General features: G+C 34.8%; 4 protein-coding genes and 1 non-coding gene across 7 annotated transcripts; 3 read left to right on the plus strand and 2 right to left on the minus strand.

The window, feature by feature from the left end:
* Positions 1-24,284: 24,284 nt before the first annotated feature.
* Positions 24,285-27,409, plus strand: LOC107604791 (AP-1 complex subunit sigma-1). Its single transcript, XM_016306482.3, has 7 exons — positions 24,285-24,496; positions 25,433-25,519; positions 25,733-25,824; positions 25,935-26,043; positions 26,180-26,215; positions 26,897-26,983; positions 27,080-27,409. Exons 1-7 carry the CDS (start codon positions 24,494-24,496, stop codon positions 27,149-27,151), a joined length of 486 nt encoding a protein of 161 aa, XP_016161968.1. The 5' UTR covers positions 24,285-24,493; the 3' UTR covers positions 27,152-27,409.
* Positions 27,410-28,842: 1,433 nt separating this feature from the next.
* Positions 28,843-30,567, plus strand: LOC107647205 (uncharacterized). Its single transcript, XM_021105598.2, has 4 exons — positions 28,843-28,898; positions 29,732-29,924; positions 30,038-30,123; positions 30,414-30,567. Exons 1-4 carry the CDS (start codon positions 28,843-28,845, stop codon positions 30,565-30,567), a joined length of 489 nt encoding a protein of 162 aa, XP_020961257.2.
* A 13,901-nt stretch (positions 30,568-44,468) lies between these two features.
* LOC148562527 (uncharacterized) lies at positions 44,469-45,888 on the plus strand. Its single transcript, XM_088490906.1, has 3 exons — positions 44,469-44,966; positions 45,176-45,470; positions 45,725-45,888. Exons 1-3 carry the CDS (start codon positions 44,469-44,471, stop codon positions 45,886-45,888), a joined length of 957 nt encoding a protein of 318 aa, XP_088347032.1.
* Positions 45,889-50,422: 4,534 nt separating this feature from the next.
* Positions 50,423-54,318, minus strand: LOC107604793 (BTB/POZ and MATH domain-containing protein 4). Of its 3 annotated transcripts, XM_016306484.3 has the most exons (6): positions 54,280-54,310; positions 53,581-54,215; positions 52,326-52,671; positions 51,927-52,206; positions 51,198-51,473; positions 50,423-50,993 (listed from the first exon to the last, which is right to left on the minus strand). In XM_016306484.3, exons 2-5 carry the CDS (start codon positions 53,976-53,978, stop codon positions 51,202-51,204), a joined length of 1,296 nt encoding a protein of 431 aa, XP_016161970.1. In that variant the 5' UTR covers positions 53,979-54,215; positions 54,280-54,310; the 3' UTR covers positions 50,423-50,993; positions 51,198-51,201. The 3 variants fall into 3 exon arrangements, with proteins under 3 accessions (XP_016161970.1, XP_016161969.1, XP_088346303.1); XM_016306483.3 differs by having other exon boundaries at positions 50,423-51,473; positions 54,280-54,318; XM_088490177.1 differs by lacking the exon at positions 54,280-54,310 and having other exon boundaries at positions 50,423-50,987; positions 53,581-54,276.
* Positions 54,319-70,713: 16,395 nt separating this feature from the next.
* LOC148562528 (small nucleolar RNA R71) lies at positions 70,714-70,821 on the minus strand. Its single transcript, XR_015887126.1, has one exon. It is a non-coding gene; the product is annotated as a small nucleolar RNA R71 (small nucleolar RNA).
* Between the last annotated feature and the right edge of the window lie 1,268 nt (positions 70,822-72,089).

The following is a 72,089-nucleotide window of genomic DNA, read 5'->3' on the forward strand; positions in this document are numbered from 1 at the left end:
CATTTATGTCCGTAGAGGTAAAGGATTAAAATCCTTGTGTTTTATTCTCACATATATTTTCTGTACTCTTGGCATACATATATATAGTATGAGATTTGTTACTGATTTTAAATTTGAATCTCAATTCAAATTTAAATCATATCTTGAAATTCTAAATCTAAATCCTTCAAATTTATGAATCATATCATAACTCAATTTGAAACAGAATCAGTTAGGATCTCATCCAAATTTAGAATTCAAGTTTGCAAATAGAATAACTAATTATTCTCAAATCTCATTTACTATTCTCAATCATCATACTATTATTATATTCTTGGTGCTAGCAAAGAATATAATAATATTCCATCTGAATTAATATAATTATTTATTTGATCAAATCAAAATAATAATTAAATAATTCTACAGCAAAGATTAGAACACTCGTTAGTGTGTGACCCCATAGGTTCAATACTAAGCGGGTAGTAAATTAGTCATACTAAATTTACTAATCAAGGTTGGCGTCTAGCAACACTCCTGAACGACCCGATAGTATGAAGTAATATATTTTTACTAAGAACCTTAGAAGAACAAAGTATAATTCCTTCCATCTTTCCAGCTCTTGGTTAACCTTTAGAGTATGGTTTAATTGTCAAACTCTAACTTGTTACCATTATTATAATGAACTGTGAATGACTTAAAAAACTCATTTCTTCATTCATTCAATCCCCTTGCCCAAGGTTTTATTCATCTCAGTTATTATAATCATAGAGCTCAAACTCTTTATCGAGAGTTGACGGATTCCTTATTGACTAATCATTAATTCTACAAGTATTTAAATCATACCCAATATCCATTCAACTAGCACCCTAGGGTATTAGGTGTCCGGAATCAAAGTATAATAAATACATGGTTAATTACTATGACAGTCGCAGGTCAAAGAAAACTCTATTACTATGTTCATCTTGAGAATATCCTATTGACAAATATACGGTAATTATAACCATTAGAAATTCTCAGAATGAGTCAGTTCAATGGTCATATCTCTATATGCACCATCTATATATATAATTTAATAAATGAGATCTATTAATCTTCATCTAATGAAGACTATTATATATATATTGATCTTTCCGAATTATTAATGTCCTTTTTAATAATCCTATGACCAAGAACAATTTAGATTAAATTATAAAAGATTTATCTCTCAATATTATGATCACTATCACAATGATAAATCTATAAATTTAATCAAGGACCTCATTATATTAATATTTTAATATAATAACAATAACAAATTATTTGAAACGTGATTGATTGGATTGTGGTCATACTACTTATTCCCAACATTACCAAGTGGAATGAAGTAGAACCACTGGCATTTATCACAACTCAAAGAAGTCAAAAATTTCTTTACAAGAATATTGTGACAAGATTTGGAGTACCATTCTCAATCACCATTGATAATAGAACTCAATTCACTAATTCAGCATTTCGAAACTTGGTAGCAAGGATGAAGATCAAACACCAATTTACACTGGTAAAGCATGCCTAGGCTAATGTGCAAGCAGAGGTTGCAAACAAGGTTATACTGTCCAAACTCAAAAAGAGATTACAAGAAGCAAAAGGAGCATGGGCTGAGGAATTTTCACAAGTACTATGGGCATATCGGATAATTTTCCAATTAACAACTGGAGAATCTCTGTTCTGACTTGTATATGGCATAGAAGCTATGATTCCCATTGAAATAAATTTAAAGAGTCCAAGGGTGATATTCTACAATGAAGTCGGAAACTCTAGCACAAAAGAAAGAGCTCGACCTCCTACCAGAAGTCTGAGAAGAAGCTCGGATACGAGAAGAAGCATTGAAACAAAGAATGGCTACGAGGTACAATAAAAAAGTCATACGAAGAAACTTCGCTATGAATGACCTCATTCTTATAAGAAATAATATCAAGTTATAGATGTCGAGCAAAGAAAAGTTACCAGCAAACTGAAAGAGACCTTAAAAGATCATTGAAGTCTTGAAAAAATGTTACTACACAGTGTTCGACTTGAAGGGTGAAAAGTTACCCAGGTCGTGGAATGCTTGTAATATGAAGAGATATTATAGCTAAAAAGCGAACCTTGCTCCTTGGGAGTACTCTTATTCCCGACTTCATAGTTTTTTCCCAATGAATTTTCGTAAAGGAGTTTTAACGACGTATCATAACAAAGGCTAGAATTTAAATTAAAAAACTCTTAATAATAGCTAGCAAAGGCATTTTGTATTCCATATCTATTAATGATATGTTCTTTTCTACAAGTTATTTCTCAATTTACTTACACCAATTCATGCTCGATAAAATGCGAAAATCACGACCGACCTCCAATGATCGACAAGATGAAGCGACGAAGTCCGAGTTAGTGTATGATGGTTATACAAGCGGATTGACATTTGCCTTCAAAACAATTCGGACAGAACGAGTTATGCAGGTAGTACTAAAGTGAATCGCAAAAATAGCTTAGGTTATAAAACTTATTATAAAAATGATGCAAGTCGTAAAAATAATAAGGAAATATAAAAAACATAGTTAAAGTAAAGTAAGATGAAAAGCCTAAAAGGGAAAAACAATATCCTAGATCATAAAAAATTATATTAAAAAAATACCCATAACTCGAGCGATCAACTTTACAAAAACAAAGAAGTAAAAAAGCTAAGTCTTCGGGGGTAGCCTGGTCTTTCACAAGACCTCTATGTCAAGAGCAACCTGAGGGACCTCTTCAAAGAGGTTTAAGGTGCCTCTTCAATAGGAGCAGTAGAATAAGTCTTGAGGTTCTCAGAAAGGGTGACATCCTCGTCATCTTCTCGAATGAGAACTATTTCACCATCCACCACGACCTTATCTGGATCAATGGTAGAGATATCCATATTAGGAGCAATAACTCGGAATTGGGACTTCATATTTGCCACAGTATCATCCAGGCCCTTTACAGCAGCATGCTCCAAGTCCTTATGATCTTTTTTGAGCTTCTCGAGCTGTTCCTCCAAATCGAGCTTCTTCGAAAAAAATTGGACATAGCTCTTCTCCGCCTTCTTCTGTAAGGCATCTGCCTTGTCGCATTTCTCGTCGAACTGCTATACCATATCCCGATGCTTGGCAGCATCTGACTTAATTGCAGTCCTCTCAGCCTCCCATTTGGTTTTGGCCTTTTCAAGGTCGATCTTCTCAACCTCCAACTTGGCCTTAGCCTTTTTAAGGTCAGCCACCCTCTTTCGAAGATCGAACACCTCCTTTTCAGTATTATTCTGAGAAGTTTGGAAAAGTTTTCTTAGGAGAGTTATATAAACTCCTGCAGTATGAATGCCCCCCCTTATCATACACCTTCAGATTCCTTTGCACGACAGAATCACTGAAGCTAATAGCGTCGAACCCTTGGTCGTAGACACTCCTGTATTTGTTAGAAGAAGTCTTGCATTTACGGGAGGTACCAGAATCCTTTGAAGGTTCACAAAAAGAGGAACTGGTGGGATACCCGGATAGATAGGTATCTTATGAAAAATTGGAAGGAGGGTGTGCCAACTTGCTCGACTGAGAGATGTTTTAAGAAAGAGGAGGGGGTTGAGTAGACTTGCCCACTTGGGAAGAGGTTGGACTAGACTTGAGGGAAGAAGTCAAGCTACCTCCTGACTTCTCGGCCTCTAGTAGCTTGGCCTGGTGAGCAGCTTCATTTTTCTTAGTCTGCTTGAGCTTCTTGTAGACGTTCAAGCTATTGACCATTTTTTCTACAATAACAAAGGAAACAAGACTTAGTAAAAGCAAAGAATAGTATACAAAGCTATCTATCTAACTCGGTCCGTACATAACTTCGTTTGGCTATCAGAAATTTTTTGATGTTGAGTTAAGAACTCATCCCCAACACTCTTGAAACAAAGTCACGATAAATTTTTTCTCCCTATACAGATAAAACATGTATTCGAATTTTCCATTTATATAAAAAGGATGGGTACCCTCGACGGGTTGGATTTTGAAGTAATAGCTTTTGAAATCATAAAAAGACTCTTCAATGATCGAGAAAACTTTCTTACCTAAATAGTCCGGAAAGATGTCTACTGTTACTTTTAGAACTAAAGGGTTTGGTCAGTTGAAACAAGTAAGAGAAAACTCTAAGGGATAATGGGAGATCTAATATCCGACTCACCAACGGATAGATCTTCATAAAATCCGAAGAATTCGAGTGAAGATGTGTAGGAGAAACTCGAGAGGCCAATAAAATGTCTTGTTCAATGTCAGAAAAAGGCATCTTCACACCTAATCTAAGGAAAAGACACTCATACATGAAAAGAAAGTGGGGTTCTGACTTGTTAAACCGGGCATAGTAGATCCTCTCTTGAGGGTCAGGGGATATTAACACAGATTTCTCTTCATCCTCTTGTTTTTTATAGATACGGTGCTTAAGTAGAAGATTCTCTAGCATTTTCCTATCCATTACAGACATAACTGCTAACAATATACTGTCTACCCAATTAGTTCGAACGGAATATTAGAAGACATAATTCGGACGAGTCATAAAATATTACAAATCGAATAATGGATAAACATAAAAAGTCGGATCGTCTGCAACAAAAGATATCCAAATAACTCTTGCCATTCCCAATAAAAACAGAGGCCAAAGTTTGGCATTGGTTCACAAAATCTCAAGTGGCAACATCATCAAAGGTGATAATGGCACCACTGAGGGACAAGGTAAGCCTAAAACACCAGCAAGAATATTATTTGCTTAAAAACTACAATAGGAAAACAAGTAACTCTCAAGAAACAATATTCTAAAGTTAAAGAGCAACATCCGAAATTCAAATTCTCCAGAAATAGATTCTTCAAAGCATAACATACCAACATGCAACATCATCACAAGCAACAAGCACACATTTACATAGAAGAAAAAGAAGAAAGAAGCGCTAACCTTGATAAGGAAGAGTAGATAATAGAATTGTACACACCACAAACACAGTTCTAAAAATAGCAATCCCCAAGAATTTGCAAAAAGAAGCTTCGGAGAGAAAACAAACACCGGAAAAAATGAGAAATTTTTGTACGCAAGAAGAAAAGGAGGAACTTTGAAGAGAAAACAATCTTTAGAAATTAAGAAGAATATTAAGAGTGAAAGAAAGTTTGCGCGAAGAAGAAATGAAAAAAGGAAAAGAAGAAGAGACAAACCTTTATGGATGTGAATAGGGGCAAATTGGTATTCAACCCTCCTTTAAATGCTATGCACAGTTACCAAGAAAATTAAAAAGACCTGTGAATAATTATGAAAAATAAAATGTCACATCAATTCAAAATCACGTTGAGTCGGCCGACCTGTACCATCAAATCAAGTAAAGAAAATCGACTTGTAAACGACAACATAAGAATTCGAGTATGACTGAGTTGCTAAATGCTCAAGCCTGACTTAAATGAACTCGGCCTTAAAAAAAGGCATTATTCATACCCTGACCCACAATTTAGTTCTATATCCAAAATAAATAAAGTTCAATCTACAAAATTCAAGAATCTAGATTCACCTTGACAATTTATCTGACTTAATATGCCCAATTTGTATGCAAACTGTATAAATACCCTCATCAAATTTAAGTATTTTTATATTATATATAATATTTTAAATTAAATACGAAAACATTTGTTTAAAGAAATTCAAAAACATTTGTTTGAAAGTATGAAAAAATAAAAAAGTCAATATTTTCATGTATTATATATAATATTTTAAACTAAATACATATTTACAAATAATTGGGTAAAAAATTGTATTATAAAATAATATATTTTTACAAAATTAACTATTACTATGTTTTTCATTTTTTAATAATAATCTAATTAGTTTTAATTAATATAAATAATTTAATTATTTTATAATTAAAATAATATTGCATAATAATTAATTTTAATAAATAAAAAATATTTATATATATTTATATACTTTATATTTATTAATTTTAAAGCAAAGATTACATTTATTATTTTTAAAATATTACATAATAATTAATTTTAAAACAAAGGTTTTAATATATAATATTTTAAAAAAAACAAGTGTAATTTTTTATTTTAAAATAAATAATAAATATAAAGAATATAAATGCAGACAAAAATATTTTTTATTTATTAAGATTAATTACTATGCAGTATTATTTTTAATTACAAAATATAAAATAATTAATTATTTTATATTTTGTAATTAAAAATAATTAGATTATTCGTTAAAAAAATAAAAAACACTGTAATATTTAATTTTGTTAAAACTATATTATTATATAATACAATTTTTTATCTAAATATTGTTAACATGCATTTTATTTAAAATATTATACATAATACATGAAAATGTTGATTTTATTATTAATTTTTTTGCACTTTAAAACAAATGTTTTTGAATTTATTTATTTATTTATTTATACTCTTAAAAAATAAAAATAAACAACATTATTTTTATTTTTTTAAATAAAGATAAAAATTTATTTCTATAAAAAGTAAAATCTATGGAATGACATAAAAATTATATAATTATAGTTAACATTTTTATAATTATACATAGTTTTTATTTTTACTTTTATGATTTTTTTTACTTTACACATGAAATCGATATTTTAGTTATTTCTACAATGTATAATGCAGAAAAGTAAAACTAATTATCTAGCTACAAATAAATAGTTGACGACCTCAGTAAAAAAAAATTAAAAATACATTCACGTGTGGCTAAAGTTTTTTAATATTGAATAATGAAACATGATTTACGTTAATATTGAGTTATTTTAGTATAATATTTGGTATGAGATACTTAAAGTTAAAATAAATGGTGGATCACTCTTTCACTAAAGACATTTTTGACATAGCAACTGATCACGATTTTATACAAAATAAATTTTTTTTCTAAAAGCGTGAATAACAATTTTACAATGGACAAAAAATATATTCATACTTTAAGTAATAGTGAGGGCAATTTACACAAATAAAATAAATAGAAAAAAGTGTTACGCAAATACAATAATTCAGAAAACCAGACGTAAATACAACAAACCTAATTATATAATTTATATGTAATTCGCGACACCCTAACGCGGTTTCTGATTACACGTAATCCGCTAGATCCTGTCGCGGATTATGTTCAAACGCTGCAAACACATAAACCGTTACACCCTGTAGCGGTTTATGAAGAGATAGGCCCAAAGTGTATTTCACGAAACTCTGTAGCGGATTATGAAGGGAGTGGCTCACTATAAAAATCGCGTGAGGGTATAGTAGATTTCATTTCATGAGTGTTGATAGTGACTTAGAGAGAGAAAGTAGAGAGAAGTTAGAGGAAAAAGGTTGGGTTTAGGGTGAGTTTGTTAGAGTAGTTCTATTAAGTGGAACCATGGAAGATGAAAGGCGCTTGTACCGGCTCAACGGCGTTGTTCACGTAACCGGAACCATCAATTAAGAGGTAAGTCTCTTTATTCTCTTTCAATTGGATAATAATTGGATAATATCTGTATATTTTATTTAATCTTAAGGAAGTTATTTATTAATTAAGAAAATAGAACCTTAGTTTAGTTTAGGTTTTGAAAATTAAAATTTAAAATTTAAAATTTAAATTTAAATATAAATATAGAGAATTTGAAGTTAGATATTTAGAAATTAAGATTGGAATTTGAAATGTAGGATTTATGGCTTGTTGTTAGTTTTTACAATAATTATCTAAAGTTGGAAATTTGAAACCTGATTTTTTGGAGGTGTAGGGTTTACTAATAGAAATTTAAGATTTACAATTTGATTTAATTTTGTGACGTCTGTTGTCCTGAAGTTGAAATTTAAATTGTAGATGGTAACATGGATAATGGAGAGCCTGAAAGTATCCACAGTCGCAGGTACAATCCGTAAGTGACACTCGGTAACACCCAAGCGAAAAGTTTCCGGTCGGTATCATCTCCACAACGGTATACTCGGACTGGTGTCTATCGAATAGGGTGACAGTGAAGCACCTCGGGTCTCTGAAGTTGCGCTCCATCGCCTTCATGAAAGACTGGCAATACTTGGCACCACTGGCCAACTGAGCCTCTGCCGTCTGACCACGAATCACAAACAACTCCACAAGTCGACCGTATGTAGACTTCACTAGGGTGGTAACCGGAAGATTCCTTGTACCTTTCAATACAGAATTAACACACTTAGATATATTGGTCGTCATGTGACCAAATCGTCTGCCACCATCCTGGTGCTGAGTCCACTTATCGTACTCTATTCTGTTTGTCCAATCACACATTGCCGGATTCTCAGTCCGCATTATATCAAACCAATAGTGAAACTCTGCCTCAGTCTTCGCATAAGCAGCGTTCACAAGTAAACGCTTTGCATCCGTGCCCTTGAAACTGAGTGAGAAGTTAGCTGCAACATGTCGAATACAAAATGCTCGATACGCATGAGGGGGTAACCACCCACTGCCAGGTGCCTCAAGCGCAACCTTGATGCCGTTGTGCCAATCTGAGATGACCAGTATCCCTTGTTGTGGAGTGACATGTTGGCGCAGGTTGGTCAGGAAGAAAGACCACGACTCGGCATTTTCCCCTTCCACGAGGCTAAAAGTAATTGGCAAGATGTTGGAGTTTCCATCTTGGGCAATGGCTAGGAGCAATGTCCCCCATACTTGCCATACAGATGAGTGCCGTCTATGCTGACTAGTGGCTTGCAATGTCGGAAGGCTTCAATACAGGGAGGAAAAGTCCAAAAAAGACGATGAAAGTACATGGTGAAATTGTTAACCTGATCACCAACTCAAACCGGAGAAGTCTTCAACAAGGCAACGGTGCCATCCATGGTAGACTGCACACCAAGGATCCAACAGGGTAGCTCGGCATATGACTCTTCCCAATCTCCGTAGATCTGTGCTACTGCCTTCTGTTTTGCCAACCAGGTCTCCCTATAACTTGGCCTGAACCCGTACGTTGCTTCAGTAGCTTTTTGCAACACTTTTATCGATACCGCCGCATCAGCTCAAACCAAAGGAAAGATCTTCGCACATATGACATGATAATCAAGCTGTCGGTGGTCACTTGATATCGATGTAGCCAAGCAGGTGTGTGGTCCGTTGTACCGTCGAACCTCCCAGGTACTCTTTCGCGACCGAAGACTGATGCGAATCATCCACGTACAACCCTTACCGAACTCCTTGCACCTCCTATGATACTTAAGATGGTCCGACTCCATCACTTTGTACTCAACACCACGGCAAATGTTGTAATCCTTTACACTAAGAACAGCTTCCTCCTTACTTTGGAAAGATTGACCAACTTGAAATTCAACTGCACCATTTTCCTCGTGCAATCCTTGACCCTCGAAGGTTGGATCTAACTCCGCCACTAGGCCGACGGCTTCCAAGTTCAGGGTAGAATACTATTTAGGATGCTGATGTGTGCCAGAAATCGACGGCATCTGACATGTCGCAGGGTTTGTCGGAATATAATCATCACTGTCCCCACCAATGTCAGCAGGCTCTTCATCCGAATCATCCTCTAGCATTGTATTTTCAACTCGATCCAGTTCTCCCTCATGACCAACATCTGGCATCGGACAGGCTGACGTAACTACCCCAACTGCACCAGCTGGACGCTTAGGCAGCAAAGAACCAGGTGCAACGACAGGCATCGAGGTAGAAGCACCCCCATCGTCGTCGACTGAGGATTTGGCGCCGATGCCCCCAGAACTATCCATACCATGCTCCAACTTCGCAAACAACTCGTATATCCTCACTTCCGAAAAATTCCGGCGACAATGAAACAACACCTACATATCTTCATCAGATCATATCACAAATATTTCATATTTCATGCCGGTTGACACAACCGCAATAGGAATCTTGTAGAATAGATTCTTCACCCAACTTTGTGCCGCACACTCCCAACTTTACACCGTAACTCTTACTCTTTTTGATTTTTTCAGAGGAATGCACTAACACTAAAAAGCGTTCCTCACTCTCCATTCTAAACTTTGGAATGAAAATGACACTCTACTCAACTTGCTGGGTATATATATAAGCATTTTTAAACCTGCCACGTCCTTCATAATCCGCTACAGGGTCTAGCGGATTACCCTCATAGCGTATCTCTTCATAAACCGCTACAGGGTGTAACGGTTTATCTGCTTGCAGCGTTTGAACGTAATCCGCGACAGGATCTACCGGATTACGTGTAATCAGAAACCGCGTTAGGGTATCACGAATTACATATAATTAGATTTGTTGCATTTGCGTATGGTTTTCTAAATTGTTGTATTTGCGTAACACTTCCTTTCATTTATTTTATTTGTGTAAATTGCCCTAGTAGTCAATGCCCATTTCACATAGTAATAATAAGAAGAGGATTTTCCTACCGTAAACTTTAATTATAAAAAAATAATTATAATATACTTAGTTAAAATAATACTTTTTAAATATTAATATTAATAATGCACTAACCGTAAGTATTTTTTTAACAATAATAATAATAATATTAGTTTACTGAGGACCTTTTAATAACAGAAATATTAATACTAATATTTAGGGTCAAGTACGATTTTGGTCCCTTGGATATAGGCCAAAAAATTTTTTCGTCCGCAACCTATTTTTACATACAAAATTGTCTATAAGGTTTAACTTAGTTTTAAAATCATTCTTTTTTTCAAAATTTTAATTTTTATTACCAAACTACTTCTAACTAAAAAAATTATAAATTAAAAAAAAAAAACCAAAACAGATAAGAGAGAAGAAAAACAGAAAAGTTTCCTAATTACCTCTAATTCATCTCATATATATTTGTCATAATAATAATAACTAAAAGATATTCTAAAGAAAATTATTTTAAAACAAAAAATTATACTTGTAATTTTAAAATATTATATATTAAAATATATTTGTATATGTATGCACTAATATGTTTTATATTTATAAAATCTATCAATATTTTTTATTTATAATAATTTTTTATTTTTATTTAATAAAATTTAATAGTTTATAAAAAATAGTACATTCAATACGCACAAAATTATTGAGCTCCTTCTAGACATATCTCACCACGTTCATATGATGTTGAAATTGCAAGTATGTACTTCATAGAGCTAAAAGTAAAACATCAAGATGTTGGGGATAGCTCATGAGTTTGAATAGGACGTGAAGCTAGACTAAATTTGAGGAAAAGACAAAAATAATTTTGTAATATAAAAGGGATTAAACTAAATATTTTTTGGGAGATAAATTAAAATTTTTATATAATTTATAAAAAAAAAATTGATATTTGGGAAGGCTATGGTCTCTCTTTAGGTTCTTTCTCTGAATTTGAATTAGGTGTCTGATGTTTATTGGAATGATATGAATGAACCCGTATCTGTTATTACAGATGAATTCTGGACTGAATCTCATATCTTTGTAGAGAATAAGTTTGTACATGCTCTTTTATTCACTTTATCTGCCATGTTAAAACGATTTGGTCTTGATGTATGTTTTAAAATTGTTTATGAGCTGAAAATTAAGTTAAATTTTTTTAATTCTTTACAATAATTTGAGAACGAATATTGTGATGGATAATCTTATTGATGTTGAAAATTTAAAAGAAAATTCTGTAGAATAAATTATGTTGTAAATTAGTCTATTGGCTTATTAATCCAAAATAAAGTAGGGCGTACCAACATGTTAACCATTTTATTTTGATGGGGCTAGGCCAATCTGTCCTATTTTTTGCAGGCCTTAGTAGAGGTAAGATTGAGCGAATAATCCCCTTTTTCACTCCTAGTCCTAGCCACTGACGAGGTAAGTCCAACTCATTTCACACGAAAGAAAAATAGTACGTGGACAAATCTTGACATTGCCATTTTGGTGCAAACTGATTTTGTAGGTCTATTTTGTGAAAATAATTTTTGACCATAAAAAATTTAGTTGCTAACAAATTTATTCATAAAAAGTTAAAATTAATATTGTATTCGTAAAAAATAAACTCCAATTGACAAATCTATTCAAATTCTAAAAAATTATTAAAAAATTTTAAATTATTTTCTTTTAATCTAGTCTAATCTCACCTAATCTAAATTCTCAAGTATAATTCTAATCTTTATCACATCCATATGTCCAACCGTTCACTACTTCACTTCCTGCAACCACCGTTGCAAACAAAAAGAAAATATTCAGCTCTAATCCAATTTAAAACAAAATTGTTCAGCTACAAACAGGGATGGACTTATGGAGGCGAGCGGAGGCCTGAACTTCCCAACTTTTTTAAAAAAAGATTAATAGTAATAAGTTATTAAGTACGATTTAATTTTTTTAAAAATTTATTTAGTATTTAGTCTAATATAAATAAAAATCCAGTCTAACCTAAATATTAATGATTTCTAATATCTAAAGTAAGTAACAATATTAAAAAAATGAAAAAATTACTAATATTTTGTAATTAAATAAAATTTTTCAATTCCCATAAAGTAGATTTTTTTTTCTTGGGAGTGTCCTTCTTGATTCATTTGCTATTAATTTTCTATATTTCAACTATTATAACTGAGAGTTCTTTTTCAGCTATGAATATTGTGAAGAATAATTCAGAAACAAAATGAAAGATAAATTTCTTGCTAATTGTCTTTTAATTATATTGAAAAGAAAATTACAGAAAAATTTGACACAAATTCTATTATCGATGAATTTTATGAAATGAGGAATCGACCACTTCGTTAATAAAAAGTATATATATATTTTTTGTACTTTAAAATATATTCTCTATCAGTATATTTTTGTAATGTATTTTACATTATATAATTTTTTACATAATTTTTTAATATTATATATATTATTGACCCCATAATACTATTTCTGGATCCGTCCCTGGTTACAAATGGATTCAGTTTTAGAAAAGTTTTAATCTTTAGCTTCAATTTAAATTAACTAATTCTCTCAAAACCACAAATTCTTACAAATCCCAATTTCATCTAATCATCTTTATACAAGAATAATTTCAGGGCGGAAAATTCTTTAGGCACGACACCTTCAAAAAGCGCCCTCACACAGGGGCGGAGCTACCTATAACAAAAGGGGGCAATGGCCCCTCCCAAACTTCAAATTTTTTTTATAAATTGTGTACAAATTTTATTTTAGTTCCCCTTAAAAATTTTATTTTACTTTTTTTCTATTACAAGATTAATTTTTGGCCCCTCCCTCAACTTCAACCTAGCTTCGCCTCTGCCCTCACAGTTATTCTTTCACTAGTGAGAGCGATGAACACCCAAATGTAAAACTAGATTATCTTTTGACCTCTAGATTCTTCTTGTCAATGCAGAAGTAAATCGCCCACTGATGCAAAAAACGTCGTTTGCTTTTCCAATTCCTAAACACACCAAAGAAAAATCCTGGATAACAAACTTTTGCGAGCCATTTAGCGTCTGTGTTACTGACCGCGAGCTTGCAGAAGATATCAATGTCATCGCCGACTTCTCCAACACAATCAAAGTTCTATCCATAGTGGTTGATTGTTTATTTTCTGTTATTAAAGTCGCATCTTCTTGCGATATGAAATGATATTGATGAACACATTTAGTTTAATTTGAAATTGAAATGGAAATGAAAACAAAAACCACATGAGATGTGGGTAATATGAGAAATTTGAAATTTAAATTGCAATTTGTGCTTTTATTTAATTTAATTTTTTTGTTAAATTACTAGAGATAATTTAAATATTTTGAATAATTTTTTAAAGTGTGAATAGATTTGTCAACTGGAGTATATTTTTATGAGTACAATATTAATTTTATTTTTTTATAGATAAATTTATCAGTAATTAAATTTTTTATGATAAAAAATAATTATTTACTCTTCTATAAAATGACATATGCTTATTTTTGCATAACTTTTGTATCAATCATATTTTGAAAATTAAATAATTTTTTACTTATTTTAATAAAAAGTCTAATTGTTAATCTACACTTTTAAATTAAAATAAAACAAAAATAATAAAAGGCAAAACAAAAATTCATAACACTTTTTAAACCATATATATTTAACTAAATAAATAAAGAATTACTCACGTATTTTATTTTTCAGTTTTTAACTTTGTAATATTTCAAAATATCTGTTTATTTTTTACGTTTAAGTAGTATTATTTTTTCTTTAGTTTATATTTCTATTTTTTTAATAATTCATAAATTTTGTAGTTTTTTTTGTGATAAATTTATTTTTTTCTAAACAAAAATATTTACAAATACAAGAAATTGCTGTTAAATGAGTTATTATGTATTGATGTATATTTATAATTATATTTTTTTGTATATTATTTTTAACAAAAAAATTAAATGTGTTATAATAAAATAATTAAGTCTACTAAAATTAAATAATTAATTATTTTATAAATACTAAATATCTATTTCTATTTTTGTAATGTTGTCGATTGATTGTTAATTTTTGGTATGACGGTTGTTCATACCCTGGCCCAATGCTAAGGCCCAGGATCCAAGTAAAAAGGCCCAACCCAAAAGAGTTGAGCCTTTCATTACACCAACCAGATACCACGAAGTCGGCTATCTTCACGACTTGCTCTAAAGAAGTCGGTACGAGGACTAGCTGGCAGATAAACCCTCCCTCAAAAGAATAACTGCCCCTAGAATCTCTCTAACCACTTCCAGGAGCCATATCTCAACCTCCCTAAGATAAATGGACGGTTGTTCCCCTTGAAAGGCGGAACTACTTCAACGGTGGTTATGGGTTTATCCCTATAAATACACTGACACTTCTTAGGTATCTCAGAAGCCCAATACTCTCTAGACCTGTTTTGCTCCTCTTGTTGACTTTGGCATCGGAGTGTCTTTGCAGGTACCACCCCCTTCTCCTCTCACGAACAAGTCGGACGGAGCCAGTGGATCGTCGACCCACTTGCAGGCCTCCTCTTTCATACGTTTGGGCCAACCAACACCATCTAACCCATTAATCTCCGGTTACCCATCGTAACATTGGCGTCGTTGCCGGGGACCCGAGAGATCAACCAGTGATGGCGGACAGATCCCCTGAGGAGGGTCATGTGGAGACAGATTGTGAACAAGAGAATCTGGACACCGAAAATAATGACGTGGACCTAACCCTCCACCAGGGAACCAACGATCAACATAGAGAGGGTACCTCCGGAGTCAAAACTCCGAAGGTGAATTCCTCAGAATGGTGTGATTCGGAGAAGGACGGACAGTCCCATGCAACCGAACTTATGGGATTAGTCCATGTCCACCAAAGTCGCTTGGAACAACTAGAACAGGAACGGGAGCGACAAAGGAAGATAGAAAAGCACTTAAGAGAGGAGATGGATCGACGAAAAGAGTTAGAGAAAAAACTCTTAAAGTTAGAATCCTCCCTCAAAGGTCGGAACTCCCGTGACGATAGAGAAGAGTCGCCCCCAGGAGGGGAGGATCCTTTTAGTTAGGACATAATGAGGGCAAAAGTTCCAAGAAACTTTAAAAGTCCCGATATGGACCTCTATGATGGAACCACAGATTCGAAGCATCATTTGAGCAACTTTAAAAGTCGGATGTATCTGGCTGACGCTTCTGACGCAACGCGCTGCAAAGCTTTCCCGACCACCTTGTCGAAAGCAGCGATGAAGTGGTTCGACAGCCTCCCCCCGAGGTCGGTAACCAGTTTTGAAGACCTCTCAAGAAAGTTCTTGATGAGGTTTTCCATCCAAAAAGACAAAGTAAAACATGCGCCAAGCCTCCTGGGAATAAAGCAGAAGGTCGGAGAATCCTTACGAGCCTACATGGAAAGGTTCAATAAAGCATGTCTAGAAATCCAAGACCTGCCCACTGAGGCAGTCATAATGGGGTTAGTCAATGGGCTTAGAGAAGGTCCCTTCTCACAGTCCATATCTAAAAGACACCCCACCTCCTTAAGTGATGTACAGGAAAGAGCTGAAAAGTACATCAACATGGAGGAAAATGCTAGACTAAGAGATCCGAGCTGGCGACCTGGGCATCCCCCCTCAACGAAAGAGAGGGAGAGGGAACCCAAGAAGAAGGAAGAACTCGGTCTCGATAGACCAAGAAAATATCACTCTTATACTCCTCTAAAGGTCTCCATAGTGGTTGTATACAGAGAGATTTGCAATACTGAAAAACTGTCTCCTCTCAGACCTATTAAAAATAAAAAAGGGGGGAGTCGCAGCGACTACTGTGAGTACCATAAAATATATGGTCACTCGACAAATGACTATTATGACCTTAACAATGTGATAGAAAAACTGGCTAGAGAAGGTCGGCTCGACAGATATCTCATAGAAAGGTCGGACGGTCGTGGGAAGAGAAAGCGAGACGATATGGATAGAAGAGACCCACCACCGCAGACCCCGGAGAGACATATTCATATGATCTCAGGAAGATTCACGGGAGGGGGACTCACCAAGTCCTCTCGCAAAAGACATCTCAAGCAAGTTTACCAGGTCGGAGGAGAGTCATCCGACCTTCCCACCATTTCATTCACAAGAGAAGATGGGCAAGGAATAATCCCTGGGCATGATGACCCAGTGGTAATTACTATGATCCTCGCCAATGCCCATCTCCATAGAACCCTAGTAGACCAAGGAAGCTCAGCGGACATCCTTTTCAAACCCGCCTTTGACAAACTAGGGTTGGATGAGAAAGAATTAAGAGCCTACCCCGACACCCTGTACGGACTAGGCGACACACCAATAAAACCACTAGGATTTCTACCCCTACACACTACTTTTGGAAAAGGGGAAAAATCCAAAACTCTGAGTATAGACTTCATAGTCATCGATGTAGAGTCAGCATATAATGCCTTGATCGGCAGAGCTACCCTTAATCGACTCGGAGAGGTGGTGTCAACTCCCCACCTTTGCATGAAATTCCCGACCCCAGCGGGAATAGCAACGGTGAGGGGAGATCAGAAGCTGGCAAGAAAATGCTATAACGAAAGCCTGAACCTGAGGGGAAAAGGCAAAGAAGTCCACACTATAGAGCTCGGCGGTGCAAGGGCCCGAGAAGAACTACGACCACAGCCGGGAGAAAAAACTGAGGAAATACAGGTCGGCAAAGAGGAAGGAAAAAACACCAACATAGGAGCCAACCTAGGGGAAACCCTAAAGCAAGGGTTGACTAAGCTCCTAAGAGACAATTCCGACCTCTTTTCCTGGAAAGCCTCCGACATGCCCGGGATAGACCCCGAGCTCATGTCCCACAAGCTCTCGGTATACCCAGGATCCCGACCTAAGCAACAGAGAAGGCGTAAGCTCGGCCCAGAATGAGCCCTAGTAGTGGAAGAGCAAGTGCAGGCACTCCTAGAAGCCGGCTTCATCAGAAAAGTTAAATATCCAACATGGCTAGCCAATGTAGTGCTAGTCAAAAAGCAAAATGGCAAATGGAGAATGTATGTCGACTACACCGACCTAAATAAGGCATGTCCTAAGGACCCTTATCCACTCCCAAGCATTGACACCCTTGTAGACTCTAGCTCAGGGTATCAATACTTGTTGTTCATGGATGCCTACTCGGGGTACAAAATGTATGAGCCCAACCAGGAGAAAACATCATTCATCACACCCAGAGCCAACTTCTGCTATGTGGTCATGCCATTTGGATTGAAAAATGCAGGGGCCACATATCAGAGGCTGATGAATAAGGTGTTTGCTCCCCACATTGGAAGCTTAATGGAGGTCTACGTCGACGACATGCTAATAAAGACCAAGGAAGAAGTCGACCTCTTGTCAGACCTCTCGCAAGTATTTGACACCATAAGGTCACACGGGATGAGACTAAATCCCACAAAGTGTACCTTCGCGGTGGAAGTTGGAAAATTTCTAGGGTTTATGCTGACACAAAGGGGAATCGAAGCAAATCCCGATAAGTGTAGAGCTATCCTAGAAATGAAAAGCCCGACTTGCTTAAGAGAGGTCCAGCAGCTAAACGGCCGACTTGCAGCCCTCTCCAGATTCTTGGCAGGATCAGCACTAAAATTCCTTCCGCTGTTCTCCTTATTGAGAAAGGGATGTCAGTTCTAGTGGACTCCTGAATGCGAAGAAGCGTTCCAGGAATTCAAAAGATTCTTGAGTCAACCTCCGATTTTGACCCGACCTGTAGTTGGGGAAGACCTCGTCCTATACTTATCTATAGCAGACAAGGCTGTCGCGTCGGCCCTGAAGAGAAGATGAGGTCGGTCAGCATCCAGTGTATTTCATCAGCAAAGTTCTACAAGGCCCCGAACTAAGGTACCACAAACTAGAGAAGTTTGCCTACTCCTTAGTAGTAGCCTCACGAAGGCTACGACCTTACTTCCAAGCTCACACAATAAGAATCTGCACGAACCAACCCATGAAGCAAATCCTCCAAAAGACGGATGTTGCAGGGAGAATGGTTCAATGGGCAATAGAGCTCTCCGAGTTTGACTTGAGGTATGAAACTCGGACGACAATTAAAGCCCAATGCCTCACCGACTTTATAGCAGAATACGCAGGAGATCAAGAGGAAAAGCCAACTACATGGGAACTCTACGTAGATGGATTCTCAAACAAAACAGGAAGCGGTGCAAGCATAATATTGGTGGATGAAAGAGGAACCCAAATAGAGGTTTCCCTCAAGTTTGAATTCCCAGCTTCAAATAATCAGGCAGAGTATGAGGCCCTGATTGCTGGATTGAAGCTGGCAGAAGAAGTTGGTGCTACAAAGGTGATGATATACAGCGACTCCCAAGTGGTGACCTCCCAGATAAATGGAGAGTATCAGGCAAAAGACCCAAACATGAAAAAGTACTTGGAAAAAACTCTGGAGCATCTTGGGCGCTTTGCGGAAACCGAGATCAAACATATAACTCGGGATTTAAATAGCAGAGCAGACGCCCTATCCAAGTTAGCAAGTACCAAGCCAGGAGGGAATAACAGAAGCCTGATCCAGGAAACTCTCTAGGAACCCTCCATGGAAAAAACAGTAGAAAAGCAAGTGGTCCTTGAGGTAACCAGATTAAACCTCGGATGGATGAACCCCTTGGTCGAATATATGAAATTCGACATCCTCCCCAAGGAGGAAAAAGAGGCTAAGAAAATCCGGAGGGAAGCACAACACTACACTCTGGTGAAAAATATTCTCTATAGAAGAGGGATATCAACACCCTTGTTAAAGTGCGTACCGACCACGAGGACCACCGAGGTATTAGAAGAGGTTCACAGTGGGATTTGCGAAAATCATCTCGGAGCCAGGTCGCTTGCCAGGAAAGTAATCCGAGCTGGATTCTATTGGCCGACCTTGCAGAAAGATGCCATAGAATTTGTGAAAAAATGTCAACCATGCCAAATGCATGCAAACTTCCACGTAGATCCCCCCGAGGAACTCATCAGTATAACTTCTCCATGGCCCTTCGCAAAGTGGGGAATGGATTTGTTAGGTCCCTTTCCCCAAGCGCCAGGACAAGTCAAATATCTGATCGTGGGAATAGACTATTTCACAAAGTGGATAGAAGCAGAGCCATTGGCTACCATCACGGCCCAAAGAAGTCGGAGGTTCCTCTACAAGAATATCATCACAAGATATGGGATACCACATTCTATCACTACAGACAATGGAACCCAGTTCACCGACTCTACCTTCAGAAGCCTGGTGGCCAGTATGAAGATTAAACACCAGTTCACCTCGGTGGAGCACCCACAAGCAAATGGACAAGCCGAGGCAGCCAACAAAGTCATACTGGCAGGATTAAAGAAAAGGTTACAAGATGTAAAAGGAGCCTGGGCTGAGGAGCTCCCACAAGTGTTATGGGCTTACAGGACAACGCCCCAATCCGCCACTGGAGAAACGCCCTTCCGACTAGTCTATGGTGTAAAAGCCATGATACCAATAGAAATCAGTGAACAAAGTCCAAGGGTGATTCTCCATGATGAGATCGGAAACGTACGGGGGCACAAAGAGGAGCTCGATTTGCTCCCCGAAGTCCGAGAAGAAGCCAGGATAAGAGAAGCAGCCCTGAAGCAAAGGATGATTACAAGGTACAATAAAAAAGTCATCCGAAGGAGGTTTGCCTCAAACGATTTGATCTTGATCAGAAATGACATTGGGTCAATAAATCGGGGGAAGGAAAGCTCGCCGCCAATTGGAAGGGACCCTACAAAGTTAGCGAGGTCTTAGGAAAAGGTTATTATAAAGTGACCGACCTGAATGGCACCGAGTTACCAAGGTCGTGGCATGCTTGTAATATGAAAAGGTACTACAGTTAAAAGCGAACTCTACTCCCTGATGTACTCTTTTCCCAACTTCACGATTTTTTCCCGAAAGTTAAAGGGTTTTTTCTGGAGAAGGGTTTTTAACGAGGCATCATAGTAGAGGCTAAGGGAAAATAGGCTGTCAAAAACCCTTAGTAGCAAGAAGGTACCTCCCCAATAAATAAAGATCTTTTTCAATATCTCTTATAAATTCCTTTTTGTTTTTCAAGTATTTCTACGAAACGCGCTGACTTAAGCTCGACAAAACGTGAAAATCCCATGAACCGACCTAGATGGTCGTCAGGATAAAACGACGAGGTACAAGTCGGTGTAAAGAGGTTATGAAAGTTGATCGTAAAAAACTCGGAAACATTCCGACTCATTAGTCGAAATAAAGAACCGAGTAGAAAAGAAAACGAATCGCAAAAATAACCTAAGTCATAAGAACTCAATAAAACAAAATTGAGTACGAGGAATAACAAAAAAGAGATTGAAAAACCTAGGAAAAAGCTTAAAAGCCATCCTAAAACCCTTAAAGTAGAAAGGTTCAGACAAGCCAAAGGGAAGGTTTTCAGAAAAGATCAAGGGGTCTTCGAAAAATCAAAATCAGAAAAGCTTGCACGCATAAGGTAACTTAAACCCTTATCCAAAAAAGGTTATTTATTTCGTTAACTTAAACCCTTATCAAAAAGGGTATTTTTTAAATGTTTTGTTTACGGCCTTAAAAGGCCAGAAGAAATTGTTCAACAAACACCACCACCAACAAACAAATATTAAAAGTTTAAAAAAGGGGGGACCCACAGGCCGGGCCCCTATATAGCCAATAAAATTATTTTTGCAGAGGAGTAGACGGATCGCCACCAGGACCAGGAACAGCTTCAGAGCCAGGGAGAGAAGTATCCATAGGAGTCGGAGATGAGGAACCTTGGGGCTTTGAGGAACTCGGAGCATCCTTCGAACGAGGAGGAGACTCAATGATTCTTTGCCCCCGAGTCTTCAACTCTGACTCGGAGACAACCTGAGGAACTGGGGGATAAACAATGGCCCCATCAATCACAACCTTGTCGGGATCTAAAGGAGAAAGATCCAAGTCGGGGGCAAGGACCCCGACCTGCTCCTTAAACACCCTCCAAGCCTCCTCAGATCCCTCAGCAATGGAGTCCTCCAACTCGGTGTAGGCAGTCCGAGCATTCAGCAAATCTTTTCTAACCCCCACAAGGTCCTCGAACAAGCTCTGGTAACTCTCCTGGGCAGTCTTCCTCAGACCCACCTCCATGTTGCACTGGGCCTGCAGCTTGCTCTCCTTCTCCCGAAGGCTATCTCTCTCCTCCCTCAATTTGGTAACTTCTTTCTTCATCTCCCTCTCATGCTCCTGATACATGAGAAGCCTTCTCTCTAGCTCTTCAACCTTCGAGGTTGAACCCAAAGAACTAAGAGGGGTCTTCTCAAAGATATCTAAGAGCTTGGTACAGACCCCCGCCGCCCTGATACTCTCCTCAGCAAGAGAGGTAAGGTGGTTCCGGACAGAAACATCATCCATACCTATACGAGTATGGGGATAGATGTATTTCCGGATGAATGCAGGAGCATCAATTTTAACCTCACCCTCCAAGGAAGAGCCAGGCTCCAAAGCCTTGTGCTTCTTCCTCTCTGGCTCAGGAGAAGGTCGGGGAGAGGGGGGCGGCTGAGAAGCAGATGAAGAAGAAATCACAATGGGTTCTGAAGGAGTCCCCAAATTTCGGAGAGGAGGGGGAGGAGGAGAGATAACTGCCCTGGCACCACCAGTCCTGGCCCGGGACCTCGCTTTAGCTTCCTGTACCCTCTGGTAAGACTCACTCGAATTCCTCTTCGCCATCTCTGTAAAAGTAAGTAATAGCCGATAGATTAGACAAGTCGGAAAAACAAGTCAGACAAGTCAGAAATCTAATAAACAAATAAAAGCCACCTAGTTGTGCCTGGACAAAGGTCGGAGACCCCTGGAGAAACTTTTTAGTGTCCAAATATGGGGCCCTCCCCCACACTTCTCGGAGGAACCCCACAATGGCTACCTCCACTTCACCCAGGTCATCCAGGCCATATTTCTCACAAGGGGAGGCCTCCAGCCAATATAGAGGAAAGCGAGGAGAAGAGTTATCATCCAGGAAAAAGGGGTGGTGACCCTCTACAGCTTGCACTTTAAAAAAGTAATTTTTGAAGTCATGAAAAGATTCATCAAAAAGGGTGAAAACCCTCCGACCTTGGATAGCTCGAAAGGACACCCATTGTTGTTTATTATTTTGCCCACTAAAGGGCTTGGTCATATGGAAGAGATAGAAAAAAAATTCTCAAAGAAGTCAGAAATTCCAGGGCATGGCTGATGAACTGGTAAATTTTCAGAAAACCCCAGGAGTTGGGGTGAAGCTGAGTAGGAGCAACTTGGCAGTGGCGTAAAACATCAATTTCAAAGTCAGAAAATGGAAGAAAAACACCCAAACGGGTAATCATGCTCTCGTACATGAAGAAGAAATGAGGGGCCGCCTCAGTGGCCCTCCCAAAACACACCCGGTCCTCCGGACTCGGGGCCACTAACTCATATTTTGGCTCATCCTCCTCAGACGTACAAAGCCGGTGATGAGTGCGAAAGTGGGTGATAAATTCGGCATCAACCAAAGGTTCCTTTCCTAATACAGTGACGTCGACCCATTGAGCAAGAATGTCTACAGAGGCCATTATTTTTTCCTAAAAGGTGAGAAAAACCTACAAAGGAAAAAGAAAAAGAAAAATAAAAAACATGGTCTCTAAGGGGAATACGGAGTCAGAACCTACAAACCAACTTCTCTCTAAACATGCAAGCCAGAAACATTTTTTCGTAGAAAAAAGAAGAAAGGACTAACCTTTGTTTGGGTGTGAAGGAAAGGAAGATGAAAGCCTTCGAACAGAGGTTGCACCACGAGCAAGTAAAGTAGAAGAGAAAATTTTAAATCGCAGAAATGAAACAACGAAGGAGAGGAAAAGTATTTATAAACATACTAGGGGCATAATGGTAAAAGTGGAGCAGTCATTAATAAGAATGCACCGTTACCAAGGCCATCAATCCCTACGCAAATCCCTAATGGACGCGACCCTTGATTAGACGTAACTGTAAGAACCAAAAGGTCACGAAAAGTCACGTCGGTTACAGACCATCACGTCGGTCCTCCAAACAAGTCGGCTACGACCCCGAGTAGAATACTCGAACCCAAATCTTGAAGAGAAATTGGGCTCGAGTAGGGGCACTGTTCATACCCTGGCCCAACGCTAAGGCCCAGGATCCAAGTAAAAAGGTCCAACCCAAAAGAGTTGAGCCTTTCATTACACCAACCAGATACCACGAAGTCGGCTATCTTCACGACTTGCTATAAAGAAGTCGGTACGAGGACTAGCTGGCAGATAAACCCTCCCTCAAAAGGATAACTGCCCCTAGAATCTCTCTAACCACTTCCAGGAGCCATATCTCAACCTCCCTAAGATAAAGGGACGGTTATTCCCCTTGAAAGGCGGAACTACTTCAACGGTGGTTATGGGTTTATCCCTATAAATACACTGACACTTCTCAGGTATCTCAGAAGCCCAATACTCTCTAGACCTGTTTTGCTCCTCTTGTTGACTTTGGCATCGGAGTGTCTTTGCAGGTACCACCCCCCTCTCCTCTCATGAACAAGTCGGACGGAGCCAGTGGATCGTCCACCCACTTGCAGGCCTCCTCTTTCATACGTTTGGGCCAACCAACACCATCTAGCCCATTAATCTCCGGTTACCCATCGTAACAACGGTAATAATCAAAAGCTCTAATTCTCTCTCTTAATACTAGAAAAAGGAGTAAAAATTTCATGTGTGTATATATACATTTATATAAATATTAATTTTTTAAAAAAAATAAAGAATTAAAAAAGTTTTATTTAAAAATTAATAAAAAAATCTAAAAATAAACAAATTATATTAAATATATATACAAATTAGTCAATAAATTATATATTAAAAATAAATTAAACTAAATATATACTTATTCATAAATATATAATAATTATTTTTAATAGTTAATTTCGGCCTGCGAATAATATTTTTGAAAATTATGACTCCCACTCCCCATAAGTTCTCTTTGTAATACTACTCTCTAATATCGAGAAGTGGGCTGGGCCATACCATTGAAACAGTAATCCAAGTTCCAAGCTCTTTCTCTCGTCTCGGCTCGTCTCATCTATCGGCTGTGTTACGGTTTATTCCAACCAGTTTCTTCCCAAGTCTTATTACGATCTGCTGTGCAGCATTCAGAATTGAGATCTCTTTGACCACGATCCAATGGTGAGTGATGACTTTTCCTCTTTCTCTCTGAAACAACTCGAGCTTAAAGTTTTGTAGCTCAAGTCACCATAAACAGATCTCTGAATCATTGTTTCGTCCTGAACGCAAATTATGACTGAGATACTACTACTTAGGTTTGTGATTTGAATTGCTTGCTATGGTGCTGCAACCTGAACTCAAAATCTTTATTTATTTATTCACTTTTAAAGTTCTGGTAATTTTTTTCTTCATAGCCTGACCTGCGTATTATGGATCTGATTTGAACTTTTGTTTATATAGTTGGCATGTGATGTTAAAAATGTTTGATCAATTGTGGATTTAGTGTTGAATTCCTTTTAGAGTTAGCTTGATTGAGATGATAAATTTCATAATCTTGTATCAAGCAAATGGAGTCACCAGAAAACCCTTGATCTACTGGTTTTCCCTTGCCTTCGTCGTCTTTGTTCAAATTGGCATTTTCTTCCATAAAATAATTAACTTTGTTATTTCTGCGTGCATTTTTGTTTCAACTATACTGGAATAATTCATCATTTTGGATTTGATTGTACTAATACTCTCAAACTTGTCTTATTTTCTTTGCGATGGGTTATCAGATAATGATTTTTCGTTTATGTCCAGCTTACTCATTAATTAAGCCTTAGCAATTTCCGGTTCAGCAATGATTTTTCATGTTTAGGCAGTCAATTATGAAGGTTATTTTCACATTTTATTTTTTACTAGGATTACATGTGTACTGGTCATACTTGTATTTTATAGTAACCTGCTTTTGAAATTTGGAACCCTAATACTTGAATAGAAGCAGATTGCTATGTTCTTTTTTCCATCCGTCTTTCTATAATAAAGCTTTGTGCCGGTGTGCGGTCAGGGGGTGCGGTTTTATACCATGAAAATTCTTTATGCATTTCCAATTTGAGCATATTCCTCTCTTAAATGTAGATACACTTTGTGCTGCTCATTAGCCGTCAAGGGAAGGTCAGACTGACAAAATGGTATTCACCTTACACTCAGAAGGAAAGAAGTAAGGTAATAACCTATGGCTTGTTAAGTTCAGGATAGTTTGCTAACCTCCTGTGTTTCTTCTATATTTGTTACTTTGATGATTGATAGGTGTAGTTCATTCTTGCATGCATGATGTACTATTATCATTATTTCATCCTTGAAACATCTCTTTTTGCCCATTAGCTATTTCTTGATATATGAATTTTAGAATTTACATGTCATCTATTCTTGAAAAAGGTAATCCGTGAGCTCAGTGGAGTGATCCTTACCCGTGCACCCAAGCTATGTAATTTTGTAGAATGGAGAGGATATAAAGTTGTTTACAAAAGGTATTCAAACAAAACGATTCAACGCTTTGTGTTATATTGCTACTCCTTTCCAATGAACCCTTCTGTCTTGGCTTGATGTTTAGTTGAAAATGTTCCAAATTCTCCTGCAGGTATGCTAGTCTGTATTTTTGCATGTGTATTGATGAAGATGACAATGAATTAGAAGTTCTTGAAATAATTCATCATTACGTGGAGATTCTTGATCGGTATTTTGGCAGTGTGAGTTCTCATCAAAGCTTTAACTTTTGAATACTACTATCTAATTTCCTAGTGGAAGTATTCCCATTCTGTTTCGGAAGATATAGCGTTTTCTCATATCTTTCTAATTCAGTAATGCTTGCATCACCATATGCAGGTCTGTGAACTGGACTTGATATTCAACTTCCACAAGGTTTGTCCCCACAACTCCATGTCATGATTTATGTTAATAAACAAATAAATTGTAAGAATAATTAGTTATTTCCATTGATTCTTCAAGGTGGCCACCCTGAATTTAGGGGTGGTAACGGGGCGGGTAGGGGCGGGTTTTTGCTCTACTCGACCCCGCCCCGCCGTACAACAATCCGCATAGAACCCGTCCCGCTTCAACCCGCGGGTAGTAAAACGTTAAACCCTAACCCGCCCTTGCGGGTACTCGCCTCGTCCCTACCCGCCCCTATAATTATTAAAATCTAATAAATAAAATAAAATTTTAAAATTTATATAACTATCATCACATACATAACATAAATTAAAGAAAAAATTTAAATATGATACAATATTATTAATCATTTACTAATTATTTTACATATATTATATATATTATATATTAAAATTATATATATATTATATATATAGCGGGACGGGTATTACCTAAACCCGGCCCGCCCCCGCCCTCCCAAAAACCCGCCCCGCTAAAAACCTGCCCCGGTGCAGGACGGGGCGGGGTGGGTACCCGCGGGTTCGGGTGGTATTGCCATCCCTACCTGAACTAAGAGTAATTGAGCATCAATTGTTATTTATATTAACTGCTTTTTTTTTCTTGTGTGAAAGGTAATGTCACTTCTGATTCTTTGTTTTTTATATTTTAAAGGCCTATTATATACTCGATGAACTTCTAATTGCCGGCGAACTTCAAGAGTCAAGCAAGAAAACCGTTGCCCGATTGATAGCAGCACAGGTATGTGAAGGTCTTTAGTTTCTGCTTTAGAAAAATTTTGATCCGCAGTTTCTTTCTCAATTTTTAATGCAAATTTTGTATGATATTGGCTTCCAGGATTCATTGGTGGAGACTGCAAAGGAGGAAGCTAGTTCAATAAGCAACATAATTGCACAAGCCACCAAATGAGAGAGATCTAATGTTACACTTTCTTCATGCACGTATGTCTATCTCTATGTATCGATTATATTCGTGTTATTGGTGAATTTGTTTTACTTTCGAGCTTCTAGACCCGAGTTGCGGTCTTGTGGTGGCAATTTCAAGTTAGTGCAAGTGTGATCTGCCTATTATTGGGAGTTACCCCCTTTGTTTGAGGAATAGTAGACTTTTACTGTATATTGTTTTGAGATTGAAATTATATTGATTGTTCATAATTTGTTAGTGCTATCTTTCGTTCTTCCATGTCAAATTGAATTGTTTGAGGGAAAATGAAATTACTGCCAAGTGAAACAACAGAACAAGTGTAGTAGTTTTAAATTTAATCTTGAAAAATGTACGCGGCACTAATTCGAGTGTCGTTAATTTAATTATGGAAAACAGTTGTATGTGTTGTAAAATAAATAAGGAAGATAAAATAGATATAAAATAAAGAAGCGTAAATAGATAATTTTAATATTAGTATTCATCAATATAATTATCTTAATATAATGAAGATGATTTATATATATCTATTAATATAGTGTAGCAATTTATTTGTAAAAGAGAGAAAGAGAGGAACAGTATAAAGAAAGAGAGAAAGTGATTTTATTATTGTTGTGTATATTATTCCTCAGATTGCTTCTTTATTTATAGGCATGTGAAGTTTACATTTTCAACTTTATTAATTTTGGTTTGTCTTAAGAAGTTGAGTCCTTTAGTATTGAAAACAAAATCAGCCGCCCATATTAATGGGCATTCATTTTGATCTTATCACACCATTTCCCCTTATGCCCATTTAGAATTATGCCTCGTTAAAACTTTACTAAAAAAAATCCAATGGGAAAAAACTTCAGTGAAGGAAAAAGAGTATAATATTATTTGTGATAGAGATTGTCTCATTAAAAACCTTGTAAAAAAAAAAACCTAATAGAAAAAAAATTGACCAAGGAAAAAAAAGTACATTATCATCTTTTTGTCGACATCATTTAATATCTCGAAATCGGCGCATCCCAATCTGATGTACCAATTTTTCAAAGGAGGATTTTGAAAGTGACATTGTAAATAAATCTACCAGATTATTGTTTGAGCAGATCTATTGGACATCAATTGTTCCTTGATTTTGAAGATCATGAGTGAAGAAGAATTTGGAAGAAATATGTTTTGTTCTATCACATTTGATATATCCGCCTTTAAGTTGAGCAATACATGCTGTATTATCTTCAAACAGGACAGTTGGAGCTATCTTATGATTAATTAGACCACATGATGACAGAATACATTGGATCAAACTCGAGGTAAGCATCAAAGTGGTCCCTGAAGTTACCCTCGAGGCTCAAAGTAATCCCTGAACTTAAAAATTTGTTGAGATCGTCCCTGAAGTTGATCTCCGGTACTCATAGTGGTCCTTCTGGTGAATTTCGTCCAGCTGGCGCAATCGAAAAGCTGACCTGGCGTCGTTGGTGACACGTTAGCAGCGCAACGGCTAGCTGATGTGGCGCAGTAAACATTTTGGACTCAATTTGGTCCCTACTTTTAGGTTAAAAATCCTAACCCCAATTGACTCTCTTCTCCTCTCTTCTCCATCGCACACGCTGTTCTCCTCTACTCTCCATCACACTTTTCACTCTTCATTTCTCCCTTCGATCGTTATCTTTCTCTGCGTCTATTGGATTCCGTAAACGATGATGTCCCCGAACAAATTCCCGACAGATCGAGGCTCTCCTCCTCAACCTCTAAGGTAAAATTGTATCTCAAGAGAAAAACCTAAAATTCTCCCCATTTCTCTAATATTTTGCTTTTGGATATGCACATTATTAAATGGTTATTTCTAATTTGTGGCAATATTTATTATTATTGGGTTTTATCCTGTGACAATGGAATAGGAGATTTCTGCTTTATGGTGTTTTTTAGTGCGCCAATGTTTTAGCATTTGATTGTAGTTGTTATCTTAATGTTTCAGTTGTTTTAAGAACTCGGTTGTAGCCACTGGTTCAAACTTTTTATGATGATCATTCCTACCTTACCATGCTGTCTAATATGTAATAGATTAGTTTGATTTGTGTTTGTAGTTGGCTCAATGCTAGTATGTTACTGTGACACATTGACACAGTTGACAAGATAATATTCGGAATCAGTGTGGATTGTGGACAAATTTGGTGTATCATTTACTGTAGGAAAGACATGACTATCTAGTTTTATGTGACTTATCAATTAATAATGATAATATAAGAAAGTCTTGGGTGGTCTGGTCTTGGGAGAACAAGATAGTGGATGCTAGATTAAGAAGATTATATTGGATGTTTGGTAGAAAAATATTTAAAAATGGGCGGTTCTAACTTGTAGACAAAATTAGTAAGAAGAGCTTGGATTTAGATGGTGTGTTTCAGTGTTTGTGGATATGGTTTCTGGTAAGATACAAAGATATTGTTTGATTTATGTAGTTGATGTGGTGCAGTAGGAAAAAGCTTTATTGTACTCAGGAATTTCTGAGTCTCGTGACATTCTACTATGCCATACTGATTAGTGACTGGGTTTGTTCTTAACGTGCTGATGATAATCTTCCGTTTGTAGACAAACACCATTGCAAATTATTCATGTTGCTGCAAATTTCATGAGGATATGGTCGATATACTTCATGTATCGCTACTTAACCCAAAGTGGAGCTTCGATTGTTCTTTTCTTGTTTGCCTGCATAGCTCCTGCAGCAATCCTCTTTTTGATTTTGCAAAAGCCTTGGAAGGGCAGGCCACTTTCTAATACACAGGTAAATTTAACTGTTTTCATCTTAGGGTAGAGTGCTATATACAAACCAATACATTCATATCCAAAGGTTTTAGTGATATGAACAGTCCTTGACTAGTACCATTTGTTTTTCAGGTTGTGCCATCCATAATAAATGGTGCTATAACAGCACTGTATTTTGTCTTGTGGGGAAAGGGACTGAGATCATGTGGACCAATTAGGTTGGTTTTAGTATGCTTGGAGAAAATTTTAGTTTGTAAGATTAGTGTGCCATATTATTAGTCTTTAACTATGTCTTTTTACTCATGCAGCATCTTGAATGAAATTCATTCGCATAGAACCCTGATAACTGATTTACAGTTTGTCATTGACCAATTGTTGTCAGCTGCCATCATTATATAGTTATTTCTTCATTATATTAGTATTGCGCATGTTGAGTGATGCTTGAAATCAGATTTTTAATTTTTTATTTATGAACTTAACATAGTTATTCTCTTTCTTACTAATTCAGAGCAATACTGTCTAAGTATTCTGGTGCTGTCCTTGGGGTACTATCTGCACTGTTATATGGGAGGAAAAGCAATTTGTGGAAAAAGGTGAAACTTTCAGATTGTAACATTCATAGATATATCATACAAATGTGGTCTCATGATGCTTCCAAATGATCGTGGGTTGTTGGAGTTCCCAGCTGCGTTGCTAGCGCTAGCCATAACGTGTGGTTTTCAAAGATGAAGAAGACACTGAAGACTCACCTCTGGTGCGACGGAGAGTAGAGGAGAACAGCGTGTGCCATGGAGAAGAAAGGAGAAGAGAGTCAATTGGGGGTTAGGGTTTTTAACCTAAAATTAGGGACCAAATTGAGTCCAAAATGTTTACTGTGCCACGTCAGCTAGCCGTTGCGCTGCTAACGTGTCACCAACGACGCCAGGTCAGCTTTCCAGTTGTGCCAGCTGGACGAAATTCACCAGAAGGACCACTATAAGTACCAGAGATCAACTTCAGGGACAATTACGACTAATTTTTAACTTCAGAGACTATTTTGATGCTTACCTCTTTATCTTGAGCCAAAAACACTCGCGACTTGCATCACATATCGCTAGTATTTCAGCATGATTAGAGGAGGTTGCTGTTATCGTCTGTTTCATGGACCTCCATGACACCATATGTAGATAGATATCCTGTTTGAGATATCCCTTTGTGTGGATCAGACAAGTATCCTGTATCTGTATAGCCAACTAGTTGTGACTTGGATTTATATGGATAAAACAATCCCATATCAACTGTTCCATGAAGATATCGAAAGATTTATTTAATTCCATTCCAATATCTTCTAGTTGGAGGGAAACTATAACTTGCTAATAAATTCACCGCAAATGATATGTCAGGTCGTGTATTATTAGCAAGATACATTAGCGCTCCAATGGCACTAAGATATGGTACTTCACGACCAAGGATATCTTCATTTTCTTCCTTAGGACGAAATTGATCCTTTTCCACATCCAAAGATCTTACGATCATTGGGGTACTTAATGGATGCGATTTATCCATATAAAATCTCTTCAAGATCTTTTCTATGTATGTTGTTTGATGAATAAAGATCCAATTTTTTGTATGCTCGATCTGCAGGCCGAGACAAAATTTAGTCTTTCCAAGATCTTTCATCTTGAACTCTTCTTTTAGAGTTTTTTATAATGGTTGCAATCTATTCAGGAGTTCCAATGATATTTAAATCATCAACATACACTGCAATTATAATGAATCCAGATATAGATTTCTTTATGAAAACACATGGGCAGATATCATCATTCTTGAATTTGTTTTTGGCCAAATACTCAGTAAGACGATTATACCACATTCATCCAGATTGCTTTAGACCATATAAAGATATTTGCAATTTGACTGAGTATAACCCCTTTGAATATTCATTAGATGGTTTAGATATCTTTAATCCTTCAGGGACTTTCATATAGATATCACGATCTAATGATCCGTATAAGGAGGCAGTTACCACATCCATTAAATGCATATGTAGTTTATAGTATGCGGATAAACTGAGCAAATAATGCAATGTTATTGCATCCACTACAAGGGACACATGTTTCTTCATAATCTATGTCGAGACTTTGTGAAAAATCTTGTACCACAAGTCGAATTTTGTAGCGTACAACTTCATTTTTCTCATTTCTTTTTCTCACAAATACCCATCTGTATCCAACAGGTTTTACATCTTATTGTGTATGGATTACAGGTCCAAAGACTTCACATTTTGCAAGTGAGTCTAATTCAACCTTCATAGCTTCTTCCAATTTTGGCCAATCATTCCTTTGTCGATATTCTTCGACTGTTCTTGGCTCAAGATGCTTACTTTCAAGCATAATATTCAATGCCACATTATATGCAAATATTTCATTGACAATTGTCTTATTTCGTTCTCATTTTTCTCCTGTAAAGACATAATTTATCGAGATCTCGTTATTCTCACAATTTTCAGGTACCTGAACGTCTTCTAGCGTTAAAACTTTATCAGAATTTTGGACAACTGCAGGTGTCTTTACTATGTATTTTTCAACAGGAATAGTATTTACCTTTTTTCTTTTTTGAAGATTTTTGTCTTTAGAACCGTCAGGTCTACCACGCTTCTGGTGTGAATTTATTTCAGTGGCCACTTGTCCAACTGGACATCAATTCGAATTGGGGCATTTTCAGCTTGTATATAAGATTTAGTTATCCTCTTTGTATCAGAAGATGCATCAGGTAATTCATTTGTTATTCTTTGTAAATGTATGATCTTTTGAACTTCTACTTCACATTATCCTGATTGAGGATCTAAATGCATTAAGGATGATGCATTCCAATTAAGTTCCTTTTCATGAAGCTTATTCTCTCCCCCTAATGTTGGAAATTTTGATTCATTAAAATGACAATCTGCAAATCAGAATTTAAATACATCTCCAGTTTGTATCTCAAGATACCTATAGAGGGAGAATCATATCCAACATATATCCCCAATTTTTTTGGGGTCCCATTTTGGTGCGAGAAAGTGGTGCAATGGGAACATATATCGCACATCCGAATATTCTTAAATGAAAAACATTTGGCTGCTGGCTAAAAGCTAAATAGTCAAAGTTGGAAGATTTGTTCTCATAAGTAAGGGTCTAGCAATTAATTGGAGGCGTTTAATAAGTGATTCTGCTAATCCATTTTGTGTGTGACCATGAGCTACTGGATGTTCGACGCTTATTCCGTTAGCCATACAATAAGCATCAAAGGCTTGGGAAGTAAATTCACCAGCATTATCAAAACAAATTGCTTTGATTGGATTTTCTGAAAACTGTGATTTTAATCGAATAATTTGAGCAAGTAATCTCGCAAACGCTAGGTTGCGAGAAGATAACAAGCACACACATGTGACTATCTCAAAAATGCGTCTATTAGGACCATAAAATATCTAAAAGATCCACGTGGTGGATGAATAGGTCTACATATATCGCCTTGAATCCTTTCTAGGAATTCAGGAGACTCAAATCCAATTTTTATTGGTGATGGCCTTAAAATTAACTTTTCCTGAGAACATGCAGCACAATAAAATTCACTAGCTTTAAGAATCTTTTGGTTCTTTAGTGAATGTCCATGGGAGTTTTCAATAATTTTTCGCATCATGGTTGTTCCCGGATGACCCAATCGATCATGCCAAGTTATGAATTCATTTGGGCTAGTAAACTTCTGGTTTACAATGGCACGTGATTCAATTGCACTAATTTTAGTATAATATAACCTAGATGAAAGTGAGGATAACTTTTCTAATATAACCTTTTTATTTGAATAATGAGTTGTGATATACAAGTACTCATGATTTCTCTCATTCATTATTTCAATATGATATCTATTTCGGCGAATATCTTTAAAACTCAATAAGTTCCTTAGAGATTTAGTAGAAAATAGTGCATTATTTATTATAAATTTTGTTCCTCTAGGAAACAAAATTATAGCTCTTCCGGAGCCTTCTATCAAATTGTCTGAGTCAATAATAATATTAATATATTCTTCTTTTGGCATAAGATGAGTAAAATATATATTACTTTTGAGAATAGTATGCAAACTTGCACTATCTGCAAGACAAACATCTTCACTATATGTCCTTACCATTTTCTTCAAAGACAAATAATAATAATAATAAAATGAGTAGAAGTATGTGCACAGTAAAATTATTTTCTTGATTTTTTTTAAGATATACTGTACATAGTATCATATAATAAAAAATTTATTATTATTATTTTATAACTTGGCATATTTAGTAATTTTAAAATTCATAAATATTTTATTAAACATTATTTATATACATCATACTTGAAATTCAGATGCATAGAAAATAAAACTTAACAAGAAATTTTTTACATTATTTATTTATATGAATACTTAATAATCCCACATATTAAACTATTTCATCATTAATCAAATGACCAATATTTCTTTTACGATCCTCAAAGAAATCAGATACTTCATAATGAGTGGTGTAATTTTCAGCAGCATCATTTGAAACAAAATTCGTTTCCTTTCTTTTGTCATCCTTTTTCAAAGATGTTTGATAAAAATTGACTAGGTGCCTTGGGGTACGACAGGTACGCGACCAATGGCCCTTTCCACCACAACGGAAACATTTATCCTCTGTCGATTTATTTTGCCCATTATTTCTTTCTTTATCTCACTTCTGGTGAGATCCTTTCTTGTGAACATAATTTTTCTTCCTTCCATAATTTTTCTTGTTGCCAAAACTTTGCTATTTACCTCTTCTGGGGTTATGATTTGCCGTATTTGCTTCAAGAAATGGGGCGGTGCCAGCTGTACGCGCTTCATGATTTTTTAAAAGTAACTCATTGTTGCATTCAGTAACAAGAAGGCAAGAAATTAACTCAGAATATTTTTTAAATCATTTTTCTCGATACTGCTGCTGTAGGAGCACATTCGAGGTATGGAAGGTTGAGAAAGTTTTCTCATATCATTATCAGATATCTTTTTCTCACATAATTTTATTCGTGAGGTGATTCGAAACATTACTGAATTATATTCATTTATGGATTTAAAATCATGTAGACGCAAGTGCGTCCATTCATATCGGGTTTGAGGAAGTATCACCGTCTTTTGATGATTATACATTTCTTCATGATCTTTCCACATATATGCAGGATCTTTTAATGTAAGATATTTATTTTTCAATCTTTCGTCAAGATGACGACGAAGGAAGATCATGGCTTGGGCTTTATCCTTTTGGGATGCATTATTTTCAACCTTAATGGTATCTCCAAGATCCATTGAATCAAGATGGATTTCAGCATCTAGTATCCATGATAAATCGTTGCAGATATATCAAAAGCATTAAATTCAAGATGAGAGAGTTTCGACATAATGAAAATTTATTACCTGAGCCTTCCTAAAATTTGATCAGAGTCTCGTGCTGATAACGTGTTGTAAAATAAATAAGGAAGATAAAATAGATATAAAATAAAGAAGCGTAAATAGATAACTTTAGTATTAATATTCACCAATATAATTATCTCAATATAATAGAAATGATTTATATGTATCTATTCATATATGTAGCAATTTATTTGTAAAAAGAAAGAGAGGAACCGTATAAAAAAAGAGAAAAAGTGATTTTATTATTGTTGTTGTGTATATTATTTCTCATATTGCTTCTCTATTTATAGGCATGTGATTTACATTTTCAACTTCATTAACTTTGATTTGCCTTGAGAAGTTGAGTCATTCAATATTGAAAAAAAACTCAGCAGCCCATATTAATGAGCATCTATTTTGATCTTATCACAACAATATGTTATTACTTTTGATCACTATATGATACTTGAAAAAGAAAAAAAAAAATCATATCACATCTTCTAATAAAGAGACAAACTAAAGAAACTACCATTAACAGTATTTAAAATATTCCGTTTAAGTCTTAAACGCAATTTGTTTTCATCAAATTAACATTAATTATATAAGAATTTAATTTTCATGTAAAAAAATTTTACATTATCAAAATGAACACTAATTATATAATACAAAGTATTGCATGTCTTTTTTACTGTTTCAACCCAATAAAAATAATTTTTCATGCATACATGAAAATAGAACATTATCTTATTCTTATAAAAGTTTTTAAAACTATACAAATCAAATTAAAATAAATTACATTTAGATTAATTAAACTCAAACCAAATCCCAAAACATAAAGAAAGAAAGGTTTTTGCTAATTAGGCTATAGGTTATCGAGTAAAAAAATTCATAAAAAAATTAAATTTCTTATACATTTATTATGTGAAAATTATTTTCAATATGAAAAAGTTGAGTGTTATGCATCTATATTCCATTCTGGTGCGTTATACAGGATTATGGGTCTGAAATATTATCTAAGCCAACAAACGGGGTGTATAATGCTTTCGGTGGCATCGGCTTTTGCGGAGAAGAAGGACGTGTGGCGCGCATTCATCAACATGCAGTGTGCGTGCTGTTTTTGGCAGAGACAACTTTTGCAAGGAAGAAGGACGCGTGTCATACTCCCATCAACACGCAGGGAGCGTGTTGCATACTTTTCCATAATTTTTGCAGAAATTCTCCCCACCTTTTTAAGAGATTTCATGCTGCTTTTCCAAAAATTTCCCAACAGACGAAGGCGTGTTGTCAGCTTGCCTGCATGCAGGAGACAAGCATGCTCTCCGGGAATATGCACTACTATTAGCTACTAATTTAGCTGTTGCTTATTATTATTATTATTATAGTCAATAACTTGTTAGCACTCAGTCAAAAATTAGTTATATTTTCAAACAAGTATAACCATGTGTATCAGAACTGATAGTATGAAATATACAATTTTTCACTCTCCTTCATTCTCTCAAAACATCTTCATCTTCTAACATGGTATCAGAAGAAAATCTAACACCTTTCGCATGTTAGGAAATTATTTTAATTTCCTAATTTGTTTGTGGACAATACATATATTAATTGTAATCACAAATTATGCTATTTCAAATTAAATGACTTATATAATGATGATCTCATTTATTGTTATAAATGCTAATTGAATAAGTCATTATTACTTTTGATTTGGAATTAAATGAGGATAAAACCAGATATTATCTTTTGTTCCTTAGATAATTGTCTTTTTGGATTTTAGATATATTATCTTTTGGGCTTTAGATACTATTTTATTTGGGTTTAAGGGTTTAATAGGTGCCATGCTCAAATATAAATAGGCCTACAGGGTTTCGGTCCCCAATACACCAAAACCGCCTTTGTTACTCTTTCCCCATCAAAAGAGTCACAATTCAACTGCCTAGGGATACAAAAGGTTTTGGTTGAAGAAGATCGAAAGAACCACAAGATCCAAATTCTTCCATCAGTTTTCTGACTTTTATGAGTAAAGGTATGCTTCCGCATTATGATATATTTTTGGTGATTTAATATGGATGATCTGGATTAACAAAATTAATTTATTCCAACAAGTGGTATCAAAGCCTTCATAATTTAATCATCGAAAATATTCAGTTTATTTTTTCTTATTATTACCGAATCAATATATATATATGTTGTTCACGTTATGAAATTGTTGCACGCATACGAGCTTATCTGCGTTGTGTGTGAGCGTCAATGTATATATATAAATTGGTTCGTATATACATACATATAAATTGGTTCGTACATGAAACGCTTCCATATATATCAGTGTTCTGAAAACCGAACCGGATCGGCCGGTTCGACCGGATTAACCGGGAACCGATCTTCTAGCCGGTTCGGTCGATGTGAAAAATCGTCTGACAAAAAATCGGTGTAAAAACCGGTCGAACCGGCAATTAACCGGTAAACCGATAAAACCGGTCGGTTTTTTAACGATTTTTAAAATTATAATTAAAAAAAAAAAAAAATGGATAATATAAAAGCCCAATTTCCCAATTCCCCTCCATCAGAAAAAACCCTAACCCACTGCGGCATTACCCCTTCCCCCTCTCTCTCGCTCTCTCTCTCTCAGCCAGCAGCTCCTCTTCTCTCTCAGCCAGCAGCCAGCAACCACTGCCTCCGCCGTCGCCGAACTCTTCTTGTCAGCAAGAGGGTGCCTCGCCGCCAGTAGTGACAAACAGAGGGTTAGCTTAAAGCTCTTTGCCGTCCATTCTCTTCTCCTCCACGTCGTGGCCTTTACCCTTGCAGATCGAAGCTCGTGGCCGTCTTCACTACATCGTCTTCGTCTTCTTCGTTGTGGACTTGCAGATCGAAGTGCGGTCAGTTGGATTCCTCCATCGTCTTCGTCTTCTTCGTCGTGAACTTGCTCAATCCTTGTCTCTGTCTCGTCGTTCCTCCCTTGCCGGTAGTTGAGTTTTGTTCTTTCCTCGCCGCCTGTTTCGCTCTTCCTTCGAAGTCAGATTGGTTCCTCTGTCCTCTGTAACTCTGCTTCATTTTTTTCTTTTGTTAATTTCTATGAATTTGAGTTTCTGTATTTTAATGATTCAAACTTATGTTTGCTTCAATTTATGGTTGCTTATTTTATTAGTTTTATTGAGGTACTGAAATCTTATTCTTGGTTGCTGTTTCTTTTACTTCTGAGTTAGTGTTGATAGTGGTATGATGGCCGAGTTTAGATTAATGGTGTAATTTTTGTCTCTGGATTCTCTGATTGATGAGGATTGCTGATTACTTGCAAGAACTTAGGGGAGAATAGTGATGTTGGCTTGTTGCTGCCTCTGTGTTAAGTGTTAACTGTTAAGTGTGTTAAGTTTTTGGTTTTTATAATTTTTATGAAATTAGAATAATTGTTGAGGGTTGATTTCAAGAAATATGGCATAATTTTGTTATGGTGTTTTACTGCTCTCCTGAATTTTGGAGAATTTTGATGATAGTTGTGGTGTTATGTTAAATTTTCTAAAATAATTTTATTGATGATTGAGGATATTTTTTTAAATATTTAAAATTATATATTTAAATTTTAATAATTTTATTTAATATTTAATTAAATCGGTTGAACTCCGGTTGAACTCCGGTCGAACCATTAAACCAGTGAACCAGTCACTCTACTGATTCAATGACCGGTCTGATTCTCGCAACCTTGATATATATGTACTGTTTTTGTTTGCGTTGAACTCGATTGAGTTTTCGGCTATTTATATATACATATATATAATATATATTATTTGCATTGAACCCGATTGCGTTTTCGGCCATTTATATATACATATATAATATATATATTCTTGCGTACAGATAGTGTAAAGCATGTTCTATTTTATTTTGTTTATAAAAATTGATAATTTCCTTTGAAATATTGATGGAGTATTAATTTGGTGTAAAAATTAATTGATTATTCCTAAAGGATATAAGGATTAATATGTATATGTCACTTATGCGAATATTAATCGATGCAAAAGGAAATTTATATTTGGCCAAGTTATGTGTACATATTAATAATATTTGAATAATAAAAAAAATATATATTATTTAATTATTACATAAAGAAACTAGTAACAATTTAAATTAGTATACCCATCTATTTTATAAAAATTTAGTTTTAGAATAAATTGATTGAACATTATGCTGCCAAAGTAGCCTCTTTTGTGAAAATTGATTTATTTAAAATATTAGAAATATGATGATATGTAATTCATGCGAATATTGGTTGGCCCAAAGGAAGGTCTGTATTTGGCCGAATTACATACACATATTGATGGTAAATACATATTTGGGTAACTAATTAAGAATAAAGTAATGCTTATTATTTATGCGAACAATAATCGGCTCAAAGGAAGTTTATTGTTTGGCCAAATAATAAGCATTGCACAGTTTTGTTTATTTTCTATTAATTATGCGGTCAATAATCGGCACAAAGGAAGATTATTGTTTGGCCAATTAATAGAAAACATATGCGATAATAAATAGGTTGCGAAGTTTAAGTCTCCATGTGCGCATTAAGTCGGTCCAAAGAAAGGCTTCATGTGTGACAGAAATTTTGACAATATTTGATTACTGCAATGAGAGTATCACTTACAGTTAATTTTTCTATCCAAAGATTAAAAATTAATGTTGTTCTAGATATCTCAATATGGATTTTTTCCATTATTCAACTAATGTTTACTGCATATTCCTTTTGTTCTAATCTAGAAACTATGACTTTAGCTACCAATGTTTCTGCACAAATTAGCAGTATTCCTATGCTGAATGGTTCAAACTTTAAAGTTTGGAAGGATACTGTGGAGATTGTCCTCGGTTGTATGGATCTAGATATAGTTCTTCGAGAGGAGAAACCCACTTCCACTTCGGAAAACCTCAATGAGGTTAAAATAAAGAAGTGAGAGAGATCCAATCAAATGAGCATTATGATCATGAAACGCTCAATTCCTGAGGCGTTTCGGGGCTCAATTACTGAGGATAAAGATGCCAAACAGTTCCTAAAGGATGTTGAAAAATTCTTTACTAAGAATGAAAAAGTGGAGGCAAGTAGTCTTTTGAGCAAACTTGTCTCCATGAGGTATAAAGGTAAAGGGAACATAAAGGAGTACATTATGAAAATGTCTCATCTTGCTTCAAAATTAAAAGTACTAAAATTAGAGTTGTCTAAAGATTCACTCGTGCATTTCATTTTGATTTCCCTTCCTGTACACTTTGGACAATTCAAAGTGAGTTACAACACTCTGAAGGACACTTGGTCCTTAAATGAGCTTATATCTCACTGTGTGCAAGAAGAAGAGAGGCTACAGCAAGATAAGACTGAAAGTGCTCATATGGCTTCATCTTCTCAATATAAAAGAAAGCGTGATACTATTGCGGATGTGCATTCTCAGCAGAAAAAGGCTAAGAAACAGGATCAAGTTTCAACCTGTTTCTTCTGTAAGAAGGTGGGACACATGAAGAAGGATTGTACCAAATATGCCACCTGGCGTGTAAAGAAGGGTATAATTCTTATTTTCGTTTGTTCTGAGGCTAGTTTAAGTTATGCACCTGTTGATACTTGGTGGGTAGATTCTGCTGCTACTACTCATATAAGTGTTACTATGTAGGGTTGCCTGTAGAGCCGACCGCCAAGTGATGCTGAAAGATACATCTATGTGGAAAACGGCAATATAGTTGCAGTCGAAGCTATAGGAACCTTTAGATTATGTTCCACGAGTGGATTTTACTTGGATTTATTAGAGACATTTTATGTACCGTCATTTAGATGGAATTTGGTTTCTGTTTCTCGTTTGGACAAATCAGGTTATTTTTGTTCGTTCGGAGACAATAAAGTCAGTCTCTTCTATAATTCGAATAATATTTGCTCTGGCCATTTGGTGGATAATCTATATAGGCTTGAATTAAATTCCTATAATAATGAAATACTGCAAACAGGTACAAAACAAAAACTAAATGAGAATTTGGCATCATTATGGCACAAACGCCTAGGTCACATCTCTAAACAGAGAATTCAGAGGCTCGTGTCGGATGAAATTCTTGGACCCCTAAATTTGGTGGACTTTGAAGTCTGAATTGAGTGCATAAAGGGGAAAAGGACAAACGAAAGGAAATTAGGTGCCGATAGAATTAAAGATGTCTTAGAACTGATACATACCGATATATGTGGCCCATTCCCTAATGTCTCTTGGAATGGACAACGGTACTTTATTACGTTCATAGATGATTCTCGTTACGGATATCTATATTTAATTCATGAAAAGTCCCAAGTCTTGGATGTTTTCAAGTCTTTCAAAGCTGAAGTTGAACTTCAACTTGGAAAGAAAATTAAAGCTGTCAAATCTGATCGTGGTGGTGAATACTACGGAATATATGATGGTTCAGGTGAGCAACGTCCTGGGTCTTTTGCTCTTTTCCTAGAGGAGTGTGGTATTGTTCCGCAATACACCATGCCAGGCAAACCTAGCATGAATGGTGTTGCAGAGTGAAGGAACCGAATTCTTAAAGACATGGTGAGAAGTATGATTAGTCATTCTTCCTTGCCTGAATCACTCTAGGGAAAAGCCTTAAAGACCACAGTGTACATCCTTAATAGGGTGCCAAGCAAAGCAGTTAACAAAATCCCAAATGAAATTTGGACTGGGAAAAGGCACAGTATAAAGCATTTGCATATTTAGGGATGTCCAGCTGAGGCGCGACCTTATAAGCCGCATAAAAGAAAATTGGACTCAAGGACAATTAGTTGCTACTTTGTTGGTTACGCTGAGCGTTCACGGGGGTACAAGTTTTACAATCATGCATCAAGGTCTATTTTGAAACGGGAAATGCGATATTTCTTGAGGATGTTGAGTTTGGGAGGGAGGGAATATTAGGAATGTTGCTTTTGATGAGGATTCTGTAACTGACAATGATTAGGTCTTTGTGCCTATTATTGTTCAAGATACAGTTATAGTACAAGAGCATAATGAGAATCCTACTGCAGATTCGGTTACAGTACAAGAGAACAATGAGAATATTGTTGTTGCTCAAGATACTGCTACAGTACAGGAAAATAATGAGAATCCTCCTCAATCCCAATCCATACAGCAAGCTCAACAACCTCAAGAAGTGTCATTAAGGAAATCCAATAGAGAAAAGAGAAAATCCATCTATGGTCTCAAACAAGCTTCCCGTCAATGGTATCACAAGTTTCATCAAGTCATTACCTCATACGGTTTTGAGGTGAATATCATAGATAAGTGTGTATACCGCAAGAGTGGGAGTAAATACATCTTTTTGGTCTTATATGTTAATGATATTCTACTTACCAGTAACGATATAGGCATGTTGCATGAAATTAAGAAATTTCTATCGAACAAATTCGAAATGAAAGATCTTGGTGATGCCTCTTTTGTATTAGGAATCGAGATACTAAGAGATCGTTCTCAAGGTATTCTTGGATTATCACAAAAGAATTATATCGAAAAGATTTTAAGTAGATATGGCATGGAAGGTTGTAGACCGATGGACACACCCGTAGCTAAAGGAAACAAGTTCAGTCTCAAGCAATGCCCTAAAAATGATCTTGAGAGGACAGCAATGCATGATAAACCTTATACATCAGCACTAGGAAGTTTAATGTATGCTCAAGTCTGAACACGTCCCGATATATCATTTATAGTGGGAGTGTTGAGTAAATACTTGAGCAATCCAGGCATGAATCTTTGGATAGTTGTTTAACGCGTAATGCGTTATTTAAAGAGAACAAAGGATTACATGCTTACTTATCGGAGATCAGAAAATTTGGAGATTATTAGGTTCTCTGATTCCGATTTCATGGCATATGGTTGCGAAAATTTGTCACTGAGCTTCATATAGTAGATGACATTGAAAGACCGTTAAATATATTCTGTGACAATAAGTCAGCAGTATTATACTCCAACAACAATAAGAGCTTTACAAAATCGAAGCATGTATACATCAAGTTCTTAGTTGTCAAGGAGAAAATTCAAGAAAAACAGATTTTCATAAAACATATAGGAACAAAGTATATGCTAGCAGACCCATTAACCAAGGGATTGATCTCTAAAGTCTTTCATGAGCACACTGCTCAGATGGGTGTCAATATTTGTGATGCCTTGGTTTAGTGGGAGTTTATGCTATATGTCCTATGACAGATATTGAGTTATTTTTCTGCAGAATTAAGTTGATGGTTTATTTCATGTTATGTGAAATGTTCATTTTGCAAAATTTATTTTGCATTTGATCTTAATAAAGTTTTAAAGTTGGACCAGTTGGAAATAGACATGCATGAGATCACTTGGCATGTAATTTCCATATTACTCATCAAAATTTGATCTATGTTGTTAAGTATATTAGGATGGTGATTGGCGTGGTTTAGTCGCGACATTAATGTGATAAAAGTTGCGGTAGTTCCATATCTAATGTATGAGACGGACCAGATTGTTAAAGTAATGAGAGAAATAGCATTCAGATACGCGCATAAAGTTTATAAGGTGTTATTATGTCAAGAAAGAATATATGTATAGTTCAAGTGGGAGATTGTTAGGAAATTATTTTAATTTCCTAATTTGTTTGTGAGCAATACATATATTAATTGTAATCATAAATTATGCTATTTCAAATTAAATGACTTATATAATGATGATCTCATTTATTGTTATAAATGCTAATTGAATAAGTCATTATTACTTTTGATTTGGAATTAAATAAGAATAAAATCAGATATTATCTTTTGTTACTTAGATAATTATCTTTTTGGATATTCAATGTATTATCTTTTGGACTTTAGATACTATTTTATTTGGGTTTAAGGGTTCAATGGGTGCCATGCTTAAATATAAATAGGTCTACAGGTTTCGGTCCCCAATATACCAAAGCCGCCTTTGTTACTCTTTCCCCATCAAAAGAGTCACAGAAGGTTTTGGTTGAAGAAGATCGAAAGAACTACAAGATCCAAATCGTTCCATCAATTTTCTGACTTTTACGAGTAAAAATACGCTTCCGCATTATGATATATTTTTGGTAATTCAATATGGATCATCTGGTTAACAAAATTAATTTATTCCAACATCGCAACCTTCTATTTCTTCCTGTTCTTCTAGAACAGTCTTCTTCCATTTTCAAAGGTTCATCGATAATGGCAGATCCTTTTGTACTGTCAACAGCGGATCAGCTAGGCCTCATTCTTGTAACTCAGCATCTCACTGAGGAGAATTACAATTCATGGAGTCGTGCCATGAAGAAAGTATTGAATGCAAAGAGAAAGTTTGGCTTCATCAATGGCTCGATCCCGCGTCCAGATTCAGTCACCAGTACTGAAGAATTTGAGACTTGGCAATGTGTGAACTATGTCGTAAGTACTTGGATATTGAATTCTGTTTTGAAAAAAATTGTAACTTCTTTAGTTTATGTTGATTCTGCTAAAGAATTTTGGAATGACCTCAAAGAGAGGTTCAAACATGGAAATGGCCCTAGAATTTTTGTGTTGAAAAGGGAGTTAATGAACTTGAAGCAAGGAACGATGACAATATCGCAATATTTCACGAGAATGAAGGTGTTGTGGGAAGAATTAAGCTCTTATCGTCTAGTGCAATGCAGTTGCGGGAACGCACGCCAAATGCAAGATTTCTTAAATGTACATTATTTTCTCACGGGACTCGATGAGTCTTTTTCCCAAATTCGAAGATAGATCCCCTTCACGGAGCCTCTTCCTGCCATGAAAAAAGTTCTTTCCTTAGTGGTGCAAGAAGAAAAGCACCGAGTCGTTGGCATTGGTTCTTCCTCAAATCAAGTTGCTTTCTTGGCCAAGAATCAATTTAATTCATCGACTTATGGGAGAAGCAGAGGCCAAATGAAAAAGGACAAACCTATCTATGTGTCCTCATTGTGGGATGCTCGAACCACACCATAGAGAAGTGTTACAAGGTTCATGGTTATCCTCCAGGATATGGAAGGGGACGTGGAGCCAAGCTTTTAATTCACAATGTAGCAGCCTCACAGCAGCAAAGGAATGAACCAAATGCATCAGCATCTGTGAACTTGGATGCAAATCAGATTCAACAGCTTATAGCTTTGCTTAGCGATCAAAAGATTCAAGAATTATCACCAATAAAGTCCACCGAAATTGCCACACCAGCAGGTATAGTCCTCCATTCATTAATGATAAGATCTCAAATGCCTTTATATTCTTGGATATTAATTAGATAGTAGAGCCACCATACACATTTCCTGTGACATCAAACTTTTAACAAAATTCACACTTTCAAACTTTTTTCAGTAACACTTCTTGGTGAGAATTTCAAAGCCAACTTCATTGGAACAATCATAGTAAATTCTAAAATAACACTAGAAAATGTTTTTATGTGTCAGAATTTTGTGTCAATCTTTTATTAGTTTCTTCTTTCTTGAGAAATTCACCACTCACAATAACTATTGGCCACAACTTCATCACCATTCAGGATCCCAGTTCATTGAAGAGGATTGGGAAGGGTGAGCTAAGCGATAGTTTGTACATCTTAAAGGCTGATCCACCTTTCAAGATAGATACAAGTTCTTAGCAGCATCATGTTATTAGAGTCAATCTTTGTAACTCTAACATTTGGCAATTTAGGCTGGGTCATGTTTCAAATAAGATTTAATAGCACTTATCTTTACCAAATAAACTATCTTCCATTTTAGATTGTTCCATTCGTCCTTTAGCTAAGTTTAGAAAACTTTCTTTTGAATCAAATAACACCATGCATCCCAATGCATTTGATCTTGTTCATTATGACATTTGGGACCTTACCAAGTTTCCACCTATAATGGATACAAATATTTCTTGAGTTTGGTTGATGATTGCACTTGTTTTTGTTGGATTTATTTACTACATAACAAAAGTGAAAATGCAGGTCGTCTAAAAGAATTCTATTCACTCATTGAAACATAATTCAACACTAAAATAAAGTGCATCAGATCCGATAATGCAAAAGACTTGGCCATCAGTGAAATTTTGCAGGAAAAAGGAGCCTTATACCAGTTTTCATGTCCATATAGGCCACAACAAAATAGTGGTAGAAAAGAAATACCAGTACATCTTTAATGTGGCAAGAGCTTTGTATTTCCAATCTCAAGTACCAATCTGGCTATAGGGAGAATGCATAAGAAAGCAGTATTCCTGATCAATAGAACATCAAGCAAATTGTTGAAATTCAAGACTCTTTTTGAGCTCTTACTCTACAAGACACCTGCTTATGAGAGGCTTAGAGTCTTCGAGTGCCTAGCATATGCAGCAACAAACTCTGGTGGCAGACCCAAGTTTGGTGTACGAACAGACCCTTGCATCTTCATTGGCTATACCATAGGCTACAAAGGCTACAAACTATATCATCTGAAATCAAGGCAATTCCTTATCTCCAAATACGTGACTTTTCATGAAACTATTCTTCCTTTTTACCAATAACTCCAACATTAAACCCAACGATGACTTATTCATTGATATTGTGTTACCCAAACCAATTTTAAACCCAAGAATCACCCAAAATAACACACCACCACCATCACCCAACATCCCTACTCAAGCATGCATCATTGAACTCACCAAAATTCGCCAATTCAGCAACCTCCTCGTAGGTCAACTAGAACTCACCAAGCACCCACCTATCTTAGAGACTATCTCCACCATACAAATACTTCGCACCCCCTCTCAAACCACATTAGTCATCATCGCTTGAACCATACTTACATATCGTTGCTCAAATCAACAAAATTATTGAATCTCAATTCTACCACCAAGCAGTGAGACATGAGGAATGGAGAAATGCCATGCATGAGGAGCTCACAGCATTGGAAGCAAAAAATACCTAGCAACTAGTGCCTTCGCCACCCAACAAATATGCCATTGGTTGCAAGTGGGTGTACAAAGCAAAACTCAAAGCTGATGGTAGCCTAGATCGCTACAAGGCCCGTTTGGTAGCAAAAGAGTACACACATCAGGCAAAGTTCAAGGACACTTTTAGTCCTATGGCCGAAATCACAATAGTTCAGGTACTTTTAACGCCTTTCTTGGACACTCCCAAGAAAGCATGGATTGGTTTGCAAGCTTACCAAATTCCTCTACAGTTTACGACAAACGTCACGACAGTGGTTTACCAAATTTTCCTCCACTCTACTTCAGCATGGTTTCATCCAATGCAAAAGTGATTACTCACTTTTCTCATTTGGTGAAGGAGAGACAACAACCTTCCTTTTGGTCTATGTTGACGACATCATCATAGCAAGCTTGGATAGTGCGATGATAAATGAAGTTAAAGAAAGACTCAAGGTTGTTTTTAAACTCAAAGTCCTTGGTGATCTAAAATCTTTTCTCTGATTGGAGCTAGCAAAATCCAAGAAAGGGATCTATCTATCTATCTTAGTGCAAGTACACCATGTCTTTGCTTGAGGACACTAATTTCTTAGGCTGCAAGCCAACACTATCTCCTATGGATCCCAACCTCAAATTACGAGCTTCAGAAGGTGAAACTCTACCTGACCCATCCATTTATGCAGGCTCACTGGTAGGTTGATGTACCTCATCATATCAAGGTCAGATATCACTTTTGCGTTTACAAAATTTGCCCAATTCATGTCTGACCCTCGTACACGTTATCTCAATGCTATGCATCAGGTCCTTCACTACCTCAAGACAGTCCTTGGCCAAGGCGTTCTTTTCCCATCCACCAAAAGCCTACCCAAATAAATAGTCTTTCTATTTTTTAAATTTAAATTCTTTATTTATTACTTCTTCTTTTTAACTTTTATCTTTATATCGTAATGATATTAATAGACGTTCAGATTGTGTTTCAAATTTTAAAATTAGAGTGAATACCCAACCCGGTCTCTGATAATTTTTTTTGAAAGATTACGAGGTCCTCAAACAAAAAAAATACTCTTTTCAGCATTTATTCCTTATTTTTATGGGACTGATTAGCCCCTAAAAAATATTGACGGAGGGACTAATCAATCTCATAAAAATAAAGATTAGGAGCCGAAAAAGGTATTCTTTTTTTGTTGAGAATTTTGTTGTCTTTCGAGATAATTGTCAGACGCGGTTTAGAATTTTTTTCTTAAAATTATTATTCTTTGAGCTTTAAATTTTTTTCTCTTTGACCTTCAAAATTTATTTTCTTCGGTGTTTTCATTAATTTTTTTTTTATTTTTTGTGGTCACATTTAATTGTGTTTCAAATTTCAAATAGTAATAATAATCAATAGAATTAAACAGTTAAAATATTAATTCATGACATTTTATTAAATAAATTAGTTTTAAATAATATAAAAAGACAAATTAATTTTTTTTCCCAAATAGAGTCAAACAGTTAAAAGACATTTTATTATAGACTAATATATCTAATATTCTAAAAGAACAAAAGCTAATTTAATATTTTAGAGACTAATATATCTAATTTTATCCGTTTGCAATTTTTTTAAAAAGCTTATACTTCAATCCTATTTTAATTATATGTAATTTGTTGTAGACTCTAGCACAGTTTATATTGTGTTTTACTTTATGTGTAAATCATGCTAAAGTTCCATAGTTTATTTATATATTTTGAATTTGTTGGAAACTCTAACAATTATACATAGAACTAAACAGGAACGAAATGTAAGTTTTTTAGGAGAGTTGTAAATAAATAATATTGGAGGAAATTTGTTTTATTTAAGTAATCTGTTGCTGATTTTTTATATACACATAACATATTTAAAAAAAATATAATTCTATAAGTATTTTATTATGGCAATTTCTTAAATAAATAGATTAATACAATTTATATTTACATTTCTATATTTAAAAAATTATTTATATTTTAAAAATAAATGTATCCGTATTCTTATTAAAAAAATATACATGTATTCTTATTAAAAGAAAATGTTTGCCCTAAACATGCTAGGTTTGCAATTTTGTAATTATTTATCGAGTACTAATTATAGTCTGCTAAAAAAATTAACCTAACCTAAAGCATGTTAAAAGGCATGATACTTAAAATAAATAAATAAATAAGAGGAATGCTAAAGGACCAGCAACTTTTGTGATTTGTAACCATCAAATAGCCATCAATGATGGTTTTAATGGTGTGAAATTGGTGTGAAATTTCATCCAATGGTTCACTTTTCTTTACTGGTTACATGCTGGTCAGAATTTAACAAAGTTGCTGCCCCTAGACTTTTCCAATAAATAATAAGGTAAGTCAAACATATTACACATTAAAAAAAAGTAGAAATATTTAATTCAAAATATTTAGTCAAATTTTTAATAAATAAATAGAATCAATATATCTAAACTGTATTAACTTCAAAATATTTTTACATCTCAACAATTTGGCAATACTGCATAAATTATACATTTATTATTAACACTGCAGTGCCTATTTAGGTATTTAATATTTCTTAAATCATATCTTTATTCATTACTTTGTAAATGATACAAAAATAATTTATAACAAGTATACCAGAAAATAACTAAAGTAAATTTTGAGTGTTGACCAAACTTTTCGTTTATCCTAAATTTTATTCTAATTTATATTTTTTTGGGCACATATATTCTTTCTTTTTTTTTTTCTTTGGTTCATTTGGGTCATACATTCTTAAATTATTTATTCTTGCATTACGCTTTTAACCCAACCATTTAAACTATATATACCCTAACCGCCCACCGTCATCCAAGGCCTCATTCCAATCCTTGCAAAAGCATGTGCCGCTCATCTTTGCTTTCCAAACGGAGCATTCACCATTCTAGCATGAGCAAGTTAGATAGAACAGCTTCATGAAATTTTCACTCGGTTTTTGATTCTCCATCAAACTATAAAAGTCGGATAGAAACTTAATGGATAGATAATCTCCGAGTATACACCGGTAAGAGGCATTTTCTGATATAACCATGCTCTTAGCTTGTCTTCATCCAGTATTACCTCAAGCCTAATACAATTCTTTGACAGAAACCTAATGACCAGCCTACCAATTAAACCACCACTTAAATCTCTGTGAAGCTATGAAGCTATGATGGAAACTCAAACATGTTATAGCAACATGCCAGAAACTCGCAAAATCAGGGTCTTTACCGAAAGCACTTCAATTTGACCTAATAGGCTACAACATTAATACATTATCACCAATACAGAAATGTCCAAGTCTCAGTACATTAACAAAAAACCCTTCTAGATTAACCTGCCCATAGTTAACCTGAATTTTACATCTCAACAGTCAACACCGTTTTGTCCCATCAACTCTATTTGTTAACTTGTCTTGGCATTCGTTCATGCTAGAGATACATGAGACTAATTTTACAAGAAAAAACCAGCTACCATTAATGCCTTCTTCTACCCTGCTTGATTGTTCAACCAGGGCTTACCCTCGTATCCACACTCCGAAAACAAGGGAAAGAGAAATAAAATGCCAACGGGTGCAAAAAAGTGAATAGAGGAAGTGCTGACTGGTCTTGTACCAAATAACAATAACTTGTTCCAATAGGAACCCTGCATGTAATGTTTATCGTTCCCATCATTTGTGAACTGAGCTAGAACTTTGGAACTTTGAAGATGAATACAACAACCTCAAGAAGCCAAGCACGATCAGCTCCTCATTATAATGTTCCCAACAGGATTCCACACAACATATCAACGTTACATTGTTTTGCGTTCCTACAACTTAATCCTTGTGTGTCATGATGATGTTATTAATCAACTAAAAATAATAGTTATAAGACAGGTTCAGGGTTCCTTTCTTTACATTGTTTTGCATTACTCCCCCGGCACAGCCCTCGGGAGCCCTTCACCCCACACACACATTGGGTTATACAGTCCCTGCCATAATTTACAGTTTAACCTAACTGACAAATGATGGTAACTTACCTCGTCAAGCTTCTTGCCCTGGACTCCTATCATTGTTAACACCATCAGAAAGGTGAACCCATAAGCTTTGACTTCTTTCAACTCCATTTTCCCATGTTTGTTGTCTTACACTCCTATCATTGGTGTCACCACCATCAGAAAACTGGGCCCACACACTTCTACATTTTCCTTCTCCACTAAATTCCTCCTCACATCCGGCCACTGTTTTTAGTAGTTCTGATTGTAGTAAAGGACAATGTTCCTTAAGGTACTCAAAACCTTCAGATTGCATCACAGCTGCGAGCAAGCACAAAAGAGAAATGATATCAGAATCAGTTGCTTATGCATCTTACAAGTACCATATGGTTTGTTTCCCGATTTTAAGGCTATTATCAAAAGTATAAATCCAAGAAGATAAACAAATGAAGAAGGATTTGAAGTATGCAACCTAAAAATTGATGTGTATGAAAACTTGCAAAATTTAGTACTAGGTAGCTGAGTCCATCTTCTTTGTTTTATTTCTTTCTTCTTTTCATGAACATCACATTTTGTAAAAAGACTAAGTGAAGCCATTTATCTATACTATCAGCCTCAAAATAAGCGAGGTCCTTCCAACCAAGTATAAGGTGAAAACTTCAGTGATTGGACCCACAGCAAAACAAAAAGGTAATAAGCTAATAATACATGTAGTGTCTACTCTGTCAAATAGCAGACAGTATCACTGATGGAAAAAAAACCAGGAAAACTTACCAACAAGGTTTTCAGCAGAAAACTGGAGGCAAATAGACTTCAATTCTGTAGCATGATAACGATCAGCAAGGGCCAATATATAGGCAACAGAATCAATAGATATGTCTTTGCAGATTACGGACTCGCACATCAGCTTCAGTCTTGGCAAATCATACTTTTCAGCAGCAGCCAACAATTTTGCTGCAAATGAGTCAGATATTGAAGCAAAGAATGTTGACCGTGACATAAAGAGCTCTTCATCTTCTATAAGAGTGTCTCTATAAATAAAATGAAGCAATGCCTGCACAACAATGGAAATCAACAAACATTAAATAGCAACCAATATTCTACACTTTATTAGTAGCATGTATGTTCTGTGAAGTAAAAAACTAATTAGAAAAGGCTAGAGGAAAGTGCTACCTTGAAAACCTTAGGTTCCATGTCAGTAACAACTATCTCCTGATCATCTTCGTCCATCCCATTGAAAAACTCTGTTTCAAATGCAGTTGACCGAGCAGCTAGTACAAGCTTATGTGCATGAAACCTTTCTCCATGTACAGAAAAAGTAACATCAGAGCCTTCTTCATTTTCTAACAGCATGCCAAAATGTGCCCCAATATCAGATTCAGGAACTTGTATTGTGTTTAGCTTTGAACAGTCTATGGATGACACCACAACACCAACTGTGCAGTTTATTTTCAAGCAGTCATCCTTGAGGAAAGTTGATGCCTCGAGCTGAGCTCGTTTGAAAAATCGTTTATAGCCCCTAAAGAAAAGTAAATCAATAGCTCATAAATCCTCAATGCACATCCCGAAGACTCACATCACCTCAAATTAACGTGAAGTGTCAAAATAATAATATTACTGGTTTCAGAATCCACCACTAGGATCAAATGTGTATATGGATACAAATTTGCATCCAAAGTATCTAGATAGTATGCAGTAAGTTATGGATTTAACAAAATTCTTAAAGTGACAGATAAAAGGAAAAGAAGGAGTAACAAACAGAATGTTTATTAAGCTTAAACTTTGTTTTTAGCGTGCACACAGTTAATGTTTCATTTTCTTTCAAAGTCTAGATGTCATAAATTTTCATCAAATTTTCCCCTTATTTCTCAATTATCCAATATATTGGCCAGGCTTCAAACTGGCTATGTAAATAATTAAAATAAAAACACAACATAGGCAACTCAATCGAAAGATGATGCTAGAGTCTTTCGCAAAAACCAGAATAGCAGCGCAATGATCTCGACGGAGTACAGTGGAACAGCCTACTTGCTCATGCGAAGCTCAACAATCATCTCTAATCATTCTGGCGCGTAACTTTTAACAAACATTAGCCTTCCCTAAAGTTTCCCCTTTATAAGCTATCATAAACACAAAACAAGTCACTTCACCCACGAAATAAAATTATTTGGTAAACACACAATAGTTCATCCTCACTTCTCTTCCCAAATCATCTCAGTAAAATCACACACCATAATCCGTTACAAAAAAAACACAAAATCCAGTTAATTCAAACACAGCAAAATCCAAACCTTGTAAAGACAGTAAGAAAACCTAGCAAATAGCATTGCGTTGAACCAAAACAAAGATAGCTGGAAAACCTAACAAATTCTGATTATAACCGATTAATTGATTGATAACTAACTAACTTACTACCTAATTAACCTACCACATGCTGCCGCGGTACTTGAGAGTGTAGGGACCGCTTTCGAGGGAGCGGTCAAAGTGGCTGTGGACCTTGTGCTTGCCGTTGCCGCTCTGGTCGAGGAGGGTGAGCTCAAAGAGTGCCCTAACGTCGGTACCGTCGCTGGCGAGGGCGATGAAGACGGAGACATAGGCGGAGTTGTCCTCAGGGTTCTTGCCGTCAGGGTAGAAGTATATGGCCCACTGGTACCCTCCAACGCTGAAGGTCTCGCTCGCTATGTGCTTCCCAACTCCGATCCCCTTCGCCAGAGAGTAACCTTTGATTACGAACTTGTGAGAGCCGTTAACAGTTTCCGTCACCGACCGCGAGCTCGTCCGAGACGCCAGGATGTTGCTGTTACTGTTGTTGTTGCTGTTGTACATCTTCGAGCTTTGGTTATTTTGTTTGTATGGCTGGTTGAAGCAATCGGGGAGAAGAAGAGCTGAAGAAGGAACTCTGTGTCCGCGTGTTTTCTTTTGCTTTTGTTGTATTTATTGATTTATTGATTAATTTGGATTTGGAATTTAGATATTGCCGTGGTCGTCGTGGTAATGGTGTTGTCGTTGGGAAGGGTGGAAATGTATCTAGCTAGAAAGTTAAGCTACTCGTTAATAATCGAGCTTGCTTGTAAAATTTTAGTTTAACACTTTAACTCACCAAATACTCATGAATTCGCTCAACGGCTCAAATACACCAAATACTCATGAACTCGCTCAACGGCTCAAATAAAATAGAATAGGAAAAGACAAGTATATGGAATAAAGCTTTTTTTCTTTTTTTTTACTCCCTCTCCTTTTTTACCATCATTATTATTATCGTCATTATTATTATTGTTAAATTTATTTTTCTTTTTTTCTTCTTAATAATTTTGCAGTATTGTATACTTTTTTTTTATTTTTTATTTTTATTCTTATTAGAGTATAAAATAAAAAAATCATAAAAAAGTAAAACAAAAAAAAAGAACAAAAAAAAGAAAAAAATAATAATAATAAAAAAGAAAAAGGAAGAAGAAGAATTTGTTTGTACGTCATCATTATTAAATAATTTCGGTGCAAATAAGGTACATTTTGAGTTTAATTTCGGTGCATTTTGGTCTGAACTATTTTAAATGAATTTTGTTTGTGTGTCATTATCATTAAAAAATTTCGATGCATTCTGAATTTAAATAAGGTGCACACAGTTTAAAACTCTTCTTCCTCCTCCTTCTCATCTTCTACTTCTTTGTCTTCTTCTTTTTCATTTTTTTCTTTCCTCTCTTCCTTCTTATTTCATTTTCTCATAATTATTCTTATTCTACTTTTTTGAGAAAAATAAAACCAAGAAAAAGAAAAAAAAAAAGAAGAAGAATAAGTTTTAGTCTATTTTGGCTAAAAATTCAATCTAATAACCTACATTCATTCAACTAAATAAGATTGTAATACAGTATAAATATGTTCATTCAAGTCTAATATGAAAAGTAATGCTACTAAAAGAAAAAGTAAGAGCAACAGATAAAAAAGGAAGAATAAAAAGAAAAAAAAATACAGCGTTAAAAAAGATATTTTTGTGCTTTTGTAAACACAGCAGCACCAATAGAAGAAAGAGGAGAAAACACACTAAGATAGGAATTGTTTTTTGTATTCTTTGCGCATTTCATTTGCGTTAATGAAGTGGGAGTGTGTATATACTATGGCTGGGTTTGGTAAAGCTTTTGCTTTTTAAAAGTAGCTTATGAAAGCTGTCTTTTAAAAGATAGCTTTTTAAAAGCTACAGCACTTGCGTTTGGTAAAATCAAATTAAAAATGACTTTTAACAAGTACAAGCATCACAATTGTGTTTGGTAAAACAGCTTTTAAAAGTTAAAAAAAATATAATAAACATGTTTATAACAAAAAATAATTTCTTTTTTTAAATTTTTTAAAAATTTATATAATATTTTAAAATAAAATAATGTTAAAATAAAAAATTCATAATAAACATAAATATAATAAATAAATTCTTTTATTTTTTAACTTTAAAATTTTATATAAGTATCATAAAAATTTATTTTATCCTAAACATCATTACTAAAAATACTAAATTAACATATTTAGTATTTATTTTATTATATAAGCATCATAATAATTAACATATTTACTTGATTTATTCTCTGTACTAATATAAATAGATTTATCATTAGTCAATAATAAAATTTGTATGTAATTCAATGTTAATACTGGGTACGTTCATTACCCACCTATATATATTGGTTCACCTTTATAGATCACAAAAAATAGGACACTTATCTCAAATAAACTACTCTTATAATTATATATCTATATTTACATATGTATATACATGTTGTTATTATAATTTTGACTAATGTTCATGCAAAGAAAATTTTATGATTGGTTTTCATAAACCAGATCAACCTCTTCCCGTTTCAAAGAACAGAGAAAAACAAACATAATAGATCTACTGAAAAAATATAAAATTAACGCAAAAAAAAAAAACATAAATAAATAGAAATTCATACCTAATATGTGATAGAGATGTATTTGTATTGAAATTTGTGAAGATTAGGTTGAAAAATAAAAAATATATGAAGATTGTGTTAGAATTTGTGAAGGTTAGGATGAGAAGTTAGAAATATACGAGAATTTTAATGACAATATAATAGCGGGAAATACGTGCGGGAAAATGAAAAAAATTTGGTAAGCATAAGCCAGCTTTGAAAAGCTCCCTCCTAGGTGCTTTCAAAAGCACCCCTAACTTTTAAAAGCCGTAAGCACAAGCACTTGGGCTTTTTAATTTACCAAACGCAAAATGACGTATTTGTGCTTTTAAAAAGCACAAGCACCTCTTAAAAAAGCTTTACCAAACCCAGCCTATATATAATGAAAGTTATTGGAGTTTAAGCCAATTTATTGGACTTGGTTACTAAAAAGATTTAAATGTATAACAAGACTAAATAAAATAACATAATTTCATATAAATAAATCAATTATAGTTTAAATATAAAAAATATAAGTTATATATATTATTCATAAAAGAATGTTAGAAGTCCTGTAAAATTTATTGTTTTTAACTAATAATTGACATTAACATTTAAAAATATAGATTGTCTACTAAAAATATATTGTTGAAATAAAATCAGTTTGGATAAACAACTTAATTAAGCTCTTTTAGAAAAAAAGAGTTTAAAATATAAGGACTTATATTAAAAATAGCTTATAAATAAATTGTATTTAAAAAGTTATCATAAAAAGTTGAAAAGCGGTACAAACCGATCGAACTCGGTAATGTTCGGTCTAACCGAACCAGTTAGGGATTAAATTTTAATAAAATGTTAAAACTAGAATTCAAACCCCTCCCCTGTTGAGAGGGTAACATTATTCACAGCCACCACAGTTGTGTTGATTTTCATTAATATTAACGCAAATTTTAATATATATATATATATATATATATATATATATATATATATATATTTTCTATTAAATAATTTTCTGCTACCTAATCTATTTTAAATTTAGTTATAAATTCACTTATTCTTAAATTAATTATATTTTTATTTAACAATAATTATAAACTCATTTATTTTTTTATAATTATATAATATCTATTAGTATTATTTTTTAATAAATACTTGTAGTATATAATAATATAATAGATATAAACTAATTAATAAATTAATAAAATTTAAAAATAATAATTATTTTAATATAGAAACAAAATAAAAGTATTTATTATAGAGTAAAAATAACAAAATACTTATTGTTTCTAGTCCATATTATTTTAGAATATCTTGATATTCTTAAAATATTAGTAAAAATATGTGTTTTAAATTATAATTTTAAATTTTTGACTATTTTTATTTTTTATTTGTATAGTACCGAGTCAACCGGTTCAATCAGTGATCTACCGGTTGAACCAATAATTCAGTGACTCAGTGACTTGACCGGTTTAATTATCGGTTCGATTCTGACAACTATACATAAAAGTACTTGTTCTAAAATTATTTAATAAATAAAAATGATAAAATAACTTTTGAAAAAGAAAAAAGTCAAATTTTTTTACTTTTTTAAGAGTTTTTTAAACAACTTTTCAAAAGTAAAAAATTTTAAAAAATAACTTTTAAATTTTTTTGGTTAACTAAATGAATTTAATTAATGATTAAAATAATAGCTAAAAGCGATAAATTTTACTAACTCTTAAATATTTTTTATTTATATATTAATTATAATTTATGTCCTCTATTATAATTATGTATAAAATTTGATTTGTATGTAAAACTATATAATTATATATAATTATATTTTCATGCTCTTACTGAATAAAAGTTTTTTACGTGTATTCAACAACATATTATCATGGCAACAGAAAAAAAAAAATTACTTTTAACAATCTATACGTGAATAGATATTTAAATAAACAAACGTAATTAAATAATTGTTTAAAATTATTTATTGTAAAATTAAACTCTATATATATTACATCGAATTACTTCACGAACTAATAAGTTAAATGTATCCAAAATCAAACTCAAATTTATTTAATATATAAACTTATTTAAATTTAAATTTGGCTAACAAATTCACGAGCCTAACTTTTTAAATTGTTAATAAATCCAAGTCAAAATTATTCACAAGTTAGACTTCACTTATTTCTAGTCTTAGTTACGAGCATTGTTTAGTTAACAGTTAACACAGGATTCAATAATTTCAAAAGGTTTGAATTATTTAATAGTCTCGTAATAAAATATATTTTTTAAAATTTTTAATAACTGCTAAATAGTTTTTATTTCATTTTAATTATAAATAAATTTTTTATATATATTATTTAATTATAAATTTTATCTTTTATTTTATAAATTATTATTTTATTATTTATCTATCATGTTTATTAATAATTAAAAACAAAAACAATAATAAAATAGATCTTTTATTAATCGTCATAAATATTTTGACAATTCAAGTCAATTGATTTTTATCGTTGATCTATTACATCCATAAACACTAGTGAAATCGTGTTTCTTGGTAAATCAATCGAGTGGACGTACAACACAATCGATTGAATGTTGGACGACAGTATGGGTTTCTTCAGAATTTAATCAATTAGAAGTATTACACAATCAATTGAATTTTGCACGGCAATATGGGTTCTTAAAATTCAATCGATCAGAATTATTACACAATCAATTGAACTGCGCTTAGAACGTGAGTTTTTTCTTATTCAATCGATTGCTCGTGTTACCAATCGATTGAAGTCTTTAAAGGTTTTCACAATTCAATCGATTGATTGTGTTATCCAATCGATTGAATTGTACACTGTATTATATGTTACGCCATTCTAAATTTTTTTCCCAGTGTTTATAAATTATTATTTTATTATTCATCTATCTTAATTTTAAAATTCTATCTTCAGTTTTTAAATTTTTATTTTGATTTAAATACTCTAATCTTATTTTTTTAATATTAAGACTATAAATTAGTGAATAATCTATCATCAATTTATTTTTCAATTGCTCAATCTTACAATTGGAATCGTTTATCAATCTCCTTGATTATCAATTTTTTTATTATTTTTGTTCATCGTTTATCCAACTACTTAATATCCAATTTTTCTTTATTGTTTATCCATCTCTTTAATATCCAATATTTGTTCATCATATTGTATGTGGAAGAGCTCCTGGGTGCTAGATCCCCTCATGCTTGAAGCAATCACAATACCTTGTTGTATGATTTCTCCCAATCACCCATATCTACGTAATTGCCTTTTGTTTTGCCATCCAAATCTTCCTGTACGACGGTTTGAAGTGATAGCTCTGTCTCATTGTACTCTGTAAAACATGGATGGTAACTGATGGACCAGATTGTACGAGGGGCATGATGATACTGCATATGAGGTTGTTGTTCAACTATCAATGATCCTAATGTAAGAACCGGTTTAACCGCTTCAATAAAATAATAATTTAATTGCCCAAAATAGGTTCAAAAATATAAAAATGATATTTTGAAAATAAAAAGGTGAAATTTAATTTCAATGAATTTTTCTGAGTGGTAAAATATATCTTTTGCGGCAAATTTTTATAAAAATGCGTACCGATGCTTAAACGGGCAGTATCGACTTTAATCTGTCCGGTACCGTATTTTGAGGGAAAAAAAGATTTTGAAAATTGAATTTATTGTTTTGAAAGGACAAAAATAATTTAGAATTGCAAACCGAGCGCTAATCTTAAATGTTTTCACCCAAAGTGGGTCAAACGGACCAAAAACGCTAACGGGTTGGATCGGTGATCAACCCCAATTTTGTGGTTTATCCTGTACTTAATTTAGGAAATTTTATCAACTTATCTCACATTTATTCAATTAAATAGCATGGTTTTGTAATTCTCCCTAAATTTGTGCTTAAGTGTGAAAACATACTTTTTAGGCCTTAAAATCGCTAAATTTAATTCACTTTAATTCCATTCGATACCTTGATAAGTTTGTTAAGTGATTTCAAAATTAGAAGGCAAAGATTGGGTTGAAGAAATGAAGAAATGAAGAAAAAGCATGTAAAAATGGAGAATTCATAAAGAAATGAGCATGTAAAACTCAACCATCCACGCGTACGCTTCGCCCACGCGTACGCGTGACATCCAAAATTTTTATACCCATGCAAATTCCAGAGAGTTGCGCGCGTTTTGGGATGGAATTGTGCCTCTAGCACAAAATCCACCCACGCGTACGCGTCATCCCACGTGTACGCGTCGCCTCTCTCTGATTGGATCATCACGCGTACGCATACGCGTTGCACCCCTTTCACCTCACCACGCTTGCACGTCACTCCACGTGTACGCGTGGGCACCCTGTTTCACCACTCTCCTTTTCTTCTCTTCTCTCTATTTCTTTCCTTCTTCTCCTCTTTTCTTTCCCTCCTTCAACCATCATCCAACACTATCAATCACCATCTATCACCATTTCTTTTAGTTATTTAATTAGTTTGATTTATGTTTATTTTTCTATTTTTCATGATAAGTGTTGGATTATTAAATTTATTTGCTGTTTATTACTGCTTATTATTAACTGAATGCTATTTTAGCATAATTGTTTTGATACTCATTGTTGGATTCCTTTATTGAGGTTATATTTTGTTACTTGGTTTTAAATTTTTTTTCATGCTTAACCTTATTGAATACCAAGTACATGTGACATTGCCTTCAAGCTTTTTAAATCTTTTGAATTGCATGTTTTGGCCAACATGTATTCATCATTTTTAGGCAATTGTGTATTATCAATGCATTTTTTGTTAGGTGATGCTTGTTTATGATTGACCCTTATTTACATCACCTATTTCATGCATTGAGATTTTGAAATTATGGAATTGGATCGTACTCTTACCTAGTGACATATTTTTAAGCTTTCTAAGCTTTGTGGACCATGCTTACTTTGTGATTGATTTTCACTTCTATCTTCTTTTTTCTAAGTTCCATAGCACCCATGTGTTCCACTTCTATGTTACTTAGGTATTGCAAACAAATTTCAATATGTGTCATTGCTTGATGTGTGAGCTTTATATTTAAATTGGTTCACTAAGTTTACCTTGCACATCAATCAGTGTCCATTCATTATTCAATTCACAATTACTTGATTTTTGCTTGAATGCTTTTATGCTTCTTTATTCTTATTCGTTGTCTTAACCTACAAATTTTCTTTGAAGTATTTCAAGTACACTAGGATGAGTGAAGTGCATACTTCTTTTGTGTAATTGTGACATAGTTTTTTTATGCTAGTGTGTGTGTTCTAAACTGCGCGCAACTTAGAACTCACACACTACTCTTTCTTAATGTCACACTAATTCACTCACTCCATTCTAGTGGTTCTTACCTCATTCCAACAATTTACGCTTCATTGCTTTTGCATTTTCTCATCCTACTGTGCTATTTTCTATTTTCATGGATGAGTTATCATAAGTAAAAATAGAAGCAGAAGAAAGAACACGCAGCAGCCTCACCAGCTGAAGGTGGCAACCCGTGAAGTCTCCGTACCCCCTTGCTCATTTTTGAATGCACCGAGGACAGTGCAAACTTTTTAAGTGTGGGGAGGTCGTCCGACCAATCGGCGTTTTTGGGTGACAAATTTCTAATCCTAATACTTTTGCATTTCATTTTTAGATCTTTTAGAATTTTTAGTTGCATTTTCTTATTTTGCATATATATAATAAGCTTAGCCAAAATAACAAAATTTTCTAAGAAACTTATCTATAGGGCACCCCAATTTATTGAAAAATTTTTTTTAGAACTTTCTTGAATTATATATTGTGGAACATGATTTTTGAGCTAAGAACACATAAGCATGTGAGATTTAAGCCTTAATTGTGTGGTTACATCATATAACCACTTATTTTCATTCTTGTGTGTATTATTCTCTTTCTATGATTGTAATCTTTGATTTGTTTGATTCTTTATGTCCATTATTTTGTGTATGAATGCACTTCTATGATCGAGGTCATTATTTTAAATAGATCACTTACCCAAATAGCCTACCTTTTATCTTCTATTGTTAGTCAACTTTGAGCCTATGCTAAACTCCTTTTGTTCTTAATTTTAACATATTACAAGCCTAAGTGAAAAACATTAAATGTCCCTTGTTTGGATCTTTGATTAGTTTAGGCTAGTGAGAGTGCGTATCATTTAATTGTGGGAGAGTTGGAAACTTTGGTTGGGATAAAAGAGTATTTTTATATTTTTTATTGAAAATATTAAAAATTAGGTACATACTCATGCATTAAATGTTTAAAACATATACATTGGTACTTTTTTTTTATATATAAGTCATCAAAAAGAAAAAGAAAAAAATGTAGAAAAAATAAAAAAAAATAAAGAAAAAAAAGGAACCAATAAAAAGGGGACAAAATGCCCTAAAGTGAAGTTCAATAATAATCGATGCATATGAGTTGTGATCAAAAAGAGAATACATGAGTGTGTGAAAAAGTGAAGAATTGGTAGTTAGGTTTGCTTTAAATAGTATAGGTTGTCATAGGTTAGGTGGGAAGTTTAAGTTAATCAAAGATTCAAATTCTAGTCCACTTGATCAAATACAATCTTACCTTGACCCTAATCCCATTACAACCTATGGATAAGTCCTCATGATATTTGTATACATGCATGGAATAATTGTTGATAGATGAAAAACAAATATTGAAAAGCATGATTAGGGAAGAATTGAGTGAATCAACCCTATACACTTGAGTGACTAGAGCGGATACACATCTGATGAGGGTTCAATTGCTCAATTACATGTTTTCACCCATGATCATCTATTTTCTTGCAAGTTTGTTAAATCCTGTTCAATAACTCAAATCAATTGTGGGTTTGACTTGGTTGTTAATATCTTTAGCCTTTATACTTATATATGTATTCTTGGAATTTGATTTATTTTGACCAAATAGATGCATTTATGTAGATAGATTGCATGTAGGTAGATTGCATATAGATAGTTTGTATTGAATAAATGTTGATACCCTTTGTTTCTTTCTTGAGTTTAGCATGAGGACATGCTTGGTTTAAGTGTGGGGAGGTTTGATAAACCCCAATTTGGTGGTTTATCTTGAACTTAATTTAGGGGATTTTATCAACTTATCTCACATTTATTCAATGAAATAGTATGGTTTTGTAATTCTCCCTAAATTTATGCTTAAGTGTGAAAACATATTTTTTAGGCCTTAAAATCACTAAATTTAATTCACTTTAATTCCATTCGATGCCTTGATATGTTTGTTAAGTGATTTCAGGATTAGAAGGCAAAGATTGGGTTGAAGGAATGAAGAAAAAGCATGTAAAAATGGAGAATTCATGAAGAAATGAGCATTTAGAGAATTGAAGGCCATGCGCACGCGTCACCCACGCGTACGCGTGAGAAGAGATTTGCAAATCATCCACGCATACACGTGAGGAGGAATTTTGGCTAGCGACGCGCACACGTCACCCACGAGCATGCGTGACGCTGATTACGTGACCTCATTAAAGTGAATTCGCTGGGGGCGATTTCTGAACTTTTTAGGCCCAAATCCCACTTATTTCTGAGGCTATTTGATGTAGAACTCAAGAGGGGTCAAGGGGGGAGCAATTAGATTAGCTTAGGATCATGTATGTTAGTTTTCTAGAGAGAGAAGCTCCCTCTTTTCTCTAGAATTAGGGTTTTAGGTTATTTGCATTTTAGATTTAGGGTTTAATTCTTGCTTTCATCTACTTTTTCTTGCAATTTATTGTTCTTTCATCCTATCTTTTCTAGTTTTACTTGTCATTTTCTTTATTTTGTTTCTTTTATGTTGATGAACTCTTGTTACTTTAATTTTTCTTTAATGCAATTTGATGTTTTATGTTTCTTTTATGTTCTTACAGTCAATTGCTTTGTTTATTGTTGATTCCTTGCATTGGGTAGTTGTAGATTTAATATTCTTGCAATTTTATGATGCTTTCTCTTTATGCCTTCTAAGTGTTTAACAAAATACTTGGTTGGATGTTAGAGTGGCTTTTTGAGCATTCTTGGCTTGAAAAGAAAAATTGGACAATCTTGAGTCATTAATACTCAATTTAGATTTATGATCTAGAGTTGTTAGTTAATATTATTTTCATTGACTGTAATCTCTTGCTAATTCAATTAATAAGTTGATTAGGACTTTTGGATTGAGATTAACTAGTCTTATTTGACTTTCTCTCATGTGAAGATAATATTGTATCTTCTTCCAGTGTTGGAGATGACGAAATAGGATTAACTCTTGTTAAGTGTTGTATTATGATTAATGACTATGATAGAAAGCCTTAATTCTCAACCCTTGCCATGAATGTCTCTCTTTATTATTTGCATTCTTTAGTTATTCTATTTTCTTGTCATTTATTTTCTTGCCCTTTTTACCAACCCAACCCTTTGGATACCATAACCAATGATACGCATACCTCACTGTAATTTCTTGAGAAGATGATTCGGGACTAATACTCTCGGTTACTTTTATTGGGTTGGACTTGTGACAACCAAAATTAAACTTTGATTGAGTATTATTTGTTGGTTGGGAACTATACTATCAACGGAATTTAATTGTGTGAAATTCTTAACCGACAATAATATTTCTTTCAACCGGGCCCAAATCAGGCCTAAGACCCAACATATATATACTCTATTAATGAGCAATTCAGCTTATTTTTACCCGCAAGCAAGAAGGGAGGCCCTGAGATAGAGAAGAGAGAAGAGAGAAGTTACTATTCACTTTCTCACTCTTTCGCTCATAACTTGAGCTACGGAGCTCCGATTGACGAGCCGTTTGTGGTGACACGAAGCTCTTGCCAAGTCCATCATTTCTAGCTAGACTTTATTGGTGAGAAATCGAAACTAGCACTCCAGTTTTCTGCCCTAACAGTTTCACGTTTTTTGTTCTAGTTCTTGAGTAGATTTTTGCATTTTGTTTATTTAAGGGTGATCTAACATTGGAATATTGTTGGATTTTTTCTCCTAATCTCGTTGGGTAAGATAAGATTTCACTAAACCCTTGTATTTAATTATTTTGTGAACCTTAGGTTTTGATTTTGATATATATATGATGTTAGTTTGAGCTTTGGTTCTTGTTGGAATTGCCTTGGCTTTTTGGAAGCTTGTGGGATCCAAGTTTTGGTGTTTGGTGCATTTTGGGAATCGATTAAGGTATGATTTCAATTTTCTTTATGTAATATATAATGTTTTTGGACACTTAGGCTAGTTGACCTTAAGATAAGTTTGAATGATGTGATTGTATGATTAGTTGTATATAAATGTTATGCTTGATGATCGTTTGGATGGAAGTTGAATGAGTTTGAATGTGATGACATATATGTTGTTAGATGATGATTATTGATGTGTTATGTTGGTGGGTGTTGAGGTTTGAAGATGGATGTTGATGATGATTTTGATTGTTAGTTATTGTGGTTCATGTTGAAAATAAATGAGTGAGCGGGTTTGATTAATTGAATAGATTGATTGATGATAATATGACTAATTGGATAAAAGATTTGATACTTGTAGCATTGATGATTGTTGGGAATTTGAATGGTGGTATTAAGAAAATTGGATGTGATCTTAGGTTGAATTTAGAGTTGGAGGAGGTGAGTATTAAATGGTTTAAATGATTGAATGATTGATATGGTTGAAGAATACTTGGTATAGATTCTTGAGTGATTTTGGTATTGTTAGGTTGTGAATAATTGGCTATGAATTGAGTGTGTTAGAAAGATCGAGTTTTTAAGGTTTTTGGTAAAAACAGATTTTGGGCTAACTTTGGTAGATCATATCTTGAGCTACAGTTTTTTAAATTGATTGAATTTTATATCAAATTAACGGTAATTCAAAGAGCTTTAAAATGGTATAGATTTCATAGAAATTCGAATTTTGTAGAAAAAGATATGATCGTTGGAAATTAGTGTCTAAAATCTGATTTCTGTGATGTTGCAGAAAATTGTGAGTTCTGGTTTGTGTGCGTACGCACACTGTTGTGCACGTACTCTGAACAGGAGTGGTGCACGAATTGTGAATTACACTTTTCACAACTCGTACCACTAACCAGCAAGTGCACTGGGTCGTTCAAGTAATACCTTACGTGAGTAAGGGTCGATCACACAGAGATTGTTGGTTTGAAGCAAGCTATGGTTATCTTGCAACTCTTAGTCAGGATATTAATTTGTGGTTATCAATTGAGTTGTAAATGAACAAGAGAGCATGAATTAAAGGTTACTTGTTATGCAGTAATGGAGAATATGTTGGGGCTTTGGAGATGCTTTGTCTTCTGAATTTCAGCTTTTCTCTTGTATTCCTCTTCCCTCAGGCATGCAAAAGTGCAAAGTTCCTTCCATGGCAAGCTGTGTGTTGGTAGATCACCGTTGTCAATGGCTACCATCCGTCTGTCACTACGCCCAACACTCGCAAGTTTGAAGCTCGTCACAGCCATCCAATCCCAGAATCCTACTCGGAATACCACAGACAAGGTTTAGACTTTCTGGATTCTCATGAATGCCTCCATCAATCTAGCTTATACCACAAAGATTCTGATTAAGGAATCTAAGAGATACTTGCTGAGCGGCTAATTTATACGCTTTTTGGCATTGTTTTTAGTATATTTTTAGTAGAATCTAGTTACTTTTAGGGATGTTTTCATTAGTTTTTATGTTAAATTCACATTTCTGGACTTTACTATGAGTTTGTGTACTTTTCTGTGATTTCAGGTATTTTCTGGTTGAAATTGAGGGACTTGAGCAAAAATCAGATTCAGAGGTTGAAGAAGGACTGCTGATGCTGTTGGATTCTGACCTCCCTGCACTCAAAATGGATTTTCTGGAGCTACAGAACTCAAAATGGCGCACTTCCAATTGCGTTGGAAAGTAGACATCCAGGGCTTTCCAGAAATGTATAATAGTCCATACTTTGCCCAAGTTTAGATGACGCAAACTGGCGTTCAAAGCCAGCTCTCTGCCCAATTCTGGTGTCCAGCGCCAGAAACAAGTTGCAAAGTGGAGTTCAACGCCCAAAATGGCACAAAAGCTGGCGTTCAACTCCAGAAAGAGCCTCTGCACGTGTAACATTCAAGCTTAGCCCAAGCACACACCAAGTGGGTCCTGGAAGTGGATTTATGCATCAATTACTTACTTCTGTAAACCCTAGTGACTAGTTTATTATAAATAGGACTTTTTACTATTGTATTAGACATCTTTGGATCATCTTTGGACGCCTGGTTCTTAGATCAGAGGGGCTGGCCATTCGGCCATGCCTGGACCTTTCACTTATGTATTTTTAACGGTAGAGTTTCTACACTCCATAGATTAAGGTGTGGAGCTCTGCTGTTCCTCAAAGATTAATGCAAAGTACTACTGTTTTCTATTCAATTCACTTGTTCCGCTTCTAAGATATTCATTCGCACTTCAACCTGAATGTGATGAACGTGACAATCATCATCATTCCCTATGAACGCGTGCCTGACAACCACTTCCGTTCTACATTAGATTGAATGAGTATCTCTTAGATCTTTTAATCAGAATCTTCGTGGTATAAGCTAGATTGATGGCGGCATTCATGAGGGTCCAGAAAGTCTAAACCTTGTCCGTGGTATTCCGAGTAGGACTCTGGGATTGAATGACTGTGACGAACTCCAAACTCGCGAGTGCTGGGCGTAGTGACAGACGCAAAAGGATAGTAAATCCTATTCCAGTATGATCGAGAACCTCCAAGATGATTAGCCATGCAGTGACAGCGCATCGGACCATTTTCACAGAGAGGAATAGGATGCAACGAACGACAAGGGTGATGTCTCCAGACGATTAGCCGTGCTGTGACAGAGCATTTGGACCATTTTCCCGAGAGAGATCGAAAGTAGCCATTGGCACCGGTGACATCCTTACATAAAGCCAGCCATAGAAAGGAGTAAGATTGATTGGATGAAGACAGCAGGAAAGCAGAGGTTCAGAGGAACGAATGCATCTCCATACGCTTATCTGAAATTCTCACCAATGAGTTACATAAGTATTTCTATCCTTATTTTATTAATTAATTTTGAAAACCCCATTACTATTTTATATCCGCCTGACTGAGATTTACAAGGTGACCATAGCTTGCTTCATACCAACAATCTCCGTGGGATTCGACCCTTACTCACGTAAGGTATTACTTGGACGACCCAGTGCACTTGCTGGTTAGTTGTGCGAAGTTGTGAACCATGGTATTGGCATCATATTTTTTGGTGCCATTGCCAGGGAAAGAAAGAGCAATGAATTTTACATAATCAAAGTGTAATCACAATTTCTGCGCACCAAGTTTTTGGCGCCGTTGCCGGGGATTGTTCGAGTTTGGACAATTGTCGGTTCATCTTGTTGCTCAGATTGGGTAACTTTATTTTCGTTTTCTTTTCAAAAATTTCTCCTTTGTTTTCGAAAAAAAAATTTTAAAATAAAAATATTTTCAAAAATATATTTTTCTTCAGAATTTTTAAGAATGAATTCTAGTGTTTCATGAAGCATGTTGAAGCCTGGCTGGCTGTAAAGCCATGTCTAATTCCTCTGTAGGGCATGTTAGGCTTGTCATTTCTGAGTTACATACTAAAGCTTGGCTGGCTATTAAGCCATGTCTGACCCTTTGATTGGAGCTTTAGACTAAAGGGCATAAGATTCTTGGAATTCATATTAAAAATTTTGGAATCCTTATTTTTCTTTTTTCAAAATGATTTTCGAAAAAATTAAAAGAAAATACAAAAAAATCATAAAATTACAAAAATAAAAAATATTTCATGTTTCTTGTTTGAGTCTTGAGTCAAGTTGAAAGTTTGGTGTCAATTGCATATTCATCTTGCATTTTTCGAAAATTCATGCATTCATAGTGTTCTTCATGATCTTCAAGTTGTTCTTGGTAAGTCTTCTTGTTTGATCTTGATATTTTCATGTTTTGTGTCTTTTCTTGTTTTTCATATGCATTCTTGCATCCATAGAGTCTAAACATGAAAGATTTCTAAGTTTGGTGTCTTGCATGTTTTCTTTGCATTAAAAATTTTTCAAAAATGTGTTCTTGATGTTCATCATGATCTTCATAGTGTTCTTGGTGTTCATCTTGACATTCATGGCATTCTTGCATGCATTCATTATTTTGATCCATAACTTTCATGCATTGCATCATTTTTCTTGTTTTTCTCTCTCTCATCATAAAAAAAATTCAAATTTCAAAAATAAAAAAATATCTTTCCCTTCTTCTCTCTCATCAAATTTGAAAATTTGAGTTGACTTTTTCAAAATTTTTAAAATCAAGTTGTTTCTTATGAGTCAAATCAAATTTTCAATTTAAAAATCTTATCTTTTTCAAAAATCAAATCTTTTTCATTTTTCTTAGTTATTTTCGAAAATTATAAAAATCTTTTTCAAAAATCTTTTTCTTAATTTTATCTCATAATTTTCGAAAATAACATCATCAATTAATGTTTTGATTCAAAAATTTCAAGTTTGTTACTTACTTGTTAAGAAAGATTCAAACTTTAAGATCTAGAATCATATCTTGTGATTTCTTGTGAATCAAGTCATTAATTGAGATTTTAAAAATCAAATCTTTTTCAAAAACTAATTTCTATCATATCTTTTCAAAAATATCTTCTTATCTTAACTTTTTCAAAAATTTGATTTCAAAATATCTTTTCTAACTTCTTAACTTCTTATCTTTTCAAAATTTGTTTCAACTAACTAACTAACTTTTTATTTGTTTTCTATCTTTTTCAAAACCACCTAACTAACTCTCTCTCTAATTTTCAAAAATATCTCCTCTCTTTTTCAAAATTTTTTTAATTAATTAATTATTTTAATTTTTAATTTTAATTTTCGAAAATTACTAACCTTTTTCAAAAACTATTTTCGAAAATCACTAACTCTTTTTCAAAAATTATTTTCGAAAATCCTCTCCCTCTCTCCTCTTATTCTATTTATTTATTCATCTACTAACATCTCTTCCTCACATCACTCACCAAATTCGAACCCCCTCTTCTATCTGTGTTCGAATTTTTCTTCTTCTTCTTTTTCTACTAACAATAAGGAACCTCTTTACTGTGACATAGATGATTCCTCTTCTTTTCTTTTTCTCTTCTCTTTCTTATGACCAGGGACAGAGAAAAAGGCATTCTTGTTAAAGCTGATCCAGAACCTGAAAGGACTCTGAAGAGAAAACTAAGAGAAGCTAAATTACAACAATCCAGAGACAACCTTATTGAAAATTTTGAACAAGTAAAGGAGATGGCAGCCGAACCTAACAACAATAATGTAAGAGAATGCTTGGTGACTTTACTGCACCTAATTCCAATTTACATGGAAGAAGCATCTCCATTCCTGCTATTGGAACAAACAACTTTGAGCTGAAACCTCAGCTAGTTTCTCTGATGCAGCAGAACTGCAAGTTTCATGGACTTCCATCTGAAGATCATTTTCAGTTCTTAACTGAATTCTTGCAGATCTGTGATACTGTTAAGACTAATTGAGTAAATCCTGAAGTCTACAGGCTCATGTTTTTCCCTTTTGCTGTAAGAGACAGAGCTAGAATATGGTTGGACTCTCAACCCAAAGACAGCCTGAACTCTTGGGATAAGCTGGTCACGGCTTTCTTAGCCAAGTTCTTTCCTCCTCAAAAGCTGAGCAAGCTTAGAGCTGATGTTCAAACTTTCAGACAGAAAGAAGGTGAATCCCTCTATGAAGCTTGGGAAAGATACAAGCAGCTGACCAAAAAGTGTCCTTCTGACATGCTTTCAGAATGGACCATCCTGGATATCTTCTATGATGGTTTATCTGAGCTATCAAAGATGTCATTGGATACTTCTGCAGGAGGATCCATTCACCTAAAGAAAACGCCTGCAGAAGCTCAAGAACTCATTGACATGGTTGCTAATAACCAGTTCATGTACACTTCTGAGAGGAATCCTGTGAGTAATGGGACGCCTATGAAGAAGGGAGTTCTTGAAGTTAATACTCTGAATGCCATATTGACTCAGAATAAAATATTGACTCAGCAAGTCAATATGATTTCTCAGAGTCTGAATGGAATGCAAGCTACATCCAACAGTACTCAAGAGGCTTCTCCTGAAGAAGAAGCTTATGATCCTGAGAACCCTGCAATAGCAGAGGTAAATTACATGGGTGAACCTTATGGAAACACCTATAATCCATCATGGAGAAATCATCCAAATTTCTCATGGAAGGATCAAAAGCCTCAACAAGGCTTTAATAATGGTGGAAGAAACAGGTTTAGCAATAGCAAGCCTTTTCCATCATCCACTCAGCAACAGATAGAGAATTCTGAGTAGAATCCATCTAGCTTAGCAAATTTAGTCTCTGATTTATCTAAGGCCACTGTGAGTTTCATGAATGAAACAAGATCTTCCATTAGAAATTTGGAAGCACAAGTGGGCCAGCTGAGTAAAAGGATCACTGAAATCCCTCCTAGTACTCTCCCAAGCAATACAGAAGAAAATCCAAAAGGAGAGTGCAAGGCCATTGACATAAGCATCATGGCCGAACCTGTAAGGGAAGGAGAGGACGTGAATCCTAAGGAGGAAGACCTCCTGGGACGTCCAGTGATCAATAAGGAGTTTCCCCCTGAGGAACCAAAGGAATCTGAGGCTCATCTAGAGACCATAGAGATTCTATTAAACCTCCTTATGCCATTCATGAGCTCTGATGAGTATTCCTCTTCTGAAGAGAATGAGGATGTTACTGAAGAACAAGCTGCCAAGTTCCTTGGTGCAATCATGAAGCTAAATGCCAAATTATTTGGCATTGATACTTGGGAAGATGAACCTCCCTTGTTCATCAATGAACTAAGTGATCTGGATCAACTGACATTGCCTCAGAAGAGACAGGATCCTGAAAAGTTCATAATACCTTGTACCATAGGCACCATGATCTTTAAGGTTCTTTGTGACCTTGGTTCAGGAATAAACCTCATGCCCCTCTCTGTAATAAAGAAACTGGGAATCTATGGGGTGCAAGCTGCTAAAATCTCATTAGAGATGGCAGA

The sequence above is a fragment of the Arachis ipaensis genome, chromosome B6, assembly GCF_059453495.1.
Source record: "Arachis ipaensis isolate K30076 ecotype BB chromosome B6, ASM5945349v1, whole genome shotgun sequence".
Classification (NCBI taxonomy): domain Eukaryota; kingdom Viridiplantae; phylum Streptophyta; class Magnoliopsida; order Fabales; family Fabaceae; genus Arachis; species Arachis ipaensis.

Bases quoted from the DNA above. Each gene is read 5' to 3' on its own strand.
- LOC107604791 (XM_016306482.3), top strand. The intron at 25,520-25,732 runs GTAATAACCTAT...TTCTTGAAAAAG, and splicing joins CTCAGAAGGAAAGAAGTAAG to GTAATCCGTGAGCTCAGTGG. The intron at 26,044-26,179 runs GTGAGTTCTCAT...CACCATATGCAG, and splicing joins TTGATCGGTATTTTGGCAGT to GTCTGTGAACTGGACTTGAT.
- LOC148562527 (XM_088490906.1), top strand. From the start codon at position 44,469: ATGGCAGATCCTTTTGTACTGTCAACAGCGGATCAGCTAGGCCTCATT. The intron at 44,967-45,175 runs GTACATTATTTT...TGGGAGAAGCAG, and splicing joins AAATGCAAGATTTCTTAAAT to AGGCCAAATGAAAAAGGACA. The intron at 45,471-45,724 runs GTATAGTCCTCC...ATCTTTTATTAG, and splicing joins CGAAATTGCCACACCAGCAG to TTTCTTCTTTCTTGAGAAAT.
- LOC107604793 (XM_016306483.3), bottom strand. From the start codon at position 53,978: ATGTACAACAGCAACAACAACAGTAACAGCAACATCCTGGCGTCTCGG. The intron at 52,207-52,325 runs GTAGCACTTTCC...ATTGTTGTGCAG, and splicing joins TGGAACCTAAGGTTTTCAAG to GCATTGCTTCATTTTATTTA. The intron at 51,474-51,926 runs GTAAGTTTTCCT...GCTTGCTCGCAG, and splicing joins TTCTGCTGAAAACCTTGTTG to CTGTGATGCAATCTGAAGGT.
- LOC107647205 (XM_021105598.2), top strand. From the start codon at position 28,843: ATGATGTCCCCGAACAAATTCCCGACAGATCGAGGCTCTCCTCCTCAA. The intron at 28,899-29,731 runs GTAAAATTGTAT...TTCCGTTTGTAG, and splicing joins TCTCCTCCTCAACCTCTAAG to ACAAACACCATTGCAAATTA. The intron at 29,925-30,037 runs GTAAATTTAACT...TTTGTTTTTCAG, and splicing joins GGCCACTTTCTAATACACAG to GTTGTGCCATCCATAATAAA.